We start from the raw sequence: 72,089 nt of genomic DNA, 5'->3' as shown, positions 1-72,089 counted from the left end.
GCAGGTCAGCTAATTTTGCCAAGATCTCCAAACCGACAGCTGGTGGCAGCAAATCACCAAAGGTAACTGATCGTCAAAATGTATCTGAATGTGCAGGGCCTGGGAAATCCACATAATGTATTTATCTCTCCAAGTGAGTTTGAAGATATGCCGTGTTATTCATGCCTCCTTTATATCTGCCATGAATATAGTGAAGACAAGGTCATCAATGTAAATAAAATGAATAAAGCTTGGCACATAACAAAGATCTGGGCATAATGGTAAACTTAAAATTGTTGGTATGATCAAATCTGTGATCTCATGCCAAGTGCTCATTAACTTGGTAAATGGGAATGAGGTCAATCTTCCCACTTTAATGCTCATCCCAAATATTTGATTATTTCTTGAAAGGCCTGGATGCCTAGAGCAGGGGGGGTGTGCGCGTGCATATATGGATTACACGCAAAAGCACTCAAAAATTCGTATATGGTGGAATTAAGGCTTGTTGGCCCAATCTCCCTGCTCAGCCAGCCCCAGTTCTCTTAGACTCATAGACTTTAAGGTCAGAAGGGGCCATTCTGATCATCTAGCCTGACCTCCTGCACAACGCAGACCACAGAATGTCACCCACCCACTCCTGTAACAAACCCCTAACCTGTGTCTGAGTTACTGAAGTCCTCATATCGTGGTTTAAAGACCTCCAGGTGAGAGAATCCTCCAGCAAGTGACCCGTGCCCCATGCTGCAGAGGAAGGTGAAAACCTCCAGGGCCTCTGCCAATCTGCCCTGGAGGAAAAATCCTTCCCGACCCCAAATATGGCAATCAGTTAAACCCTGAGCATGTGGGCCAGACTCACCAGCCAGACACCCAGGAAAGAATTCTCTGTAGTAACTCAAATCCCACCCCATCTAACATCACATCACAGACCACTGGGCATATTTACCTGCTAATAATCAAAGATCAATTGCCAAATTAATTGCCAAAATTAGGCTATCCCATCATACCGTTCCCTCCATAAACTTATCAAGCTTAGTCTTGAAGCCAGATATGTCTTTTGCCCCCGCTACTCCCTTGGAAGGCTGTTCCAGAATTTCACTCTCTAATGGTTAGAAACCTTCGTCTAATTTCAACTCTAAACGTCCTAGTGTCCAGTTTATATCCATTTGTTCTTGTGTCCACATTGGTACGAAGCTTAAATAATTCCTCTCCCTCCCTGATATTTATCCTTCTGATATATTTATAAAGAGCAATCAGATCTCCCCTCAGCCTTCTTTTGATTAGGCTAAACAAGCCAAGCTCTTTGAGTCTCCTTACATAAGACAGGTTTTCCATTTCTTGGATCATCCTAGTAGCCTTTCTCTGTACCTGTTCTAGTTTGAATTCATCCTTCTTAAACATGGGAGACCAGAACTGCACAAAATATTCCAGATGAGGTCTCACCAGTGCCTTGTATAACGGTACTAACCCTCCTTATCTTTACTGGAAATATCTCACCTGATGCATCCTAAAACCGCATTAGCTTTTTTCATGGCCATATCACATTGGCAGCTCATAGTCATCTTGTGATCAACCAATACTTCAAGGTCCTTCTCCTCCTCTGTTACTTCCAAATGATGCGTCCCCAATTTATAACCAAAATTCTTGTTCTTAATCCCTAAATGCATGACCTTGCACTTTTCACGGTTAAATTTCATCCTATTTCTATTACTCCAGTTTACAGGGTCATCCAGATCTTCCTGTGTGATATCCAGATCTTCCTGTGTGATATCCTGGTCCTTCTCTGTGTTAGCAATACCTCCCAGCTTTATTAGCACATTCCCACTTTTTGTTCCAAAGTCAGTAATAAAAAGATTAAATAAGATTGGTCCCAAAACCGATCCCTGAGGAACTCCACTAGTAACCTCCTTCCAGCCTGACAGTTCACCTTTCAGTATGACCTGTTGTAGTCTCCCCTTTAACCAGTTCCTTATCCACCTTTCAATTTTCATCTTGATCCCCATCTTTTCCAATTTAACGAATAACTTCCCCGGTGGAACCGTATCAAGTGCCTTACTGAAATCGAGGTAAATTAGATCCACTGCGTTTCCTTTGTCTAAAAATCTGTTACCATCTCAAAGAAGGAGATCAGGTTGGTTCCACTCTGTCCCCCACCCCTGAAAATTTCAGCCCAAGCAATTAAAGTTTGTAAAGTTAGAAGCAGCAGAAAACAGGGTCTTCTTGTAATGGGAGGAGTCAGGTACCCTTAATAATAAATGGTCCTATTAGCTTTGCCAGTAATATATGTTGGTAACAATTCTGTTTTTGCTGGCACTAGAAGGATAAGCCCTGATGCTCACCTCTCACACAGGACCCACATCAGTGTAAATGGGATGAGAATTGGGGCCAATTACCTAGACTATCAGAAGCTTTGGCATTCAGGATTTCAATTGTCATGAAGCACACATATATAACTACTGAAGTTTTAGCTAACTGATGCTAAAATCATGTCAGAATTTGGTGGGGAGTGCAGGGAGTGCAGAGACAAGGACGATTGTAATAGCAGTGGGGACTGGAATTTGAGAGAACCCCAAAGGTGTACACATTGTGAAATTTTTCAACAGTTTTACAAAGCTAGTGTTGACCATCACAACAAACATATTGTGAAGGTTATGTTAAATATTTAGAATGACATGACATTCTCCTGAATATTTCATAATACGTCTGGACAGGATATCCTCTGCAGGCCAATGTAAATGCTTCAGGACTAAACAACTTTTTCAAGTGCTATCATATTTACAGAATAAACTATAGGACATTTACAAATTCATTATGAAATATCAGTAATTAAACTTAAATTACATATCTCAAAATACAGTTCTGCAGATTAGTGATTGAGCAAGAAGAGACTAGACAAGGAACTCCTGTGTACTACTCCTTAGCTTTGCCTATACCTTGTTAAATTATGTGACTTGTGATTTGTAAAGCATGGATGATAATGCCCATTCTATCTTGAACATGGTGAGGAGTAGGTAGTTGCTGTAAAGCATTCTGCATAGCGCTGTTGTATTTTCAGAGTGATAACTATAAACATTGAAGATTCTTGCTTTTAGCGTGTGTCTGCTAATTCATATTATTCAGTCGCTTGGAATGGGTCTTTCACTTCCTGCTGGTAATTAACAAGGTTCTCCAATACCACTAAAGCATGAGAATTTTTTCTTTGTGTTGCAGGTAGATGATACTCAGCAGTGCCAAGCAGAAACAGCTATTGAACCCATGGAATCTAGTTCAAGATCTCCTCTTTGCATGAAGAAGCAAAACACACAAGCTGTTGCTGAGAACTTGATGGAGAATCTCAACACACACCAAGGCAGATGTTCCTTGAGCACACAAAAACTACCTGATCAAAATGAACAAGACAAAAACTGTATGGTACAGTAAACCTGAGTAGTATAAGTAGTATACCATGAAACAAACCCTAACCGCACCCCTTGACCCCTTAAACTCTGCCCCTTGAACCAGTGATGAGCTGAAAATTTTTAACAACGGGTTCCTCCTCCCTCCAAAATTTTAACAACGGGTTCCCTCCTTCCCCTCCGTGGGGGGGGGGCCTCGCCCCATCCAACCCCTCATGTTCCTTAACACACACACTCCGAGACCCCTGACCCATCCCCCCCTTCCCTGTCCCCTGACTGCCCCTTGCCGCCCCACCCAACCCCTCCTCTCATTCTCAATGGCCCCCCCGAACCCCTACCCCATACAACTACCCCTTCTCTCTGTCCCTGAGTGCCCCCACCACCTCATCCAACCCTGCTCTTTCCTGACTGCTCCCGACCCTTGCCCACATTCAATCCCCTGTTCCTGCCCTCTGACTGCCCTGACCCCTATCCCCCCCCCCCCAACCCCCCCCCTCCCTGCCCCCTTCCCCCACTGCCTGGGGACCGGGTCCACTCGGCCAGGACCACGACCGACTCCCCGGGCCGAGCCGGCCCGACTCCCCGGGCCGGGCCGGCACCGGGGCCCGACTCCCCGGGCCGGGCCGGCACCGGGGCCCGGCCGCTCGGCGGCAGCTGCGGGGCCCGACTCCCCGGGCCGGCGCTGGGCTGGAGGGAGCCGCGGTCTGGGACCGGGAGCTGCTGAGCCAGCCGCACCTCCCCTCCCCCTCCGCGCCCCAGCTTACCTGCTGGCTGCCTCCATGCTGCTTGTTCAGGCTTCCCGCAAACATCTGATTCGCGGGAAGCAGGGGAGGGGGAGGAGAAGGGGGCGGAGCAGGAGAGGAGTGGGCGGGAACTTTTGTTAAATTTAGCAGCCCTTAACAAGCGGTTCTAAAATGGCTGCTAAAATTTAACAACGGGTTCGTGCGAACCCGTGCGAACCCGCTGCAGCTCACCCCTGCCTTGAACCCCACTCACCTGTCACCAGAAGTCCAGCTCCGGGGGGTATTAATCCCAGGGTCAAGATGCCACATGACCGGAAGCAAGGTGTGTCACGTGACCATCCTCTACCACTCAGGAAGGGTTTCAGCCGCTGGGGACCACCCCGAGAGGAGATTTGACCAATCAAGGCAAGTTCTGGGGTGGAGTGACCCATCTGGATGTGGGTCATGTGACCCCTCTAAGAACTCCTCCTACTGGGCCCGGCCGCTCGGCCCGACTCCCCGGGCCGGGCCGGCACCGGGGCCCGACTCGCCGAGCCGCTCGGCCCGACTCCCCGGGCCGGGCCGGCACCGGGGCCCGACTCGCCGAGCCGCTCGGCCCGACTCCCCGGGCCGGGCCGGCACCGGGGCCTGGCCGCTCGGCCCGACTCCCCGGGCCGGGCACCGGGCCCGCCGCTGGCCCGACTCCCGGGCCGGCACTGGGCCCGCCGCCGGGCGGCAGCTGCGGGCCCGACTCGGCCGGCGCTGGGCTGGAGGGAGCCGCGGTCTGGGACCGGGAGCTGCTGAGCCAGCCGCACCTCCCCTCCTCCTCCGCGCCCCAGCTTACCTGCTGGCTGCCTCCATGCTGCTTGTTCAGGCTTCCCGCGAACATCTGATTCGCAGGAAGCAGGGGAGGGGGAGGAGAAGGGGGCGGAGCAGGAGAGGAGTGGGCGGGAACTTTTGTTAAATTTAGCAGCCCTTAACAAGCGGTTCTAAAATGGCTGCTAAAATTTAACAACGGGTTCGTGCGAACCCGTGCGAACCCGCTGCAGCTCACCCCTGCCTTGAACCCCACTCACCTGTCACCAGAAGTCCCGCTCCGGGGGGTATTAATCCCAGGGTCAAGATGCCACATGACCGGAAGCAAGGTGTGTCACGTGACCATCCTCTACCACTCAGGAAGGGTTTCAGCCGCTGGGGACCACCCCGAGAGGAGATTTGACCAATCAAGGCAAGTTCTGGGGTGGAGTGACCCATCTGGATGTGGGTCATGTGACCCCTCTAAGAACTCCTCCTACTTCCCTCTACCAATCAGGATGGGGTTCACCCTGATAGGACCTCCCTCAGAGGAGATTCGACCAATCAGAGTGAGTTCTGGGGTGGGGTGACCTGTTCGGAAGTGGGTCGTGTGACCCCCTCTAAGAACTCCTCCCAACGCCCTCTGCCAATCAGAGAGCAGCACCATTACCCCATAAGTCCCAGCTCCGGGCAGAGGAGGCCATCTCTGACCAAGGACACGTGTGTTAGAAATTGTGGAAAGGCTACTGAGAGGAAACGTGGACTCCTTTACCACCCCCATGAGAACTTCGGACTTTGTTTTAACCCCAAGCACCTTTAGACTTGTGTGGAGATAGCGCTACCTCAATGACAGTTCCAAGGAGGACCCTTTGACTCAACCGTTGGGTTCTTACACTGTTTGTTTTCTGAAAATCTCTCAACAGCTTAACGATGCTGTGACAGTACCTCCTATACGGCTTTTGACAGTACCTCCCATAAGGCTTTATGGAAATAATGCTTAGAATGTGTTTTATGGAACTATGCTTAGAATGTGTTTTATGCTACATATGCCATGTAACACATCTCCGTAAAGGTTATGATCTAATGAATGTATTAATCCTATTCGTATGCATGTATCATTTTGTATTCAAAGTTATGAATGTTGGCTGTGTACCGCTTGATTTCTAAATAACCTTAGTAGAGCATTTGGTCAGTTCCTGGGGAAAGGAATGTTGAAATTAAGTACCTAATCAAGAAACACTGAAAGGACAATGGATCTTGGAATGCTCCAATCCACATAAGAAGTCTACTTGAGGAAGTTCAAGGTAGCATGTAAACAATGGATGCTCCTGTAAAAACTGTGAGTCATGCATGGATATGTGGCTTGCCCAAGTGACTCCAAAACTCCATCTTGGAGCTGGACTTGGCACAGAAGTGAGGAGGGGTCTCCACCCCAAGAGAAAGTCTATTTAAACCCCTAGGAGAGCCCTCCATTTTGGCTTCAGCTGGCTAAAGAGACAGCCCCATCTCCCCCTCCCTGGGATACTTGAAAGAAATTGGAACAAAATACAGTGACTGCAGGTGGTGTGAGTGATTGCTGGACCCAGGCTAAAAGGAGATTAGTCTGTAAAAGGGAGCATTGTGGAACTGGTGAGGATCTTATCTGTATTCAGTTTGATTAGATATAGATTTGCACATTTTCTTTTATTTTGCTTGGTGACTTACTTTGTTCTGTCTTTTACTACATGCATCCACTTAAATCCTACTTTCTGTCTTTAATAAAATCACTATTTACTTATTAATTAACTCAGAGTATGAATTAATAAATAGGTGAGCAAACAACTGTGCCTATGTCTCTATCAGAGTTATAGAGGGCAAACAATTGATGAGTTTATCCTGTATAAGCTTTATACAGGGTAAAAGGGATTTATTTGGGTTTAGACCCCATTGGGAGTTGGGCATCTGAGTTTAAAGATAGGAACACTTCTGTTAGCTGCTTTCAGGTAAACCTGCAGCTTTGGGGCAAGTAATTCAGACCCTGGGTCTGTGTTGGAGCAGCCGGGAGTGTCTGGCTCAGCAAGACAGGGAGCTGGCAGGGAAAGCAGGGCTTGAAGTAGTTTGGGAACATCAGGTGGCAGCTCCCAGGAGGTTTCTGTGATCCAGCCTGTCACAGTGGCGTAGTCAGCAGAATCTGTGCACATCTGATTGCTTTGAGGTACTGGTAGTGATTTTAAGTGAGTTTTGAGTGTGGTCGGTGGCTGAAGAACAGACCAAGTGGTTACTGGTTTGTTATTTTCTATTTGCTTATTTTGGGTAAGGGAAGTAGGGACAGAAAAGGAAGCAAAATAAGTAAGAGACAAGATCTGAAGATGCTAAAACTGCACAGGGTGCAAATTGCCCAGAAAGGCTGAACACTGGGCACTGTGAAAGTCTCTGTTAACGAAGAATCCCCTGAGCTGAGTGCATCCCACTTTCAGTGAACTGCAGAGGGATGTGGCCCAGAAGAAAAAAGCAGGAAAATGACTAGCAGTGAAGCAGCTAACAAACTAGAGTTGGCTAGACTGGAAGCAAAAGAGAAAGAAAATGAACATAAAAGACTAATGGAGAGGGAGGAGGCTGCCCACGAGAGAGCTATGGAGGCAGAGACAGCAAGGGTGGAGGCAGAAGCAGCTTCCCACAAGAGAGCTATGGAGGCAGAGACAGCAAGGATGGAGGTAGAAGAGGCCAGGGAAGAGGCTGCGCCCGGGAGAGCTATGCAGACCCAGAGAAAGGCCCAGAAGCATGAACTGGCTGTAACGGAGTCAAAGAGACAAAACCCTCCACCTGCTGGCTCCACTTCCCCAAAAATTCATAAATGGGAGCAACTGTGTCCACAGTATGAGGAATCCAGCGAGATCGCCGAATATTTCGTCACCTTCAAGAGACTGGGCACCCTGCATGCCATCCCTGAAGATCAAAAGATGACCACATTGATAGCAAAATGGACTGGTAGAGCTCTGGACATATTCAGTAAGATGCCTATTGATGATGCTTCAAACTACAGTAAATTTAAGGATCTGGTTTTGAAAGAGTTTCAGATTACACCTGAAACCTACAGGGTGAAATTCAGGAGTCTTAAGAGGGGATCTGGATTGAGTAATGTGGTTTATGCCAATGAAATGAGAGATTTGGTAGACAAGTGGGTGTGGGGGAAGGGCATTACAAGCTTCCAAGGGATGTGTGATCTGGTTACTCAGGAACACTTCCTGAATATGGGCAGGGAAGATGTAAAACAGTATTTGTGGGACAAAAAGGTAAATGCAGTGGGTGAATTAGCTGGGTATGCAGACTCTTATGAGCAAGCACAAGCTGCAATCAAACATAAACCACTGGGAGAGGGGTACAGGGTTGGGGGAAAGCAGAATCACCGTTTTACCCCTGGGAAAAAGGAGGCTGGGGAACCTCCCAATTCCCCTGGAACTCGTCCCAAATTTCCTGTGCAAGCAGAGGAGCCCAAGAGGTGCTATGATTGTAAGTCAACTGAGCACCTGAGGACTAAGTGTCCCTTTCTGAGTAGAAACAAGCAACAAGTAACACATGAAGCTGTGGCTTCTCAGAGCCAGGCTGTGGCCTCTTTCCACACAGGATTTGTAAAGCTTGCTTCCACACAACCAAGCAATGAGCATATGCATGCTGTTAAAATGAATGGTGCAGTGCTTCTTGGACTGAGGGACACAGGTGCTGAGATTTCTGTGGTCAGGAGGGACCTTATCCAGAAGAAGGATCTGTTGCCAGGTAAAATGGCAGAATTAGAGCTGTTAGCGGGTTACAAAGTCTTTGCACCTTTAGCTAAAGTACACATGCAAACTAAGGATTTGCAGGCTGAACCGACTGTTGCAACGGTGGCACACAATTTTGCACCGCTTTCTATTGGGAAACGATTTCTTTAGTGTGGCAGAATCTGTCCCAGGGCTGGTTAGCAGTCGGGTCGGTGCGGGTGAAGTCACATGGACTGCTGGGGAATAGGAGGGTGTCTCATAGATTCCTCTGCAGCAGTAAAGAATGCAGCTTTGGGGGCAGGGATGGTTGTGGCCAGTTTCTGTAGTCCCGGGCTCAAGGAAAGTTCCAGAGGGAGGGGCTGGATGAAGGCAGCTCCTGTCCTGTAATCATCTCCCCAGGAGGGGAGGAACCACCTTGTAACGGGGCCACCACAGCTGCTGACTGCCAGGAAATTGCAGGTCAGCAGAGGGCAGGGCCTGCCCTGGGGTGCATAGAGACGTGTGTCCCAAAGGTGGAAGTTGGGGTCCTGGTGACCACAGTGGTGGAAACAGACCCCAAGATCACTGTAGCTGGAAGCAAACCCAACCTGAGTGAAAAGGGGGGAATTTTGCTGGCCAGTGAAAAGTCTGCCATAGCTGGTAGCTGTGAGCCCACAGTTGGACCAGGGTCACCTTCCCTTTCGGGGGACACAGGAGTGTCTGACCCAGAGGGGAGCCCAGAGAGGGAAGCCCAGATGGAAGGGGGGGCAGAGAGTCCGCCCACCTGTTGTGGGAAGGGACTTTCCCAGGAGGAGGGTGAAAAGTTTGCATTTAAAATGCCAGCCCCTTCTCCTATGGTTCATGTTGTAAGGGAAACCTGAGGGTCAGATCTCCTGAACGGGGGAGTCCATCCAGCTGGCCTGTTGGGAACAGAAAGTGGGGTGCCCAAGGGGTCCAGAGCCCCCCATTGAAAGGTGGTGTTCTTGCTGCACCTGTAAGAGATAAAACTCTCTCTCCAAGATGGGGGTGGCACTGGTGGGGAATCTCTGCATGGGTGGCACTTCACAAGGGAGTGCGGTCCAGCCCAGAGACATTCCAGAGGGAGGGGCCGAGGGCAGGCATGGTGGCAGTGCACCCTCTCCTTGCCAAATGCTCAACCACATGCCTGAATTAAAAGCCTTCTCCAAAGAGGCAGAGTGCCTACCAGAGGCTACAGAGAGCTGGGAAAATGCAATAGACACTAAAGGAGTCAAACTGAGTGAACGAAGCCTGTCCACCGAAGATTTGCTGTTAACCTTGTGTCTTTTGCTAATTCACCTATGGGATAAAACAAAGGAATGTGTACTAGTGTTAAACCCTTTAAAGATGTGGGACATACCTGCTTTGTGGAAGAAACTGTTGTACATGCTAGGGATGGTGACAGGAGAGCCCCACAAGCAAGTTACTTTTCAGCCTACGCCTGTAAACAGTCTGGAAGCTTGGAACAGCAGCAAAAGCATAACAGCCCCATGCTGCTGTGTAGAAGGGGAAACTGAGGCACACTGCCTCATGGCATTGGTGGCTAATTGCCAAAACGCCTCCGCTGTAACAGATATCGCTGTCTGCGTTCTGTTAACAATACTACACCCCAACCTGTTTTCTGGCATCTGAGGACCAGGACCCCCAAAACTGGCTAGGACCCTTAGGAATGACATCATATGGTTTAAAGGTACTTGAAAGGAGTGTAACCAAAAACAAACAGGGATTTTACATGTACTGCCTCCGCCATGGACAGTGTCCAAGTCTCTGGCAGTAAGCTCAGGGGGAGGGTGTGACGGTACCTCCCATAAGGCTCTATGGAAATATGCTTAGAATGTGTTTTCTGCTACATATGCCATGTAACATATCTCCATAAAGGTTATGATCTACTGAATGTATTAATCCTATTCGTATGCAAGTTATGAATGTTGGCTGTGTACCGGCTTGATTTCTAAATAACCTTAGTAGAGCATTTGGTCAGTTCCTGGGGAAATTAAGTACCTAATCAAGAAACACTGAAAGGACAATGGATCTTGGAATGCTCCAATCCACATAAGAAGTCTACTTGAGGAAGTTCAAGGTAGCATGTAAACAATGGATGCTCCCTGTAAAAACTGTGAGTCATGCATGGACATGTGACTTGCCCAGGTGACTCCAAATCTCCATCTTGGAGCTGGACTCGGCACAGGAGTGAGGAGTGGATCTCCACCCCCAAGAGAAAGTCTATTTAAACCCCTGGGAGAGCCTCCATTTTGTCTTCAGCTGGCTAAAGAGAGAGCCTCCACCCCCACCCCAGGATACCCGAAAGAAATGGGAACAAAGGACAGTGACTGCAGGAGGTGTGAGTGATTGCTGGACCCAGGCTAAAAGGAGATTAGTCTGTCAAAGGAGCATTGTGGAACTGGTGGGGATCTTATCTGTATTCAGTTTGATTAGATATAGATTTGCGATTTTAAGCTGTATACAGGGTAAAATGGATTTATTTGGATTTAGACCCCATTGGGAGCTGGGCATCTGAGTGTTAAAGACAGGAACACTTCTGTTAGCTGCTTTCAGGTAAACCTGCAGCTTGGGGCAAGTAATTCAGACCCTGGGTCTGTGTTGGAGCAGACGGGAGTGTCTGGCTCAGCAAGACAGGGTGCTGGGGTCCTGAGCTGGCAGGGAAAGCAGGGGTAGCAGTAGTCTGGGCACATCAGGTGGCAGCTCCCAGGGGGTTTCTGTGATCCCACCTGTCACAGATGCCTTTCTAGAGGCCTTTGAGAACTTACACGTCGGTAGCCCTGTGGGAGTAAGTCTATCATGCATCAGCTGTTTTTGCTCATGTCTGAGACACAGATCTCAAGAGGGAAATCTGGAAAAGGACAAAATGGACTTCCTTATGGTAGGGGTCACCCCACTAAAGCTCCCAACTTCCGGGGGGGTGTAATATAGTTATTTAACAGAGCTGTCTGTGGAGACATAGAATCATAGAACTTAAGATCAGAAGGGACCATTATGATCATCTAGTCTGACCTCCCGCAAAATGCAGGCCACAAAAGCTGACCCACCCACTCTTGAAATAATTCTCTCCCTTGACTCAGCTGTTGCAGTCCCCAAATCCTGGTTTAAAGACTTCAAGTAGCAGGTAATCCTCCAGCAAGCGACCCCTGCCCCATGCTGCGGAGGAAGGTGAAAAACCTCCAGGGTCACTGCCAATCTACCCTGGAGGAAAATTCCTTCCCGACCCCAAATATGGCGATCAGCTGAACCCCGAGCATGCGGGCAAGACTCTCCAGCCAGACACTCGGGAAAAAGACTTTCAGTATCCCAACATTGACCCTCGGTACTAATTACCAGTGGCGGCACGTTATTGACCTATTGACTAAATAGTGTTATCCTATCAAACCATTCCCTCCATAAACTTATCAAGCTTAAACTTAAAGCCAGAGAGGTCCTTCGACCACAGTGTTTCCCTCGGTAGGCTGTTCCAGAATTTCACTCCCCTGATGGTTAGAAACCTTCGTCTAATTTCAAGCCTAAACTTCCCGACTGCCAATTTATATCCATGTCATGTACCATGTTTTACTCACACAAGTATGGAGCGGGGGACACATTCGTATTGACACATTTAAATAAGTTTTATTAATCGCCTGCTTTAACACAACCTTTTGGCGCCGCCTGTAAAAATGGATGCCATGACCCCTACCATAAGGGAGTCTGAGCTGGTTCCTGTTGTCAGTAGCTACTGGTGTGGTGCTCCCTGCAATGGACACAGCTCAGTCAGTGGTGGGGCTTTCCACTGCACCCTAGGCCGGACAAAGATGTGCTCTCCGGTACGTATTCTTATACACAGGTGCAGAACAGATTACTCATCACTCCTGACGCATTGAGGTGCAGCCCCTTTGCGCATTACTGCCTTTCTCCTGGCACAGGTCGTTTCGAACAAATCTGTCCATCATACAGTCTGTCCATCATATTATCCTTTCCTATTGTCTATTCATCATATTGTGCTTTTATACTGTCATTAGGCTGGGTCTGCCTGTTCCTTGTTATCTGTGTGGGATGTGTCTGCACCCAGCTGTTCTGGTGCTGTTTTGGCATACGTTCCTAAGAACATAAGAACGGCCGTGCGGGTCAGACCAAAGGTCCATCTAGCCCAGTATCTGTCTACCAACAGTGGCCAATGCCAGGTGCCCCAGAGGAGTGAACCTAACAGGCAATGATCAAGTGATCTCTCTCCTGCCATCCATCTCCATCCTCTGATGAACAGAGGCTAGGGACACCATTCCTTACTCCATCCTGGCTAATAGCCATTACTGGACTTAACCTCCATGAATTCATCCAGTTCTCTTTTAAATGCTGTTATAGTCTTAGCCTTCACAACCTCCCCAAGTAAGGAGTTCCACAAGTTGACTGTGCCATGTGAAGAAGAACTTCCTTTATTTGTTTTAAACCTGCTGCCTATTAATTTCATTTGGTGACCCCCTAGTTCTTGTATTATGGGACTAAGTAAATAACTTTTCCTTTTCCACTTTCTCAACATCACTCATGATTTTATATACCTCTATCATATCCCACCTTAGTCTCCTCTTTTCCAAGCTGAAGAGTCCTAGCCTCTTTAATCTCTCCTCCTATGGGACCCTCTCCAAACCCCTGATCATTTTAGTTGCCCTTTTCTGAACCTTTTCTAGTGCTAGAATATCTTTTTTGAGGTGAGGAGACCACATCTGTACACAGCAGCTGAAACCCTTCCTCTTCTAGCAGCCCTCTTTTTGCCAATTTCTGTGAGCAGGGCCTGCCTCTGGCTCACAGCCTAAATTTGCTTAGCAACATCTTGACCCTTACTTCAGATCAGGCCTCAGGCCTCATCTCACTACAATTCATTCTTCCATTTTGTCCTTTTCCAGATTTTCCTCTTGAGATCTGTGTCTCAGGCATGAGCAAAAACAGCTGAGGCACGATATATTTTTTCCCACAGGGCTACCGATGTGTAAGTTCTCAGAGGCCTCTAGAAAGGCATCGTCAAGCTGTTGAGAGATTTTCAGTAAAGAAACAGTGTAAGCACCCTACTGCTTGTAGTTAATTTATGCAATCCCTGGTTCTTCTTCGAGTGATTGCTCATATCCATTCCATGTAGGTGTGTGCGCGCCGCGTGCACGTTCGTCAGAAGACTTTTACACTAGCAACTCAGTGGGTCGGCTGGGCGCCCCCTGGAGTGGCGCCACCATGGCGCCGGATATATACACCAGCCGACCCACCCACTCCTCAGTTCCTTCTTACCGCCCGTGTCGGTCGTTGGAACAGTGGAGCGCGGCTTAGCTGACCTCCACTTCCCTAGCTACTCATAGTTTCTCTCGTTAATTATAGTTCAGATTTCTATAGTTGTATAGTTAGAGTATTTAATTCAGAGGGGTTCGGGGATTATCCCCTTCCCCACACCCGGTGCCGGGTACGATGCCCAGTCCACAGGGTTTTACAATGCTCGGCCGGCCACAAGCCGATGCCGACAAGAGATCCTCTCCTAAGTACCTTGAGGAATCTCACCTAACAGATAAGTGCCGCTTTTGTAAGGCCTTTAATCCGAGAACGAAAGGGGAGCGGGACTTTCGTCTCAAGCAGCTCCTGAGGGAGGCAGCTCTTGCCCCTCCGCTCTCGGCACCGAGCGCTGGTTAGTCTTCAAGGAGCGCTCCCTCGGCACCGGATCGCCGGTACCGCCAAGGCCTCTCGGCACCGGCCGTCGCTGGCTCCGACATCCACTCGGCATGGATCCCTCTCCTGGAGCATGAAGAGGCACAAGATTCTTGCTGCGTCCGAGCCGCCTGCTCCGCAGCCCGAGTGCTATGCTAAGTCGGATCGCCCGGCACCGATGTCTGCGCCGACAATATCCACACCGTTAACTCGGCCATGCAAGAGCAGTCGAGTCGGTGCTGGAAAGCTCCCTGCGGCACATCGGCACCGTTCACTCCGGCCATGCAAGAGCTGTCGAGTCTGGTACCGGAAAGTTCCCCGGTACAAGCCGTGGTTGAGCTTACTCTCCAGCTGCGTCAGAGCCGCCTGCTCCGCAGCCTGAATGCTATACCAACTCGGTCTGCCCAGTTCTGATACCTGCACCAACATTATCGGCACTGTCGACTCCGGCCACGCAAGAGCCGTCGAGTCCAGCACCGCCAGTGCGGGTTATATTGTCAATCGGCAAGCCTGCCTTGCTCAGACCACCCTGCGTCGGCACCTCAGAGCAGCAGCGTTCACGATCGCGGTCCCGCAGATGTTCTCGGTCCCGTCGCCAAGCCAGGTGCCGGCACCGCTCACGGTCCTGGCACCGTTCTCCATTTCAGTACTGGTCGTACTCGTGGCACCGATCAGCGTCCCGTTCGCCGACCTGGCACGCTCGGTGCCGATCCAGCCCCTGGCACCGCTCCAGGCTCTGGACTCCCGTAGCCACTCCCGGCATCCAGCCTCGAGATTTCGGTCGACCTCCTGGCACCGCTCCGGTCGCAGGTCCCATTTTCGCTCCCGATACCAGTATGCCTCCCGGTACCGATCCCCGGTACCGCGTTGAGACGACATCAGCTAGAGAGGTAGACTATGCCCAGGGCTTTTAGCTCCTCCATGGCCATCCATTCGGGTGTGCACACCAGAGTCTCCCACATGCCCCAGGGCCAGGACCCTAACCCCCATCAGTGGCTACCCTGTATGTCTCGGGCGTGCTGTCAGGCCAAGGGCCTACCTGTGATCCAATCTCGCTCTGTTCTGTCAGAGCACTGGGTGCCAGAGGCGACGGTTGGCCGTCCCCCTCCGACCGGTATGGAGGAAGCCCAGTTCAGCCACCGGATTCCCACATCCCACCGGATAGGAGGTCGTCCAGGAGCGTGAGCCCACACAGGACCCACTTATCCACGTCGCCACTTATCCTCCACACAGAAGGTACCTCCGGTTTGTGGCCAACCGTCATTTCCAGTTTACGGTCCTCCCGGCTGGCCTCTATACAGCCCATGTGTATCCACAGTGTCTGGCTGTAGTCGCCACCTCTCCGCCACTGTCGGATACACGTTCTCTATATCTAGACGATTGGCTCATTCCAGGGACCACCGGGGCCCAAGTTACCACTCATGTGGGCGTCGACAAGGTCCTATTCCTGCGTTCAGGCCTGATGATCCATAAAGAGGAATCCACCTGATTCCCACACAGGGAATAGACTTAACTGGGGGCCACCCTGGACTCCAGTATCGCACAGCCTGCTTACCTACGCCTTGGTTTCACGCGATGGTAACCATTGTACAAGGTCTGTGGACCTTCCTGACAACTGTGGCTTGAACTTGCCTAGGTTTCCTGGGTCACATGGCTGCCTGCACGTTCGTAACCAAACATGCCAGGCTGCGCCTCCGTACACTTTAATCGTGACTCACCTCAGTGTACCACCCGGCCAAAGGTGACACGGTCATGGTCGCCTCGATCCCCGAGCGCCCTAGGCTCCTCGACTGGGGGTCGACGCCTCCTGATGTGTGCAGGGATGCTGTTCCATCCACCTCACCCCTCGGTGTCCCTCATGATGGACGCCCCATCTCTCGGCTGGGGTGCTTACTTGGGTCAGTTTCACACTTAAGGCCTTCGATTGGCTCACCAGCTGGCCTTGCACATCAATGTCCGGGAGTTGAGAGCAGTCTGCCTTGTGTAACAGACGCTTCAGCAGCACCTGCAAGGCTGTTGTGTCTCTGTGTTCACAAACAACACAACGGACACACGTTGCATAAACAAGCACGGAGGAGCACGGTCCTCCCCTCTTTGCAGGGAGCTATCCAGCTCCGGGACTCCTGCACAGCCCAATTGATGGACCTGGTACCGTCCTTTCTCCCAGTGGTCCGGAGCACTCTGGCTGATCGCCTCAGCAGATCCTTCCTGTCTCTCAAGTGGTTGATTCCTCCGGATCTTATCCATTCCGTTTCCGGAAGTGGGGTTTTCCCCGCATAGTCCTCTTCGCTCTTGCGAGAACGGAACAAGAGGGAAGTTCTGCTCATTCCAAGGCCTCTCCCGGGGCTCGATCTTGGCTGCTTTTCTGATGCCGTGGCGAGCCCTCTGCTGTACGCTTTCCCACCGTGCCCGCTAGTTCACAGGGTCCTGCTAAAACTCTGCAGGGACAGAGCGCACGCTATCGTGATCGCTCCGGCGTGGCCTAGGCAGCACTGGTACACCATGTTACTAGACTTGTCGATAGCCAACCCTATTCCCCTGCCTCTTTGCCCAGACCTCATAACGCAGGATCACGGCAAACTTCACCACCCAGACTAGCAATCCCTGAATATCACAGCATGACTGCTGCAGGTCTAAACCGATCGGAGTCACATTGCTCTGCCTCGGTTCTACAGGATTCTCCTGGGTGGTAGGAAGCCTTCCACTTGGTTAACGTATCTGGCCAACTGGAAGTGTTTCTCTTGCTGCTACGAAACACAATGTTTCTCCCACCGAGGTTCCGATACATTTCATCTTGGATTACCTCTGATCTTTCAAACATCAGCGCCTGGCGCGATTCATCATTAAGGGCCTCAAGGGCTTGGGGCATTTATACCCCCAGTTTTGCCGCCCCGCCAAACCTGGGTCTTCAACCTGGTTATAAGCAGTCTTATGCCTGCCCCATTCGAGCCACTGACAACATGCTCGCTGAGATACCTGTCCTGAGAGAGAGTTTTTTCCTTGTAGCCTTTGCATCGGCCAGACAAGTCTCCAAGCTTCAGGCTCTCACAGTGGACCCACGGTGCACTATGTTTCGCAAGGACAAGGTGCGGTTGTGACCACGTCCGGCCTTCCTCCCTAAGGTGCTGTTGACCTTTCCTATCATCCAGGATATCTTCCTTCCGGTCTTCTTTCCGAAGCCACATTCATCGCGAAGGGAGCACATTTGCCCTCTCTAGACGCCGTAGGGCGCTCGCTTTTTATGTCAAGCGGACAAGCCCTTTTGTACGCCCCAACTCTTCGTTGTCTTGGCAGACCGGATGAAGGGCCTACCTGTCTCCTCCCAGAGGTTTTCATCTTGGATGACGTCATGCATTTGCACCTCCTGTGACTTGGCCCATGTTCCATCGAGCCACCTTACTGCTCATTTGGAAAGGGCTCAGGCTTCTTCTGCTGCCTTCCTGACTCACATACCCTTCCAGGGGCTATGTTGTGCTACTACCTGGTCCTCGAACCGGACCTTTGCCTCTTTGGTCTAACTGTCCAGAGATCATGCAGCCTTTGGCTCAGCAGTTTGCATTCTGCAACATCTCACTCCGACCCCACCGCCTACGTAAGGCTTGGGAATCACCTACATGGAATGGATATGAGCAATCACTCAAAGAAGAAAAGACGGTTACTCACCGTTGTAACTGTTGTTCTTCGAGATGTGTTGCTCATATCCATTCCACACCCACCCTCCTTCCCCACTGTTGGAGTGGCCGGCAAGAAGGAACTGAGGAGTGGGTCGGCTGGTGTATATATCCGGCGCCATGGTGGCGCCACTCCAGGGGGCGCCCAGCCGACCCACTGAGTTGCTAGGGTAAAAGTCTTCCGACGAACATGCACGCGGCACGCACACACCTACATGGAATGGATATGAGCAACACATCTCGAAGAACAACAGTTACAATGGTGAGTAACCGTCTTTTCCTAGCCCCATTACAGCCCATCCTCGACCGTTGCTTCTTAATCATTCATTTAACCGAGCGACGTCTTTTCCATTCACCTTGTCTGCCGGTGACTCCCCCAAGCCATGATCGCCTTCCACCTCGAGGGGGGTGGACAATGAGAGGCCTTCACACTAATTGGGATGCCTAACAAAGTTTTCGGGGTCGGATTCCAACGTATCCATCAACGTTGAGTCAAAGGGTCCTCCTTGGAACTGTCACCGAGGTAGCGCTTTCTCCACACAATTCCAAAGGTGCTCGGAGCTAAAACAAAGTCCAAAGTTCTCAAAGGGATGGTAAAGGAGTCCATGTTTCCTCTCAGCAGCCTTTCCACAACTTCTAAAACACGTGTCCTTGGTCAGAGATGGCCTCCTCTGCCCAAAGCTGGGACTTATGGGGCAATGATGCTGCTCTCTGATTGGCAGAGGGCGTTGGGAGGAGTTCTTAGAGGGGTCACACAACCCACTTCCGAACAGGTCACCCCGCCCCAGCACTCACTCTGATTGGTCAAATCTCCTCTCAGGGTGGTCCTATCGGGGCGAACCCCATCCTGATTGGTAGAGGGAAGTAGGTGGAGTTCTTAGAGGGGTCACACAACCCACTTCCAGATGGCTCACTCCACCCCAGAACTTGCCTTGATTGGTCTAATCTCCTCTTGGGGTGGTCCCCAGCAGCTGAAACCCTTCCTGATTGGTAGAGGATGGTGGGAGAAGTTCTTAAGGGGTCACACGACCCACTTATGGACGGCTCACCCCACCCCACAACTCACCCTGATTGGTCAAATCTCCTCACAGGGCACTGCTAATGGGACAAAACCCATCTTGATGGGTAGAGGGCAGTGGAAGGAATTCTTAGAGGGGTATGAAAACTATATGCTCACTATTTTTTGTCAAAATAATTTGTATAATACTTTCAACACGAAATCATTTTTACACATCTTGTTGTTAAACATTTACTGATAACTATGTCAGTAAAGCTGTGTTGAATGAATGGACAGATCCATTTTTATTTCTCAACATGTTGTTAATATAGGTGATTGTTGTACAATGTTCTGTAAATAATTGTGTAGAAACTTGTTTGAAATAAAATTTAATAGAAATTCAGTTAAGTACCAAACCACACATTACATTAGCAGTATTCCTTCTGTATATCAATGTTTCATTAAATTTCCAAAACACATTTTTGAGACTATTTATTACTAGAAATTCACCTTGATCGATCAGTCCTTCAGCCGTCGTCTCATTTGCACCGATCACAACACATCTTCCATTCTTCTCGTATCATGGCCTTCCTTCCCCATGTGCGGCCATGTCTTTTCATGATAACATCTTCCCATCTCTTTGGAGTTTGGCCGAGTGCAGCTGCAGTCCATCGATTGTCAGTGAGCCTCACTATATGCCAGGCCTATCGCATTCTACTATGCATGCTCTCAACAACAATGCCCAGCACTCCACTCTGCTGTCTGATCTCTTCATTGGGGACTTTGTTGTGGATTGAAATTCCCAGAATTCTTCTTTCCATCACCCTCTCCAGACAGTTCCTGCTCCTCTGTCAGCACCCATGTTTCGCTACCGTGCAACATTGCAGTACAGTAATTCCTCGCTTAACATTGTAGTTACATTCCTGAAAAATATGACTTGAAGTGAAACGTTGTTAAGCAAATCCAATTTCCCCAGAAGAATTAATATAAATGGGTGGGGTTAGGTTCCAGGGAATTTTTTTTCACCAGACAAGAAACTAGATAGATAGATAGATACACACACACACACATACACACACCCAAATCCTCATCCCCAGCCAGAGCCCTCAGCCCCCAACACCCTAATTCTCATCCCCAGCCAGAACCCTCATCCCCCCGCACCCTAATCCTCAGCCCCAGCCCTCATCCCCCCGCACCCTAATCCTCAGCCTCAGCCCTGAGCCCCCTCCTGCATCATGAATCCTCATCCTCAGCCCCACAGCCCACACCCCAGCACGCCCACCTATACCCAAACCCTCCCAGAGGGTGCACCCTCCCCTTCCCACACACCTCTTCCCACCCCAAACTCCCTCCCAGAGCCTGCATCCTCACCCCTTCCTACGCCCCCACCCCCAGCCTGCACCCAAACTGCATCCCAAAGCCTGCACCTCTCACCCCCTCCTGCACACCCACTCCCTGCCCCAGCCCAGAGCCTGCACCCAGCACCCAAACTCCATCCCAAAGCCTGCACCCTGCACCCCTTCTGTACCCTAATCCCCAGCCCTGGATCTGCACTCACACTTCCCCAAACCTCCTCCCAAAGCCTTAGGCAGGTGGGAGGCAGAGTTTGGGGGCAGAGTTGGGCGGGTTCTGGGCACCACCAAAATTTCTACAAACTTGCCACCCATGCTCTCAGCTTATGCTGATGGAGGATATGTCTGTTGTCTCAGAAGTTGTTCTGGATTCAGCTGAAACCCAGAAAGATGCTCAGGAAGATGTTTCTCTAGAGCAACCCCTAGCTGAAAAGGGAAAGGACAACATTTCTGGGGGAAATGAATTGTTGCCTAAAATTGCTCCTGAAGGACTAAAACCTCATGTAGCTTTTGCAAGCAGTTTGCTGCAACTGAAGGGTGTGGAAGTGAGTTGACTGAGTTAGCTCAGAATGAATCATTGCCTGTAGCAAGCAAGAGTGTAGGTGCTGAGAAATTTGGTTCAGTTTCTAGCCACGGCCACCCAGAGTGGGGGCAAGTGGGGCAATTTGCCCCAGGCCCCGGGCCCTGCAGGGGCCCCGCGAGCTGCTCTGGGTTTTTGGCAGTGTGACAAATACTCGCTCCGGGTCTTCGGCAGCGGGTCCTTCAGTGACGCGGGAGACTCGGAGCGAGTGAAGAACCTGCTGCTGAAGTGCTGCCAAAGCCTCGGAGCGCCAGCCGGTGAGTACGAGCGCCACAAGCGGCGGGAGCCAAAAAAAAAAAGAAAAAGAAAAAAGCCGCGATCGGCTGTACTTAGGCTGCTCTACTGCCACCACTTCATTCTTCGTCTGCATTTGGCGGCAGGTCCTTCCCTCCGAGAGAGACCCGCTGCCGAATTGCCGCCAAAGACCCGGCCCTGCCCCAGGCTCCCTGAATCCTCTGGGCGGCCCTGTTTCTAGCTGTCACAGTTCCTCAACTGTGTATAAATCCACTGACTTTGTTTGAGAAAGATCCAGGGTGGAAGCCATCCCTATTAAAACCCACACCGCCTCTGTCACTGCTAAGCAGTTCTTTACATGCACCTGGGATGGCCGCTGCTCTTTGGTGAATTGGGCCAGCCCCAGTGTGTGTCAGGGAGAAATCCTGAATGAAAAAAATGGGAAACCCTGGCGAAAATGGTTTCATTCTTCACAGCTCAAAGTATGGAAGGATAAACCACCTGACCCTGTCTTCTCCATCCTGTTGGCCACCCATCTTGGCCAGCAAGAAGGAACGGCTTTGGGCCATTGGAAAATAAGCATCAAGTGGGCTGGTCAGTGCCTACCCTGATGTTAAGACAGGAAAAGGCCAGAAAAATCCTTGACTTATTATGCCCACCCTCACGTAGGTCACCGCTTCATGATCACTCTGTAATATTGATCCCAGATTCTCCCAATATATACGGGGGGAGTGTGGGAAGTTTTTCTCTCTTCTCTGCCCCTCACAGGGCCCGTCCATGAGCCATGACATCCCACTGGTGTGCCAGCACCCTGCTGTTCATAAGTGTCTGGAGTCTGATGCTGTCCAGGCTCTATGCTGTACCTGTGACCCCTCTGAGCCTCTGGAGGTGCTTGCCAGCTGGAGCCCAGGAAGCTAAATTGCTGTGCCACATGCATGGATTCTGTGGGAATGGGAGCAACCCCCTGGCCCTGCAGCGTCACTATCAGTTCAAAGGAGACAAACACACTCAGTGACAGCCTCCTGGGTGGTGAAAGGTGCAGGGTAGCCCTGGTTTCCTCTGCTGTTTGGGGAACAACCATGCCCCTACGTGTCATCATTGCCATTGGAACTCAGACACCTCCGTTACCTGGAGAGGAACTGCAGCTGTCTCTGATCACACCAGCAGGCAAGAATATCACATGGTTCCTCGTAAACTGCTGAACTGGACTTTAGCTGCACATGACTTGATTCAGCAAGGTCCCCCAGACTGGACAGTTCCATTAAAGGACACACATTGTGACAAGCTCATGCCAGCAATTTGGTGTAAATTCTATAGGCACATTGCCATTTCAGAGAGATTTCATGAGCCCGGTTTGTACAGAGTGGATTTGGGCCAACAACAAAAACAGCTTTAAATTCCAACCCTCTGATCACAAACTGTGCTCCTTCTGACATTTAAGAGCCCCAGTTTCAGGACCCCAGGTGTTAAAATTGGATCAACAAGAACATTTGGTTCTTCCACCTCAGACTTCTCTGAAGGAGGGTCAAATCCACTTAAAGGGCATGAATAGCTCTCACATTGCACCTGCATGTGCTCTCCTGATTGAAACTAGCCATAAGGATTGGGATGAATGGGTAACCTGGGAATATTCTCACTCTTCCTTCAATGTTATCCACGCAGAAGGGTCTGTTATTGTCTATGTTGGCAAAGCAGGTATGTGTGTAAGGACATGATGTAATATTGTGTTGATTAATGGGCACTGGGTCCAACCCATGGGGCCTTATGCTAATCGCTGTTTCTATAATATAACCATCATTGTTGGTTGTGATATTACATTTACTGTGCCTATATGGACTGTACAACAGTTAAATGCCTATCCTGAGCTCTACAAGGAGGTTTCTCCCATTTCACTGGGAATGGGTCTCATTGCCATTAAGGTAAAAACACAGGCCATCACTCTTGGTGGGAGACTTTGCTTGGGTGGAGCCCCAGTGCAACAGGTCTTTTAAATCTCATGCTTCACCCCATTTGGTGATCACTGGTTTCCAAATTATACTAGCAATTGGTCTGATTCTGCTGGTTTGTTGGATACAACGACTGATGCAGCGGCTGCAATGGATGGAAGATCAGACCCGGTACCACGGCGTTAAGGATGCGATGGGGATACTCACTCAGTGCAAGTACCCCATCAACGGGGGGACTTGATACCAGCCAGCTCTGTGTTTTGGGAACCAGGGCACAGTATCTAGCCTGTCTGACTCATGAAAGACACCCCCCTCCAGTCTCTGTTTGAGCCAAAACCAATCAGAGAAAAGGCTTGCAGAGAACAATGAAGGGCATTGGGAGACACACCTAGACCCCTCCTAACAAGGGTGACAAGATTAAGACATCTCTATTCGCATACAGAATGAAGAACAGAGACAACTCCTCTAGCCTCATCTGCATGAAAGATGGGACAGGGATTAGCATAATGAATGAGGAACAGAGAACCTCACTAAACTTTGAGACCAGAAAAACAGGGACACAGTGCATCATGGGAATCCCTGCTCCAGGTGCTAATGAACCTACGCCTGCACACACTCAGCTTAGCAATTATCAGACCAATTCTAGTAATAAATCTTCAATTGATATCCCAAAATACTGAAGGAGCCTAGTTGCATTGTGAGCTCCCTGGAAGAAAACACTACCCATAGCCAAGAGTGATCAGTTCCTATTGTCTAGCTAAAAAAAAACCCCTCGAGTCATCAGTTTACCCACAAAGAAATCTAGTGTTCTCCCTTGAACTACTGTATTTTCTCTACAAAAACCCCTACCTGTGCCCAAGTCAGTGTTCTGATGTATAGACTCAAACTCTGCATCAGTTCCACTTGGACACCATCTCCTGACTGATCATGTTGAGGGCTCTGCCAGTCTCCAGCACTCAGGACCCAGAGCTACCACCATCACGTGGGAACCCCGACCAGTTCAAGCCTCATGGAGTGGGTGAGATTTCTCTCTCTCTCTGTTTTCTTTTCTACCACAGGTATTAACCTTTAAAATGTAACTGTTATATTTATTTAGCCCTCCTTGTGCAGTTATCACTATTATTCAATAAATTACTTTTATGGTTCAGCTGGTTGCTTCTCTCTCTCTCTCTGAATTTTACTCTTTTGTGTTTTCAGCTTCCCCCATTAATTCTGCAGCAACACTTCCTTTACCTAAGCTAAAGATCCCTGTAGCGCCCAAAAATACTGTGGGCTTTGCTCATTAAGTGGGTTACTACCAGTACTATTGTAACGTGAAAGTGGGATAGGGACGTGTTAAACTTGGGGCACATAAGGGGGAGGGCAGCTGAAAGTGCTGCTCAACCCAGCCCATTGAGTACAGAGACACATGAGGGGATCAGCTGGAGGGTGCTGATTGACCCGGTCCACTCAGACTTAGGGGGTGGGGAGTGTGTGTGTGTGTGTTCATCTAATTCTAGGGCTGGAGGAACCCAGCCCTGGGGAACCTAGGTCCTGCAGGGTAGCTCCATTGGGAGGGGCCTTGCAGAAGGGAAAAGTAGAGCTCCATATGAACACACAAATGACATAAGCAGCATATTAACAGATTTACAGCACCCTCCTTCCCCACCCAGAAGAGTGACCCTAATAAATGGGCATAGCCCAAAGTAACGGGCACATCTGGTAACATGACCATCTTGGATAATAGCCATTGATGGACCCATCCTGCATGACCTTATCTCATTCTTTTTTGAACGCCTTTTATAGTTTTGGACTTCAACACCCCTTGCCAATGAGTTCCATAAAGTGACTGTTCAACACCCCTTGCCAATGAGTTCCATAAAGTGACAGTCCATAAAGTGACTGTGTGAAGAAGCATTTCCTTACATTTGTTTTAAACCAGCTGCCTATTAATTTCATTATGTGACCCCTGGTTCTTGTGTTACATGAAGGAAGCAATAACTCTTCCTTATTCACTTTCTCCACTTATCATGATTTCTCAACATTTGCCATGACAACTACAGCCCACCTAGTAACTTAGTTCATTCATGCCCAACAGTACACATATCTAGCTCTCAAATGAATTAAATGCATTTACCAAACCTCATCCTATGCTGCGTTTTGAAGCGCCACTATTCAAAGGGAACACTGGGCTGCCCTGTTGTGTACACCACTGCAGCAGTTAATGCTAACTATACATCGCACTGTTCACAAGAATTTACTAGTCCTGTAAGGATTTTTCTTGAGAAGGCGAAGAAATGCTTTAACGCCGTCCATCTTGCTGATTTTTCTGCTTCGCTCTATTGTCTGCTGCTGATATTGATTGCACGCACCTGTGTCACATGTACATTGGAATATAATTCCACATAGTCCTACAATCCTTAGAAGACGATCTGAGAGGGAAGTAGAACATGTACTAAACTGGATTTTCTTTGCCTTAGGAATTACAAATGTGCTCATTTTACAAATGAAAACTTGTCAGAACAAGGTAAATGTGCCCTGTCCTGAAGAAAAACTTCTTATTGCCTCTCGGTGTAGATTACAGCCCTTCTTGGCACCAGCTCTATAGATTTGCCTCTGTGACTGGTTTTGCCTGCCTGCTTCGTGTTCCCGTTCATTAGGACTTAGGCCAACTTGACCCTTGTAATGGCTTTAATTCCCTTCACTACTATGAAGGAAAACATGGCCTACCTAGCAACAGCCTTATTAAGCAAGATCTGCTGAGGCTTTCAATCCTCTGTGGAGAGTTCAGTTGTTCAAAACAAGTTTTTAAATTTTCTGGTGATGCTGATGAGTATTTGGTTGTCTTCTATAAAATGTGGATTATATTATAATCTCAACCATGATAGTACTGAAATTGATTTTATAAACCCTAGGTAAATTCCTGGATTTGCAGCATAATGGAACTGGTAAGACTGCGGTTCCAAAGATGGTACAGTTCTATATAAAACTTTTCAATGTATAATGTGCTCAGAAACTGAACAGCATTTTGAAAAGCTAGCGTGGTAACTTTAAAACAATTCAGTGTCCTCAAATGTGTTTGCATTGTTTTGTCTTCTTTGCATGCCTGACAAGCTGTCAGATCTTTATGCGAATGCTTCTGAGATTGATCTGTGCACTGCAAAGCCCACAGCCCTCAGTGTTCTGGGCCCACCCCACTCACTGGATCCTTTGAGTCTGCAGCTTCAGCTCTGAAGGGTTAAAATCCACGTGCTGTTTGCATAACAACTTGGTACACCTCTACCCCGATATAACACGACCCGATATAACACGAATTCGGTTAGAACGTGGTGAAGCAGCGCTCTGGGGGGGGCGGGGCTGCGCGCTCCGGCGGATCAAAGCAAGTTCGATAGAACGCGGTTTCACCTCTAACGCGGTGAGATTTTTTGACTCCCGAGGACAGCATTATATCGGGGTAGAGGTGTATATGGATTGCGTCCGCTTTTAGAGGCCCAAAGTCCAGAGTCTGGTCAAGAGGCCAGAGGCCTAGCAAATAGTGATCAGCTACGAGAAAGCAGAATAAACAAAAGATAACCTTGGCCCTAGGTCATTAATTTGTTATTAATGCAGATTTCCATGGAAGGATATGACTAATACTTTAATGGCAGAATATGGCCCCAACATTCTCATTAGCCATCCTTAGACCTGACAGGTACGTCTTAATGTCTCCAAAGAAACTTAGAGACAGACTATTTTAAAAAAAGACCTGCTGAATGAATAAAATGAGGTTTAAAATTAACTTTGTAAACCAAATACAGTAGAACTTGCTTATATTGAACTCAGCTGTAATGAAACTTCATGTAAGTTTTGCCATTGACGTCAAAAGGATCTAGGGTCTGACCTTCTTCCAAAGTCTCAAATTGCCTCTATGCATTTCAGTGAATTTGCACTCCTGCTACACAGAAGCTACTCTATGTTTATAGGGCCAGATGGCATACCCCCCAACACACAGCCTGAATCCTATACCATAACGCATTTAAGCATATGTGGAGCTCTAAGTGTGTGAATAGTCCCATCAAAGTCAAGGAATTTGTAAGGAAAAACATGGCACTTCAAGTGCAAATCCTCTTCCAAGTTGCACAAACCCACTTCACAACCACTACTTCAGTACCAGAGCTGCACTCCTGTTCACTGGCAGGAAGATGGTGCATAGATATGACTGCAGGTAGGAAAAGATGCCCAGCTTCTTGTCCTGCCTTGCTCTGCCAAGCATCCCGCCTCTCCTGTGTGGTTAGGTCTGGGATGCTGTGTTTCTGACAGCAAACTGTCTTGCACGGGGAGGGCAGTAGAATTTTCCCCCATAGTGAAATCCCACTGTGGTAATCCTTTGGGAACAGAAATTATCACCAAATGACCAAATAAGTATTAAAACTGCACTGCAAGCCTGTTATCAGGCTGAGCAGAGACAGAAAGGGAGGAGAAGTTGCCACAAGTGAGCCATGAGAGGACTAATTGGGAGTCACTAACTCCAGACTTCATGCAACTGCTTTTCATTAAGGGTGAAGGACTAGCCTTTCAGACAGGAAGTGCCCCTGCACTTGAAGGGGAATAAAGGAAGTGCCCCCCCAAGAGATGGGGCTATTTTGGCAGTCAGGCCTTTTCCTGTTACACTGAAACAACTCTGTCGATGGTGATGTATTTTTGTGAAACAACCAAATTTCCCCACAGGTATGTTCTTGTCATATCTATATTTAGATTGGCTAAAGCTCTTTGTAGTAGGAATATGTTGTTTGTTTATCATGTAACTTTGACTCCTTCACCTGCACTCTTCCCAACCATCCATCTCTGCTGAACCTACTTTTAGCATATCCCACCTTTTGAGCAGCTTTCAGCAGACACTGTATATGATTGATTTTGCCATTCTGCCAGTAATATGTCCCCTCACTCTCTCTGTAATTAACATGTAATAGACAAGTTTTGACAACACTTTCCTGTACTGTTTTACTTCCCTGTGTTGCACACTTTAGAACTTCTGAGTTTGTGCAGATTCTCCTTTTAGATTCTCCTGTTGTAACCCCTCCTATTATTTAATCCTGTCCATGCTGGGTGGTGGTATGTTTTGTCAGAAGTGAGCTGCATTCGAGTGTGTTTGTTCAGTAAAGTTCAGAACTGCTACAATCCTGACACTTCAAACTGTTCAAATGTCAGCTTCAATTCTGAGGGAAAAATGATCACACACAATATTCAAACAGTGTGCGGTGCAGGTTACAACAAATGCATAGGAGGTCATGACTCTACAGAATAGATGCAGGAGCTCTAGAAGGCCTCAAGAAAAGGAGTTCCTCTACACAACAATTTTTGTTGTACCCCACCAACGGAAACGTTGTTCTTTCTGGATTTTAAATGTAAGCAGAGTCAGGAAGAGATCTACCCTGACATCTGGTGGTACATTATGAGGAGTGGGCAAAGGAATTTTAGGAATGTGCATTTGCATTGGTAAACCCACTCCACTTAGCATAACACACAGCAGCATGGGATAGTTATTTTCACACTGTGGAATCCCCAATTTCTTTGTTATTGGGGCAGGAAGGAAAAAAAAGGGCTGTTACCTTAATTATGTGAATGAGGAACTATGAGACTGCTTTATGACAGAAATGACTCAACCTACATTAAATAGTACTTGCTAGACAAGGGACATGGGTTCCAAAACCCAGTGAAGGAAGAGAGGCTGGGGACTGGTGTGTGTACCTGATGGTATGGGCCCCTTTTGAGGGCCTGGAACACCAATTGCACATCCTCTTCTCTCCACTGTTAAAGAGCAGAGCTAATTTTGAATCCTTTAGGAGTCCATCTGGAGGCTGCTGACCTGAATTCATGTTGGCCCAAGGTGGCACTGGGGCTCCTCTACTACAAGCTGAAATCACTAAAAGAGCTAAGCTTACTGAGCTGAGATCACTGAGTGGGGGAGCCTGAAGATTGATTGCTAAGCAGTTGGCAGAGCGGAGCAGTCTGCAGCACGTTGGTGCAGCCCATGGAACAGTGAGCAGTGTGGAGCGGTTTGTGTGGATGGCTGATGCGGTTCACAGGTTGGCTGGAGGAGCGGCTGATGGAGTGGAGCCAGTCGTGGTGAAGGCTGCAGCAGAACTCCACGGAGAAGTGGGGCAGTCGGCCCTGGCCCACGTAAGGTGTCCCTTAACACCCTGTGTGTGCCCCCCCCATTTCCACCCAGGCTGGGGGGGTTAAAACTCTGCAGATAAACTTTTGAACTCTGGGGTGGCACTGACCAGAGACAGAGACTCTTGGATTGTTGGACTTTGGGGTGATTGGACTTAAGACCCTAAGGGGGAGAGGACAGTGCCAAATGTACTTGGAGGTGGGGTTTTTTTTGCTTATGGTTTGTGTATAGTCCTGTTTGTGGTGTCTCTCCAACGTGATGCCGCATTGTTTCCCTCCTTTATTAAAAGGATTTTGCTACACTCGGACTCTGTGCTTGCAAGGTGGGAAGTATTGCCTCCTAGAGGCGCCCGGGGGGGTGGTAGGTAATTGTCCCAGGTCACTGGGTGGGGGCTCGAGCCGGTTTTGCATTGTGTTATTGAAACGGAACCCCTGGATACTGAACCCGGCCCTTGTTGCTGCCAACTCAGAGGGGCAGAAGGGTTACATAAAAAGCCTCTCATAAAAATGCCACATCTGGTAGCATTAGCGCTGAGTGCAGAGAAAGTGGGTGCCACGGCACAGCTAGACTCCTTTCTAAGAAAGCAATAGACGTCAATCAAGAATGTTACCAGCGATTGCCTCAGGTGGAAAGTGATAGCTAAAAAGTGTATGCAGTTGACAGATTGATATTAATTTCCTAGAGACTGCTTCTCAGGTATCAGATTTGTGGGTACAATACAGTCATTCCTGGAGTGGAGTTTCTTGGGTAATCAAAATAGGTTCTACCTGTTTCACAAAACATATTGATTTAGGGCCTGATCCAAACCCACTGAAGTCGTTGGAAGGCTCCCACCGATTTAAAATTATGGGCAGTGGATCTGGCCCCATTTGAGCACTTTGTAAGGACTCAGGAAAAAGAATCCCATTCAAAATAGTTAGATAACTAAAGAAAGGCATGTGGTACTATTTTCCATATTATTCCTTACTGTCTCAGCACTGTGTGGAAGAAAGTGTTCATGCTCTTTATCCCACAGGGATTGGAAGGAATCCTATGAAATGATTATTTGCCACATGAGAAGAACAGAAAGCATTTGTACAGGCTTAGGGGAGTGGGGAAAGATGGTGCTGTTTTATGTATGAAATGTTCCACGCGCTAAAGGAAGAGAGCTGGGTCATGTAAATAAGCAGTGACCCCCCAGGCTCTCTGGATTCTCTACTAAAGGGACCTGACCCTGCAAACCCTTGCTTTCCTCAGTAGTATTAGAGCCCAATCCTGCAATTGTTTAAGCTAATGAGTCAGTTTACGCAGGTGACAAGTCTGAGTAAAATACTTGCATGAATGAAGTTACTTCCCTGTTTTGTATTGTTTCAGGATTGGGCTCTTAAGGCAAGGAAACGGTACTGTGTGATTTAAGCACAACTTGCAACTGGATTTTTTAGGATTTGGCCCAATGTCTCTTATTACTCAACAACTGTTTTGCTAGGCCACAGTGGTGGCCAGTGAGCTGCAAAGCTCAGACTGAAACAGCAGATGAGATTTACAGTTATACACTGAGTCTTGTAGAGACACAAATGCCCTAGAGAAGACTGGCATGATGGATACTGCTGCAATCAGAGTTCTGGGGAACTCAGCAATGTATCCAGTTGTCCAATTGTATGATGTCACTTTAATAGGGAGAGGCATTAAAATAAGTCAGTTCAGGGACAGTGTTTCTGATTCAAGGAGGATTATGGCCTATGAACTATGGGAGGAATGCCGTACTTCTGCAGTTTTAAGGAGACAGTCTTTGGCTTCAAATGTTTGTGACCCAAACCAATTTATTATTCCTGCTTCTTGAATATTTGTATTTGTTCTTTTTTTTGTTTTTTTTGGCCAGGGGAGGAAGGGTCGCAGATGGATGGTACTGTAGCCATACATTTTACCCTGCAGGGGCATCCACCAATTAACCACTTGTGAAAGGGACCCAAGGGTAATGTCACAGGTGACAGATAACCAGGAGACCTCAGATCAGTCTGTGACAAACATAACAATAATCTCGTGCGTCTCAAGGGCTAAAAGCTCAGTGGAAGCGGAGTCTCTCCTTTATAGTGCCGATTTAAAGGGGAAGCAAGCTGAAGCTTGTTCATGGTATGGGAGAGGTACCAAGCGGTGACTCTCTGATCCCAGGTGATAAACTCCTCCCAGCAAAGTACCGACTCGGAGACTACAACGCAGAGCTGTGGAGGAGGAAGAAATAGACGGGGTCCCCGGGATGTGGGAGCTCACTACACTCAAACTTTCCCAAGCCTGGCCTGAGGGCTCTCTGCTCGCTACAGTGATATTTCATCCCCTTCAAAAGTTCCCTTGGGGAAGCTGTGGGAGGAAGATCCCCTAGGGGCCGTGGCGAAGACCAGGAGCAGGTCTTGTGTCTCGGTGGTGGGGGTGGCTGTTGGCTTTTCCTCCACCCCATTGCGCTCCCCCGGGGGCTCCCAAGTCAGCGCCCACCAGTTTGGGATTTATCTTTCCTAGGCGGACCTCTTCCCTTAACCTCCTTCTCCCCACTTCATCCCTGCAGCATCTGCCTCAGCCTGGTCCTTGCACGGCTGAGCGAAGGGGCCGGGTAGAAATGCCGAGCAGCTCACCGAGATGAGGGTGCAGCTGCCCCTGGCGCTGGAGCAGGATGGAGGGAGGGGGAGACGCGCCCAGCGGCTGGGGTACACCGGGAGAAAGAGAATGAGGAGAGGAGCGGGTGCCCACACACACAGAGAGAGGCGGAGAGCAAGGACACACACACACACAGTTGCACCCAGAGTCAGGCACCCCATGCCCAGTGCCTGAGACAAAGTGACAGAGCAGGGGGCACAGACACCGTGTGAGAAGCAGGCACTGGGGCTGAGATGCACATGAGAGAAAGACAGAGGGGCCGAGAGAAGACAGGCCCCCGCCCACACTGACCGAGAGCGGGACGCAGATACACACACACACACACACACACACACACACACACACACACACACTGATCTCACACAGATAGGGTGATCTTACACACGCAGCCAAGGTCATGATCACACACAAGAGACAGGCTGATCGCACACACGGCAATCACACACACACAGCGATCACACACACACAGAGCGATCTCTCTCTTACAGGGTGATCACACACACACACGATCGTACACACCTCTCCAGGGACAGGGAGAACGCCAGGCTCCGCTCCGCGCGGAATCTGAGCACAGCAGCAGCAAACCCATCCTGGGTCTGGGCCTTTCTTCTCTCTCTTTTTCCATTTAGTCAAACAACACCTCCCCAAGCCCTGAAAAAATGCCTGCCTGTGAAGCGAGGAGAGGGCGCCGGGTCTGTAAATAAGAAGTGAGTACTGGCACAATGGCATGTGTTTCTAGATCGCAGTCTGTCCGAACCCCTCCTGGCCTGACCCCCTTCCCTGAAACCCCTGCCACACCCTGCAACCCCCTGCCGCACCCCTCCTGCATCCCGACCCCCTGCCGCACCCCACACCCTTCCTGGCCCGACCCCCTGCTGCCCTCCACCCCCCCCCCCCCGCCCTGACCCCCCTGCCGCACCCCGACCGCCTGCCACACCCCCCACCCCCCCAGGCCCGATCCCCTGCCCTCAAACCCTGCTGCACCCCGACCCCCTGCCCTGAGACCCGTGCCGCACCCTGCATCCTCTGTCCTGACCCCCTTCCCTGAGCCCCCTGCTTCACCCTGCACCCCGCATCCCTCCTTCACCCCACACCCTGCCCTCAGCCCCCTGTCACACCCCTCACCCCTCCTGCACCCCCTGGGGACAGGGAGGGGGCAGAGTTGGGGGGGATTTTGGGGAAGGGGTTGGAATGGGGGTGGGGCCGAAGGAGGCATGGGGGGGGGTGTCAGTAAATGCAGTCCTCAGGACAATGTACTAGTCCTCATGGTCATTTGAGTTTGAGACCCCTGATGCAGAACCGTTACTAGGTATTTTTGAGCCCCAGGCAAGAATATAAAATTGCGCCCTCCCCCAGGGCTGGCTCTTCTGCAGCAATTCGGCGGCAGGTCCCTCAGTCCCTCTCGGAGGGAAGGGCCTGCCGCCGAAGAATGAATGAAGTGGCGGCAGTAAAACCTGTGATTTTGGGGGGGTCAACTCATGATTTTTGACTGCTTGGGCTGGTAATGTTGCTTCCAAGATGGTCTTTGGTTCCAGTCTAGTTCCAATGCAGAGAGGGACTCACAGGTTAAGAGAGGAGGGAGGTGCTGGATATCAGCAGTGGCCACTAGGGATCAGCATGTGTCCTGAGAATGCTGGGAGTTCAGGTTTGCAGCCAGGATCAAGGGTGGCAGGTTTGTAGAAATTTTGGTGGTGCCCAGAACCCGCTCTGCCCAAACTCTGCCCACGGCTCTGGGAGGGAGTTTGGGTGAGGGAGGCGGTCTGGGGTGCAGGCCCTAGGCTGGGGCAGGGGAATGGGGTGCAGGCTCTGGAAGAGAGTTTGGGGGTGGGTGGGGGTGCAGGTTCTGGGAGGGAGTTTGGGGATGGAAGGGGTGCAGAGGGACGGGGTGCAGGGGTGAGGACTGTGGCTGAAGGTGAGAGGTTTGGAGTGTGGGAGGGGCTCAGGGTGAGGGCTCTGTCTGGGGCTGGGAATGGGAGGTCTGGGGAATGGGAGGGCTCAGGGCGAGTGTAGGGGTGCGGGCTCCGAGTGGGGCGGGGTTTGGGATGGGCTCAGGGCTGGGGGAGAGGGGCAGCATGCAGGGGGATGAGGGCTCTGGTTGGGACTGGAGATGAAGGGTTTGTGGTGGGGGCAGAGGGTGCAGTGGAGGGTGAAAGCTCTGACTGGGGGTGTGGGCTCTGGGGTGGGGCAGGGCTGGGGCTGAGTTTGGGGTGCAGGCAGGCTGCTCCGGGACAGGGGCCAGAGAGGAGGACTTCCCCCAGCCCTTTCCCTGCTGGCAGCAGCAAGCTCTGGGGGAGGAGCCCCCCTTTCCTGCCCCCCCAGCAGCACATTCACCTCCACCACTGTCACTGCATTGGCTCCTAGGGACCCTCTCAGGTCCAGGAATCTCCCTCACTTCCCCTGTGGTGGGTGCCAGGAGGTGCTGCATGCGGCTCTGCCCCTGCTGTTGCCCCTGACTGTAACCTCACTGAGGGCGAGGGATGGGGCTACCTTCTTGCCCAGCATGGGGCAGGAGCAGTGACTGCGGGCGGAGGGAGAGGGGCTCTGTGCTGCTGGAGGGTCTCGTTGGAAAATGAAAAAGTCTGAGGTGGAAGGGCAGGCTCAGGGTCAGGAAATGGGGGGCGCTAGGACCCTGCGGCAGCAATTGCTGCAGGGAGGCAGCATGGAGCTGCTCTGTCCAGAAGGAGGGGGGTGGGAGGAAGTTGGGGCCGGGGGACACTCATGGGAGGCGTGGGGGCAGCAGGTGGGGCCAGGAGGGGACCACCTGGGTTATAAATATCTCCGGGCCAGCGGCTTTTTTTTTTCTTTCTCCGCCAGTTTCTGCACCTGAGGCAAGTGCCTCACTCCCCTCGCCCGGGCACTGCCCTGAGGTGAAGTAGGGTGAAGAGCTGGCAGAGCTTTCTGAGCAACTTGTATTGTGGGGATGTTCCCCCCCCCCTTGAACTAGGCATTAGAGGAAGGAAAGAAAGGCGTAAGGAAAGGAACAGGCGCAGCTTCTCGCCTGTCTAGCCAAGACCAGCGGGCTTTGTAGGCACCATGCCAGGCAGCTGATCTCTAGGCAAGAGTCCCACTGAGGTAAGTAGGAGCCCAGCTGCAGGGTCAGCCCTGGGGGTGGGGGGGGCAGATGTGCACAGTTAGAACAGACGCGCCGCTCACTATCCGGCACCAGAACATTTCCACGCTGCCTTTGCCCCCCGCTCCACAGAACGCAGCCCGGGCTCGCTGAGCGATCTACCTTCCCATTGGCCACACTGGGTGACGTGTTGCTGCCGAACCTCCCTAATAAACAGCTCATTGGGCCATGGTGGCTGCTGGTTCGTGAGTGGCTGCGCTAATGGCCAATCAGCGCTATCCTGGGGGTGGGTGGGTGTGACTGACCGTGCGGCGCCGGTTGTTCGAACCTGAGCGCTGGGGAAGGGAGCGGGGACCCGGCAGCCCCGGGCGCTCCGGTGAGTGTGGGGCGGGGCGAGGAGTCGGGCACCGCCTCCACCTCAGCAGAAGCAGTAAGCGGAGTTGACAGGGGAGCCGTGGCGGGCGATTTGCAGCCGTGAGGACAGCTAGGTAAGTCGAACTAAGATACTTCGAGCTCAGCTATGTGAATAGCGTAGCTGAAGTTGTGTATCTTAGATCAATTTCCCTTCTCTCCCCCCCCCCCCAGTGTAGACCAGCCCATAGAGGCAAATCCTTAGTTGGCCCCTACCTTCCCATACCTGTAATGGGACCTACACTTTGCTATATGGGATAGGGTGGGCAAGATTTCAGCAGCCTGCACAGCACTTCCTTTCTCTGCAGGAGCTTCCTTGCCACTGCATGAAGTGGTTTGGTTTAGTAGATCTCCCACTGCATTGATATACTGGACAGCATAGCAGGAGAACCATGGAAACTAGTGGGATCATCTGCTGTCCTGTGCCTTTTGGGATTAGTGATCAGTTCCTTTCTCCCCCCCCCCCCCTTTTTTTTTAACCAGTTACATGGGTGTGTGCTGTGGGGAAGATATCCACAAAGAAAAAGTTTTCAAGGTGCAGAAGTTGCTCTGATAGACTGAACAAAGAGTATGCCAGCTCCCTAATGAGGCAGCCAGCAATGCCATATTGTTATTGTGGTAGACTGAACAACGATAACAAATATCTAAGAAACACAGATATCTTATATATACTAAAGCCATTTGAAAGTGTCATAAAAAGACATTTTAACAGCACCACTGTCTCCTTCTGTGAAAATCATTGGCTTTTCACCATATTTACATTCCATAAATACATCGAAGCTGAAGCAACAGGAGATGCTCTTGTCACAATGTTCTATTCCAATAATATTCTCACTAATTTATTAATGTGTAAGCAGGACCTCACTTCAATAAAGCATACATTTAAAATGAAATATATCTCCACATATGCCAGTAGCATTTTTCACATCCCTTTAAAATTATATTCAAGTAAATTATCTTTTGGTTTAAAAGCATCCAACCACAAAGATGATTTAAATCTTATCAGCGGTTCCCTTTTTTATTACCTTTAAGAATAGTTACCTGTCTTAAAGAAAAGATTTCAGAAAATAAAAACGTGAACACAATGAAACTGTAAGAGGCAAAGGAGCAGTAGTATTACACCCGGTAGTATTGTGTTCTGAGAAAATGTATAGTAGTGTGCTTTGGGCAACTTTCAGACTTTTATCAGCAGATTGTTTTCACAATAGAAATTACACTGGGAATTTATTAAATGGAGTTTCAGTGTACTCTAGTTCTCTATCAACCACCAAAATTACAAGCAGTATATTATTTTAATAAAATGACAGATAAACTGAAACACTTCTAATAGGAGAATTTCCTCTAAAAGGAAATTCTTAGCATATTGACTTTCAGTTTAAAATTTCAGTCTAACCTACTTCAAACAATGAAAATTGTTCTGTTCTTGCTGTTCAAAATAGTTCAGTAATTGTTTTCTGTTGAATCAATGTGCTGATTCATTGTAAATTGAAAGTTGCATTGAATTTATCCCCTGTGCCTAAACACTTCTAGTTTTTTTTTAGTTTTGCTGCTTACTTATGGAAACTTAGCACACACTTGTATTATAGCCAAGTGTAATCTGTTATCAGTTTGGTATGGAATGCCTGTGTTGTGGGCGTTCACTCCGTCATGGAAGACTGTAAGCAGTTTTGGGGCAGAGACCATGACTTCCTCGTATGTATTTCATTTTTTTTAAGTGCCTACTAAAGTGGGCTTTCAATCCTGATTGCAGGGGTGGGATTGCTATTGTAGTAGAAATAATAAATATTCCCCTTGCATCACTGTGATTTATGATTAAACTTCTTTATAGCATGAAATGGTGGTGCAAAAAATGGGAAACTACTGAATCATCAAAGACGAATTGTAGAAGCAATCGTCACTCCTTAGAATAGAAAATAAAAGAGAAGGAAAAGGTAAGACAAGACCCATTTTTTTTCACAAGTTTAAAGTTGCCTCCAGACCACTATTACCAGAGTGAACAAGTTATTCATTGAGTATTTGTCCGTGTAGATCCCACTCTAGGTGCATATGTGCTTCAGGCACGCAAGACTGGATTCTTCTTTTTTGAGTGCTTGCTCATGTCGATTCCATATTTGATGTGTGCGTGCCCACGTGCACGCTGTCAGTATTTTTCCCTAATGGTACCCCTAGGGCCGGCTTTGGCAACCTCTGGAGCCCTGTGCTTATGCGCCGGTACATTGGGCCCTGCTGGCCCCAAGCCCGCTCAGTTCCTTCTTTGCACCAGTTACGGTGATTGGAACGCTCCTTGTTTTCACAAGTCCGATAGTGGTTTCTTTAACTTTGGACTCTGAGTTTTTTCTTGTATCTCGTTACTGTAGTGTTAGTAGTTAGCACCTACTCTTGGGAGCCGTCAGGGCCCACGACATTTCATGGCACCTTCAACATTGGAGGCATTGCGAGCAGCAAGAGACTTGATGTCTCTCCCTGTGCCACCCATGCATGGGGACCTAGGCCCATCTTTGGGAGACCTTTCAAAGGCGGTTTCCTCTAAAGGGAAATCTGTGATGAGGCTACCTTCTGGGATTTCGATGTGGCACCGCTCCCCAGCCTGACGCTCCCCATCATCATGTCGCTGGCCTCCACCTTCCCGGCAGCAGTCCTCGGTACCGTGAAGCGCATCTCCAGCTCTGAGACACGGGTCACTTTCCCCGTGGTGCTGCTCCCTGGTGTAAGGGTGATCCCCAACAAGCCATGGCTACCAGCATGAGGCCACCTCAGCTCCACTCTAGTCTCTTCCTAGGGAAGAATCTTCCACGGGGTCTGAGAGTGAGCCCTCCTCATCCCAGAGGCTTCAGCAGTAGGCCTGTCATTTGGTCCCTGGCCATCCACCCAAAGGCCACCCCAGTGTACTTGAGGACATGGGATGGAGCAAGTGTCTTGCTGGAGGATAGGAGGGTGCTTAGGAGAAAGCAGAGGAGGCACTAGCACTAGTGTGAAGATCTATATGTGACTAATATTTAAGTGCAACTAAACATATCACAGGTCAGAGCAAGCTGTGGTATGTTCCTGTCACAGGGTGAGCTGGTCCATTAAAAGACTGGGGCACAGCAGCACCTTTTGTCAGGTTTAGCCCATCTCCCTGTATGATGGGAATAAATACAAGGGTCATGTGACAGAAGCATGCATCTAAACCGGGCCTGCTGACAGGTAAAAGGGCAGCCTGTGGTCATTAAAGAGAGAGACACAAAATGTGTGAGAGAGGCCAGAGAGAGACTCTCTCCTTAGTGCCCAGGCAGAGGGCCTGTGAAGAGGACAGGTGGCAATTTTCTAGAACTCCGAGGCAGAAGCCTTTTGGGGTAGAGATTTACAAGGAACTGGAGCGGTGCAGGGATAAGCCTCCATTGATGGGCCTGCAGGATGCAGAAGTCCCAGCTAGGAGAGGGTTGGACTACAAGGATGGGCATGCTCTGATCAAGACCTGGAAAAACTTGTGTTATGATAATAAACCAACCTGGAAGAGAGCACTACTGTAAAATCGCCACATGTGATATCTGGTTTGATGCAAGAGTGAAGGTAAACTGAGGTAGCAGATGGGCCCAAAGGCAGTCTGGGGGTAATGCCCTACAACCGTTCCCTTTAGCCTTGTTCTGATACGAGCACTGCTTCTTTTCTACCCCACTCTCTAATAGAAAACTGCTTTTTTATTTATGATAGACATGGTCTACACTGACTTAATACAGAGGTTGTAAATTTGTCCACGATAGCTGTCCGCCATAGCTATGTGTCATCCTAGCTGTGTGAGCACGTTAATCAAACCTTTTCTACAGAGGTGGTTAGTATTTTCTCTACACATACTCTTCTTTCCAGGTTTACTCTTGAAACACTTGATTCATACTGAAACTTGGGCGTCTATAGGTTTTATCCAGAAAAGCCTACTCCTTTCTAGACTGGAACTAGGTCATTCTCATTTTTTCTCTCTTGGCGTTGGTAATAAATTTACTTCCTTTTTAATTTGGAGTACTATAGAGCTATTATGACGGATATAAAACGGATTAAAAGGTTGAAAACCAGTTAGAATTTGATGGTGTTACAGTTATGCTCTTGTTAACTTCCTGGTTTACATAGCGATATAAAGTCAGGTGATCAATTTAAGATTGAGGATAGCACGACACTAATTTCCCTTACCCCCGAAGAATGTGGTTATGGAGACAGAGGTGCAAGCTGAATGTCTTTGTTGGTCCATAAAAACGGGGAAATAAGGTGTACTAATACTGGTTTTTCCGAACATGTAACCTATTCCTTGAATATATGGTAAGTGGAAAAGGTAATTTGTCAATTTCTTGGTATTTCAATTGTACAGAATTGAGTCCAGTTTGGTATTGATGCTTTCTGTTTGTTGGCTGTTCAATGGCATATTTGGTGATAGCAGATCATCAGTCCAACACCTAAATGTTACCTCTCAAGTGAACAGTTGAGGACTGAGTGGGAATGGGGAAGGATCTTCTAATCCCAATAGGTGCTCGCTTTGACAAAATATGTTATGTTAAAAAAAAATGGAGAGCAAGTGTTGAATCTGCTGCCCTTATGATTGAGCTTAAAAGAAAGCACTGGTTAGGATTCCCAATGATTACCAGACTGTACTATAACTATTGCTTAAATTATGACTATATTTATACATTACAACTATATACTTGAAAATGTGCCTGAAAATATTGTTCATAACCTTGCCCAGTCTTGAGTTAAAGATTTGTGTTACCGTAACCTGTACTGTTTTTGGTATGATACAGAATCTAGAACCCAGGATTAGAGAGTGAAAGGAGGATGGATTTTTCAGATATCTGAGCTATTTTTAATTGTACTTTTTTTTGAAGCCATCGTGCTGAGTTTCAAGGTTTAGGGCCAAATTCTGCTCTTAGTTATACAACACAGAAGTCAACAGTTACTCCAAACTTCTCTTTCTGTAGGAGGAAGCAGAACATGGCTTATTCTTTTTGCTTTGTTTTCTAACTATCTTTGGAGCTCATCGTTTACGGGGACATCAGGAATTTTTAATTTTTTAAAATAGATTAAATATGACTACAAATAAAATGTGATGTGTTTTCCTCATAGGCAATAGCAGTGAAACACCGTTTGGAAAAAGGACTCCAGTGAGCTTAACACAGAAGCTGTGCAGAGCAAAACAGGCTTTACTAGCAAACCAGTCAAAGGAACTGGAATAATTAATAATTTAAACTGGAAATCAGTAAGAACTGGTGCCATTTATGCCTTACTGACTCCCAGGGGAACTCTGCAAGCTCTGTGTTGGAGAATAGTGTATTTCCACCAGAAGTTGTGTTTCGATACTGTCTTATTCTGGCTGTCCTCTTTTGGACCATCTTAAAAGACTGTGACAAAGTTCCTCCTCTGCCTTGGTGGGTCCTGCACTTATTGGCGGATTTGCTTACCTCAGAGATTCAGGGCAGCCTTCAGTTTGGCCAGTTTTGTGGCTCAAACCTGCCATTCACTCAGCTAACCCCATCACTGGCCAGCATGAGGAAAAGGAAGGAGAACAATCCCCACAGTCTCTGCTGACCTACCTAGTGGGTCAGGGGGACAGGCCAGGGACCTTCCCCTCTGGTGGGACCCACAGTCCAAGTCAACTCCTCTTTATATCCAATAGGGGGGAGGAGAATGGGGGGAACCCAGGCCCGCCCTCTACTCTGGGTTTCAGCCCAGGGCCCTGTGGATCGCAGCTGTCTACAGTGTTACACGTAACACCCGTGTGACAGGTACAACTCCCTGGGCTACTTCCCCATAGCCTCCTCCCAACATCTTCTTTATCCTCACTACAGGACCTTCCTCCTGATGCCAGATAGCGTTTGTACTCCTCAGTCCTCCAGCCGCAGGCCCTCTCACTCTTAGCGCCGTGCACCAGCCACTGACTGAAGTGAGGTCCTTTTTAAACCAGGTGCCCTGATTAGCCTGCCTATCTTAATTGATTCTAGGATCTTCTTAATTGGCTCCAGGTGTCATAATTAGCCTACCTGCCTTAATTGGTTCCAGCAAATTCCTGATTTTTCTGGAACTGCCCTGTTATCTTACCCAGGGGAAAAGGACCTGCTTAATCTGGGGCTAATATTTCTGCCTTCTCTCGCTCTCCTGTAGCGGGCCCCTGCGTTGTGGACCCAACCGGTTTCCCTGCCCCTTCACTGTAAGCCGGCTGCACGACTTGACGCCAGTTTGTTTCCAGACTGTGCCAAGGAAACATCTGTATGTGCTCGTGCTCCACACCTTGCACTTCCTCACCTTCGCGTCCCACCCTGACACAAAGTGGAGGGACTTCCTGCCTCCTCTAGAGGGTGGGGAGCCCCGGTGGGCCAGTCTATACTCCACCCTGCTCCCAAAGCTCGCCGGGGATGTCAGTTGGTGGCTCCTTTAGGGGATGTGAGCACGAGCATGTAATTGGCGCAGTTCACCCCTGTCCTGGACACCTGCCCTTTCCTCGGCGTGAGGGAGACTCTGGTGCACGTTTACCTGGAGTACGCCAAGCTGCAGCCTCTATTCTGGCTCCTCACAGATATCCAATTGCGTCTTTGGCTGCACTTTTCCCCTCACCTCCTTATTTATGCACTGGCTATTGGTGGCCCCACAAAGTCATGGGACCTCTTGGTCAACCTCCTCCTGGCCCTGGCTGAAATGGCTGTCTATAAAACCAGGGAGAGGAGGTTGGCCAATGGAGTCTCCTGTAACTGTGGGGCCTCTTTCCGGTCCTCCATCCATTCACGCATCTGGGCAGAGTTCCTCTGGGTGGCGTTCACTGACTCCCGTGATGCCTTCGAGGAGCAGAGGGAGCTGTCTGGGGTTCTCTGCTCGGTGTCCCCATCAGGTTCCCTTCGACTGACCCTTTGACAGCACGTCTGTCCTTGTTATTTCATTAGTTGTCTCCTGAAACCACTTGCTTTCCAGGTCCTGTGGATCCCCCCTTAAGGCTGGGGTGATCTTTTAGCAGTGGGCTCCCCACTTCCTGGATCCCAATAGGCTCACTCTCCTGTAGCCCTCTGGCCCGACCCTGTCACAAGACCTATAGCTGTGATACAAAATAAGGCCCCGATCTTGCAGTTTTTGCAATTGATTCCATATGGACTGACTCCAGGCCAAAAATTGGTTGTATGGTCAGGGTTTAAAATAATGATTTTGCACCAGCATATCTCAGATAGGGTTACAGTTAATATGGAATTATTTGTCTAATCTAATTATGTAGACTCTTTGTTTAGTCTTAAAAAATAAAATATATTAAATATCTGTTTGAGTTGATTTGGAACTTCTAGAAACATTAGCTGCTTCCTAAGTATAAGTGTGTTTTGCTTAATTCTAAGATTTCATGGAGGAGTGGGAAAATCCCCCAAATGATTTGTACATTTTAACTTTTTCAAGCACTATAGACTAGCATTATCAACAAAATTCTAACTATGAAGCCAGATCCTGCTCTGGCATATATCAGCATAGCTCCATTGAAATCAGTAAAGTTATTCCAATTTACACAAAAAGCATCTGGCTGTAACTTTTGATTTTTAAAAAACCTTGATTGTAGATTAAAAGATTTTTCCTTTAATTTGGCGTTAGAAGGAAAATGAAAGGGAAGAGAACTCAGAATAGTCATAGAAGCAACATCAGCGATTGGGTTTTTTTAAGTTCTTCTATTGTGCCAATTGCTGTTGTATCTGAATGCTTTCCAGAATAATTAAGAATAATTAAGGTGACTAGCATCTGTTATTTGAGGTTATTTGAGGTTCCTATTTCTCCCATATCCCCCAGAGCAGTGGTTTTCAACCTGTGGTGCACAGACCCCTGTCTAAGGGGTTCTCGAAAGGTTGTTGTTACAACGGAACAGTGGTTTTCAAGCCGTGGCCTGTGGGGGTCCACAGACCATGTCTAAGATTTCCAAAGAGGTCTGCACTTCCATTTGAAATTTTCTAGGGTCTGCAAATGGCAAAGAGGTTGAAAATCACTGTCCCAGAGGGCAAAGAGTGTGTGTGTGTTGGCGGGGGGCGGGGGAGGGGTTAAATACGAAAAATGGTGATGTTAGTTGTCATTCTCAGTTTTTGCTGGAGTGAATTTCATAGTATTGGGCCAGCTCCTGAAAAAGCCCTGTCTGCTGCATCTGCTAGTTTTACTTCTGATGTGTAGACAGTTGTTCCTGAGGAACACAGCTACTGAAGTCTGAGAGAGTAAGATGGTATATTGGGCCCATTTCCTTTACAGCTTTGAAAATAAAGACCGAGATTTGATTCAGTGTTCTGTTGAGGAATGAGCGGAGTGAGTGAAACATAGGACTGATGTACTCAAGTGAACCTGTATTACTGAGGAGGTGTGCTGCTGTGTTCTGTAACTCTTGCAGATTTTGCAGGGCAGAAGCATTCAAGTCTAAATACGTTGGATTGCGATGATTCGAGCAAGAGTTAATGATGGCCTATGTGGTTGAGGCCAAATTGTAAATACAAATGATGGGCTGTAGCCTTACCAGATTAAGGTAGGAGAATGCATTTCTTGTAAATGGTTTTGTGAACGTCCAGCATCAGAGCATGGGATTTTTTTTTTTTTTGCAGCTATGTTAGGTTGTTGGTTCCAGCTTTTTGTTGAATGCTTCTTAATCAGAGCCACTTGTGCTGAGTCACAGCAAGAGGGTGGGCGTTTCAGCCATTTGAACCCCTTGAATTTTGTTGATATTTAGAACACAGGAAGCTGATAATTCATACAGCTTTGAAACATTTGTTACACATCAGCATTGTCTGTAAATGTTGTCTCTTGACACCTGTGTCTTTTAGAATGATTGATAGCAGAGAGTGTGTGTGTGTGTGTTTGTTCTGGTATAGCAGTTGGATATTTTGGACTAGGAGGTTGTGAGACAAAAGGAAAATAACTAAAACCGTTGATGCTTCTAGTTATGTTCTTTGGGTGACTTGTTTAAATAGCTGAAAATACAGACTTGCTGTGTCGGCAAGGTTTTAATTTGTTTTCCATCCAGACCCTCCCTTTTCTTGAATTTGGCCTCTGTGCACTGGTGCCCATCTGCTCGTAGTAAGTAGATGAAGAAATGATGGCTTGCTTCCAGTAGAGTCCCACCAGTGCCATGCCATCTGTTACCCAGCAATGCAGGAACAGATGGGTGGAAGGAGTTAGTTTCTTAGAAATAACTTTTATTTCAGTTCCCAGGTAGGACATAGTTGTATGGGGTATTTTAACTTTTCTTAACTTTTTTGGAAAAAAAGATGCTTAGAAAATGTACTATCCCGAGCCCCCAGGTATTACTGACTAATAAGACTTCACATCTAATGCTATCTTGCTCCCAAGAGCAACTTCATATATTTGACTCATCCACACTGAGGGATGGATGGTCTGAGAACAGCAGCTAGAACTGGAAAGTTCTCCGTGTTCTGATACTGACTCCCCTCTGTGGCTATGGGCAAATCACTTAACTTCACTGACGCTCAGTTTTTGTGGGCTGGATTCTATCCTGTGTCAAGATCTGCTATGGGCAGGCACCAGAGAACTGGTTGCAGCTCCCTGGTTCCATATCCTGAGCCACCTAGGTACTGCTGTGATCTGTGCCAGCTGGGAGACGTCCCAAAGGATTGTCTGCCCTCTGAGGACTGCCAAGAGTGCCGTTTGTGTTCCTAACTCATGTATGTGTTTAGAAACCAAGGTTCAACTTTCCAGAGTCTTCATGGCACTCAGATGGGTAGTATACCACATCACACTACTCTCTATTGACTTAATCAACTGTTTTGTAACTAATGTTTTGTTGTAGGAAATGGAGGAAAAAAACCTTCTTCGCTGCCAGTCTGATCAAAAATCTCAAGAAATCCATCAGCTGCAAGAAGAACTGAAAACAACTAAACAGTTTCTGAAGGAGACCCAGAATTATGCGGAAGAGATGAAAAGTGAGATACACATTTCTACCTATTTAAATCCTGTTACAAACTATAACTTCAATGTGGAGGTTCTTTAAACCTCATTATCAATGGTGATTTGAAGAATACCCAAGAAAAAAGTTCCCATTGTGTGATATAGTTAAATTAACTTTCAGCTAATACACGCAATTCTCTTTCCAAACTGAGATGGAACTTCTTTATACAAATATATAGTACTAACTCATAAAATTATATGGTTTTAAAGCAATTTAAAATGAGGAATAAATATGTCCCAAAGAGAACTATATGATCAGCACATTAAATACTACAATGTGCTCCTGTGTTTTAAAATCCCAAGCAAACAAATATACCTCAAACTATTATCCTTTAGCTTGTATATGGACTCCATTAAGCTTAAACGTGATGAAATGTTACCTGCCGAGCCGTAATTTGACTTTTCCCTACATTTGTCTATTTGGTTGGGAAAATGCAATTTGCAGATTGAGGTTTAAGAGAACAGGTAATTCTGCTAAATAGCCATTGTAAAGAAGGAGATTGCTCCGCTTATCCCTGTAGAAGTCTAACCTTACTTAATGAGATTTCAAAATTAAATGTATGGACCCAGTCCTGCTCCCATTTTAATCAGTATTTTGCACTCTCAATCCATGAGGCCATGCTGTGGTTTTCTCCTATATACGGGTCTGCTGGAGTGCTCTGTATTAGACGCACTGCCTCCCTTCTCTCCCCACGAGTATATCTGGGTGTGCAGAGAGACGTGTTACTTCTGTGAAGCCCATTCTCAGGTGGCAGAGTAATGTAATTTGTTCATCTCTGTTTTTCAGCCTGGAAGCCTCTTTCAACCAGGGAATGGGACCCAAAATTTAGGTCACAATGGAGTGGGAATTGTGCCTGTCTGTTTATCAGGTACCCAGCCGCCCCGGAGGAGGAAGAGGCTGGACTGGGGAGCTAAAGAGCTCTGAGCCTACCCGCAAAGGGTCAGCGCCGACCCGGAAGTATAAAGGCGGGCCTTCCGAGCTCAGTGGGAGGTCAGCGACCAGAGCGGCGGGCGTCCTTCCGGGAGCTTGGCGCCAGGAGGCTTCTACCCTCCCCGTGCTCGCTACCCGAGGAGCTGCGGAGCTCCCTGGACCGCCGTTCGGAGGAGTTGCGGACCTGCCACCCAGCCCGTCCGAGGCGAACCCATGCACCTGGACCCGGTGGAGGATGACCCCAGGATCCAGGTAGGCCCCGAGGGGGAGTTTGGAAGTGGCCCGGGGGCAGCAGACCCTAGTCTGACTGCAGCAGACCCAGAGCCAATGTCAGTGTGTTGCGGCCAGGATCCCCACTGACACAGCAGCAGCCTGCCTACCACTGTTAGGGCCCCGGGCTGGGACGCAGAGGAGTGGGTGGGCCTGCGTCCCCCCTGCCACCCCACTCACGGGTGGCAGTCTCCCCCTCGCCCCGACACCCTGACCCTGGGCTTTATAGACTGAACTGCTTGCTCAGCCCTACCTGAGGGCCTGAGCCCTGCACCAGTGTTTGTTGCCCCACCCTGATCCAGGGCCTGGGCTTTATAGACTGAACTGCTTGCTCTGCCCTTGCTGGAGGGCCTGAGTCCTGAGCCGGTGGTGTCACCCCTGTGTGGTGAGGTGGCCTGGTACCCAGCTGCCCCGGAGGACGAAGAGCCCCTCCCCTAACGGCGGATCCTACACTCCCCCTCTCCTTAGGTTTGCACAGCATTGAAGGATTAAAGAGCACTTTAGACAGTGTGTGCCCAGAACAGAGGCACATAAGAATTCCATTCATTCCCGGTTAAATCTAGATGTTAAACTAAAATGTTATATAAAAAGATAAGGAAAATGTGTAAGTTTGGGGAACCTAAGTGCAGCAGTAGTCCTACCAGAGAGAGACATGGCCATGCCTCCAGAAGGAGTTCCTTCCAAAAGATTCCATTGACTAAAAGAGTGAGGACACTACTGCAAATTTCAAAACTCCAACTGTGACCATTTCTTTTACTTAGTAAGGAAAATCTAGTTGGTGGCAAGCAAGTGGGCCATCGTCTCTAGGGTATGATCCTCAATTTGAGCGTGAGAGTTCTCAGGGTTACATTCTTGTCAAATCCTTGAAGAGGTGTGTAAGATATTCTTTCATGGCAATTTTTCCTCGGTCTTGATATGATTTGTAGCAAAGCATTCTTACTCTCTGGCTATAAGGAAACTGTTTACACTCATGAACGTGAAAAAAATCATCCATACCCCGTGCATCCACTTTCACAAGTGCAAGGCTATTTGGGAAACCAGTGAAATTAGTAGCTGAGACAACAGAAGCCTGAACCCTCCTTGTCAAAGCCGGCATAGTAATCCATTGGTCACTGCCAACACCAAAGGTATTCATGAAGGGAATGTTTGCCTAGCAGAGGAAAGTATGAAGCAGAAGCTCACATGGAAGACCTAAACCTTTTTCTTCCCAAACAATTAAATCTTCAGCATCACAAAGACAAAATGAGCATTTGTGTGTGAAGAGTTTACAATTCCTATACAAGACTCTTCGTTTTGACCTACCCTCTGTGTTGAGAGGTTTAAATGGCTGGTAGTATCACAGCAAGGCTGAGGTCTCAAGTTACACAACTCTGTCCATTTACAGACAACATCACTGTTTGTGCCCTGACCAGCGAAACAGATCCATTCCCAACTTGCCGGCTGCTAGAAAGGATTCCAACCCCCCTGGAGTTCAAAATCAGAATATTCTGAATCCAATGCAGGACATTGTTCAACCAGGTTAAAATAGGCATGGCTTTGACTCTAAATTTACCACTCTGGTAAAGATTTACAAAGACCCAAAACTTCATCTCATCAATTGTATCCTGGCAGCAGTCACTCCGTAGCTAGTCTTCCCCAGTGACCATGTTTGCTGATGCCATGCATTGGTACTGTCCTCTGAGTGGGATTTCACAATGTGTCTCCAGAAATTCCATTTGTGGACACGTCATTCTCAGATCCTGTCCAAATGTCTCTTTTGGGGCAGGTAAGTACAAGGAACATACTTTAAGCCAACCCAGTTTTCACTTTGGCCCTTGTATGATTGCTACAGGAACACACCTTACTTGGTGAAGAGCATACCTGGAAGACAAGATGCCCCCAGGGTTATGGTGGGTCACTCAGAAAAAAGAGCGTCCAGCTTTCTGAACCGCACACCTTGTGCTCTACAGTTTTCAGTATGTCAGGGTACCCTTCCTTTTAGTTTACTTTTATGGAATTCAGTAGTGTTGGAACAAAAACATAGGAATGGACAGATGGGTTCAAACCAGTGGTCCATTGAGTCTCCTGTATGTCATCTGACGGTGGCCAGTAGCAGTTGCTTCAGAGGAAGGTTGAAGAAACCTGTAGAGGGCAGTTATGGAATAACTAACCCACAAGGGACATTTCTTCCTATCTCCTGTTAGAGGTTGGCTTGTGCTCTGAAGTATGAATGTTTATGTCCCTTTCAACATAAGTGAGTAACCAGAGGTCAGAACTTCTCTCAGAGGCCATGGAAATAATGTCAGATGTCGAGAAGAATCCGCTGCTTTACAAGACAGTTTGCATAAAGGGAAGAGGAAAGAGCTGAACTCATCCTTCTAGTTCGTCACTAGCCAGAAGTCCTGGGAATTTTTGGACATGATTGATTGATAGCTAAGGAATCTCCACTATACCAGCAGAAAAAACAGATCTCCTGAAGCATGGGCCCTTATTTCATCTGTACCTGAGCTGCCTACAGTTTGACAGCCTGGATATCAAAAGGAAAGTGTAGTTCAGCAGAGATTATCCTTTAGCCCAGTGATTCTCAAACTGTTGTGCTGTTGACCCCTTTCACATAGCAAGTCTCTGAGTGCACCCCCCCCTTAATAAATTAAAAACACTTTTTTAGCCTGACTGATACATTTTTGGTATCCAGGCAGAATTCAATCAGGAACTTTCATTCATTGTTCTGGTAAAGTTTCACTTATGGTGCAAAGGAGACAACACCTTACTTGTCAGGGTCTGTACTTCAAAATGAGACCGTGTTTAAACATGTCTTTTCACTCTGCCCCTAAGGTTAACCGTAACTGACTGATGTGATATTAAACATAACAGGGCAGTGTCTACACTGCATGTTGTAACGTCGTTTTAATGAACACATTAATTAATATCTTCTGAAACTTCCCAGGGCAGACATGCCCCTATTGTCTTTAAACTGCTTCTTCTACCTCATTATGTCACACTCGACTTGGGAGAGCATATCAGTTCTGATGTATGCAGAATTTCCATTTAAATTATTAATGAAGTGATTCTTTATATGACAGCACTGTTCTTGCTAATAATTTAGATAGGCGTGTGAACAATTCCACGTGCCGCTGCAAAGAGAAATTCTGGTGATGACTATATGAAGTTTTATTTGTAACACGCATAGGTTGGGTGTTTACTGCCAAGCAGAGGGGAAAAGTTTTTAAACCTGTCCATCTAGGTGAATTTTTTCTTATCAATTCCCTCTGCATTTTCTAGCCTACAGTCTTTTTCTACTTCCATTTACTGTGAATGAGGGACTGTAGTTCTATGCTCTCGCTTCAGAAATAAACACATCAAAAAGCACTCATGTAGCACAGTGTGGAGCCGGTATTATGGCAAGCAGGCACTGAGTTACAGTACTCACTCCATGCCCAGCTGATGGAGCACTGTGTGATATTTACATTATCCTGAAGTGCGTTTTATAAGGCTGCCAGATATCCACCATCCATTTATTTTGCCCCCCCAATGCACATGGGGTAGTTGAAGAAGGAAATGCTATACTAGAATGTGACTGTAAGGCTGCAAATCATTCATGGAAGTCACAGTTTCTGTGACCTCTGTGAATTTTGCAGTGCTGGTGCAGCTGATCCCAGGATCCCAGCAGCTGAGGAAGCTCAGGAGCCAGCCGCGCTGGCCGTTGCTCTGGCAGTCCCAGGCATGGTCCCTGACGCTGGCCTGCAGCAGCAGTCTGGGACTAGTGGTGGTGGGGCCCTGAGCCACCTCTTTCCCCCCAGCACCAGCGTTGCTCTGCTCTCTCTCTCCACTCCCCAGCAGTCTTCAGGAGCGTCCCCTCTCCCAGTCGGTAAGATTTAGTCCCAGGTATTTTTAGTAAAAGTCATGGAGGGATCACGAGGCCGTGACTTTTTGTTTATAGCCCGTGACCTGTCCATGACTTTTACTAAAAATACCCATGACTAAAACATAGCCTTAATCATGATCCTGTTTCTAACCTTAATGCATTTATTTAGAACACATGTTTTCAAGCAACAAAGAATCCTGTGGCACCTTATAGACTAACAGACTAACACATGTTTTCAAAACATCCATTATTACATTTGATTCAGATGAGGGGCCAGATCCTCATAAATCAGTATAGTTTCTGAAGCTCTGCTATACTTGACTGTAGTTGCACAAGCACACGTCTTATGTACTTAATTAACGAATGAATGAATGAGATCATTGCATTCTAAACACATCTTTCCAGAGTTTCCTTAGTCATTTGTACAGGTAATGGCTCTTTCCTTTGGTCAGGTGCTGATGAGGTTGCCATCTACGTACATTCACTGACCCAGGACAATGAGCCAGACGGACTCCCAGAGGTGGTCAAAAAAGGTAATTGTTACTTTAGGGGAGAACTGTCCACATTGGGGGAGTGTGTGCGCGCACGCTTATCTAAATAATCGTGTTGTCATAGGTGTGACTTGGAAGCATTGTAAAAACTTTAACATCATTGGCCAAATTCAGCCCTCGTATAGATTGCATGAGTCCATTTAGCTCAACTGCTTGCCAGAGCTGAGTTTAGCCCCATGTGCTTAAAAAAAAAAAAAAAGCCCTAGTATACAATTAAGGCTATGGGGGGCTAATATCTTTTGTTGTAGATGTATGTAATTTCTCGTGGTTTTGGTTTTTGGTCTGTGTGATGTCTTCCCATCTGTGCTGTTTTGTAGTATTTGATGACAAAAGCAAAACAGCCAAAAATTCTGAAATCCAGAATCCTAATATCAGGTTGTAGTTTTGAACATTAGTCTAGATAAATTTTGTTGACTTTTGGACAACACACAAAAGCATTCTTTAAATAACAATCAGACTTGAACAAATTGTTTATAAAAAGAGATTCTGTTCCCAGAGTTTTCATTTTTAGGGCCAGACCCTGAAGTCTTCTCAGTTCTTATGCAAACTTGATCTATTTTTTTTTCCTTTGCTTTTTATTATTGAGGCCACTGGAATGAAAATTGATTTCTTTCTTTAGACGTTCTGGTACTGAACTTTGTCTTAATGCTTGTATTGTGATAGCCTCAACCAGACACTGGTCACTGCATGTCTGCAATCTGAGCTTTTGCCCATTGCTAGAAAAACACTGTTAGAGTGAAGGAGCAATTAGAGAGGTGGCACACTATCCCCACAACTCTTGGGTCTAACAAGGAATGCTTCCACATTCTCTGCTTTCAGTGGTAAAAATCATTTAGTTTTAGATTTAGCCTTCTATTTCTCAAGCTACTATTACAATGACAGAAGTGTAAGGACTGTCTTCCCTTTTTCCACTCGACATCAAAATTTTAACAGCTTTTATTTTGATAAGTATTGGCGCTAGAAGGATAAGCCCTGATGCTCATCTCTCACACAGGACCCACATCAGTGTAAGTGGGATGAGAATTGAGACCAATTACCTAGACTATCAGAAGTTTTGGCATTTGGGATTTCAATTGTTGTTAAGCACACATTTATAACTACTGAAATTTTAGCTAACTGATGCTAAAATCATGTCAGAATTTGGTGGGGAGTGCAGGGGAGACAAGGAAGATTGTAATAGCGGTGGGGGCTGGAATTTGAGAGAACCCTAAAGGTATAAATATTGTGAAATTTTTCAACAGTTTTACAAAGCTAGTGTTGACCATCAAACAAACATATTGTGAAGATTACGTTAAACATTTAGAATGACATGACATTCTCCTGAATATTTCATAATACGTCTGGACAGGATATCCTCTGCAGGCCAATGTAAATACTTCAGGACTAAACAACTTTTTCAAGTGTTATCATATTTACAGAATAAACTATAGGACATGTACAAATTCATTATGAAATATCAGTAATTAAACTTAAATTACATATCTCAAAATACAGTTCTGCAGATTAGTGATTGAGCAAGAAGAGACCAGACAAGGAATTACTGTGTACTACTCCTTAGCTTTGCCTATACCTTGTTAAATTATGTGACTTGCGATTTGTAAAGCATGGATGATAATGCCCATTCTAAACTTGAACGTGGTGAGGAGTAGGTAGTTGCTGTAAAGCATTCTGCATAGCGCTGTTGTATTTCAAAGTGATAACTATAAACACTGAAGATTCTTGCTTTTCGCATGTGTCTGCTAATTCATATTATTCAGTCGCTTGGAATGGGTCTTGCACTTCCTGCTGGTAATTAGCAAGGTTCTCCCATACCAGTAAAGCATGAGAATTTTTTTGTTTGTATTGCAGGTAGATGATACTCAACAGTGCCAAGCAGAAACAGCTATTGAACCCATGGAATCTAGTTCAAGATCTCCTCTTTTCATAAATAATCAACTCACAAAAGCTGTTGCTGAGAACTCTGTGTGTGTTGAGATTCTCCCCAAAGGCAGATGTTCCTTGAGCACACAAACTACCTGGTCAAAATGAACAAGACAAACCGTATGATACAGTAAACCTAGTAGTATATGGGCCGTACCATGAATCAAACCCTAACCCTGCCTCTTGACCCCTTACACTCCTCCCACCTGTCTCCAGAAGTCCCGCCCCAGGGGGTATTACTTCTGGGGTACAGATGACCGGAAGCAAGGTGTGTGTCACGTGACCCCTCTAAGGACTGCTCCCAGTGCCCAGTACCAATGAGGTTGGGTTTTCCCCTGATAGTACTGCCCTGAGAGGAAATTTGACCAGTCAGGGTGAGTTCCAGGGCGGAGTGACCTGTCAGGAAGTGGGTCGTGTGACCCCTCTAAGAACTCCTCCCAATGCCCTCTGCCAATCAGAGAGCAGCACCATTACCCCATAAGTCCCAGCTCCGGGCAGAGGAGGCCATCTCTTACCAAGGACACGTGTTTTAGAAATTGTGGAAAGGCTACTAAGAGGAAGCGTGGACTCTGTTTCCACCCACATGAGAACTTCAGACTTTGTTTTAACCCCTAGCACCTTTGGACTTGTGTGGAGAAAGCGCTACCTCAGTGACAGTTCCAAGGAGGACCCTTTGACTCAACCGTTGATGGAGACGTTGGAATCCGACCCCAAAACCCTTGTTAGGCACCCCGATGAGTGTGACGGCCTCTCATTGTTCACCTCCTTAGAGGTGGAAAGCGATCATGGCGTACCAAGGTGAGCGGAAAAGATGTCGCTCAGGTAAATGAATGATTAAAAAGCGATGGTCAAGAATGGGGTGTAATGTGGCGAAGAACCAGGGATTGCATTAATTAAAAACAAGCAATGGGGTTCTTACACTGTTTGTTTTCTGAAAATTTCTCAACAGCTTGCTTTGAGTACCTCCCATAAGGCTTTATGGAAATATGCTTAAAATGTGTTTTCTGCTACATAGGCCATGTAACACATCACCGTAAAGGTTATGATCTACTGAATGTATTAAACCTATTTATATGCATGTATCATTTTTGTATTCAAAGTTATGAATGTTGGCTGTGTACTGGCTTGATTTCTAAATAACCTTAGTAGAGCATTTGGTCAGTTCCTGGAGAAAGGAGTGTTGAAATTAAGTACCTAATCAAGAAACACTGAAAGGACAATGGATCTTGGAATACTCCAATCCTCATTAGAAGTCTACTTGAGGAAGTTCAAGGTACTATGTAAACAGTGGATGCTCCCTGTAAAAACTGAGTCATGCATGGACATGTGACTTGCCCAGGTGACTCCAAAACTCCATCTTGGAGCTGGACTTTGCATAGGAGAACCCCTGGGAGACCCCTCCATTTTGTCTTCAGCTGGCTCTCCATCCCCACCCCCACCCCAGGATACCTGAAAGAAATTGGAACAAAGGACAGTGATTGCAGGGGGTGTGAGTGATTGCTGGACCCAGGCTAAAAGGAGATTAGTCTGTAAAAGGGAGCATTCTGGAACTGGTGGGGATCTTATCTATATTCAGTTTGATTAGATATAGATTTGTGCATTTTAAGCTTTTTATAGGGTAAAATGGATTTATTTGGGTTTAGACCCCATTGGGAGTTGGGCATCTGAGTATTAAAGACAGGAACACTTCTGTTAGCCTCTTTCAGGTAAACCTGCAGTTTTGGGGCAAGTAATTCAGACCCTGGGTCTGTGTTGGAGCAGACAGGAGTGTCTGGCTCAGCAAGACAGGGTGCTGGAGTCCTGAGTTGGCAGGGAAAGCAGGGGTAGAAGTAGTCTGGGCACATCAGGTGGCAGCTCCCAGAGGGTTTCTGTGATCCCACCTGTCACAAATGCCTTTCTAGAGGCCCTTTGAGAACTTACACATCGGTAGCCCTGTGGGAGTAAGTCTATCATGCATCTGCTGTTTTTGCTCATGTCTGAGACACAGATCTCAAGAGGAAAATCTGGAAAAGGACAAAATGGAAGAATGAACTGTAGTAAGATTTGGGGCCTTATGCTAATTCTTGCCCAGTCTTGAGTTAAAGATTTGTGTTACCTTAACATGTACAGTAACTCCTCACTTAAAGTCGTCCCGGTTAACATTGCTGATCATTTAGGGAACATGCTCATATAAAGTTGTGCAATGCTCCCTTCTAATGTCGTTTGGCAGCTGCCTGCTTTGTCTACTGAAGAGTATCTCAGTGAAAGTTTTAATCCTCTGCCAAAGGTTTGGGATGGAAGCCTTATTTCTTCTTCCGTAGTAGGATGCTTTCCCATACCAGACCGTGATAACTTTGGCAGGCATCATTGCAGTACCCAGGCTAGCAACACGCGGGCAGCTTCAGAACGCCAGCAGCAGCTGTGCTCTCTATACCGGGGTCGGCAACCTACAGCACGCATGCAAAAGGTGACACGCGAGCCAATTTTTGATGACACGCGGCGGCGGGCTGAGCGCCTCAACCCACTGCCACCCCGGGGTTCCGGCTGCTGCTCCGTTGCCAGTCGGGGTCTTGACTGCCGGCTCCACTCAGCACCTACTGCTGGCCTGGGGACCCCCAAGGAACTCCAGGCTGGCAGCGGGCTGAGCAGGCCAGCAGCTGAGACCCGGCTGGCAGGGCCGGCAGCTGGGCGCCAGAGTGGCAGCAGGCTGAGCGAGGCTGGCAGGGGTCTGAGTGTCTCATCATGCTTTCGTTCTGGGGTTCTGGTTGCCGGCCACTTGCCAGTCGGGGTCCCAGCCGCTGGCCCCGCTCAGCCTCACGCCGGCCTGGGTGAGCAGAACCCCAGGCTGGTGTAGCGGGTTGAGTGGTGGCAGCGGCTGGGATCCCTGCTGGCAGGAGCTGGCGGCCAGAACCCCCAGACCGACAGCGGGCTGAGTGCCTCAGCCTGCTGCCGGTCTGGGGTCCCAGCCCCCGGACGCGCTCAGCGTGCTGCCAGTCTGGGTGAATGGAACCCCAGGCTGGCAGCGGACTGAGTGGTACCAGAGGCCAGGACCTCAGACCAGCAGCAGACTGAGCCGCTAAGCCCAGACCGGCAGCGGGCTGAGCAGGGCCTGGGATCCTTGTCTGGGGTTCCACTCACTCAGCTGGCAGTGGGCTGAGCGGGGCCGGTGGGCAGGACCCCAGGCCGTCAGGAGGCTGAGCGGGGCTGGCAGCTGGAACCCCAGACTGGCAGCGGACTGAGTGCTGCCGGCACCCCAGACCGGCAGTGGACTGAGCCACTCAGCCCCCTGCCGGCCCCGCTCAGCTCGCTGCAGGCTGAGTGAATGGAACTCCAGACTGGCAGTGGGCTGAGCAGTGCTGGTGGCTGGAACCCCAGACCAGGATCCCAGGCAAGGATCACGCTACATTGATAAGAGCTGCATTTTAATTTTATTTTAAATGCAGCTTCCTAAATATTTTAAAAACATTATTTACTTGAAATACAATCGTTTATTTATATAATATAGACATAGAGAGAGACCTTCTACAAATGTTAAAATGTATTACTGGCACAGGAAGCCTTAAATTACAGTCAACTTGGCACACCACTCTGAAACCTGTCATTCTATTCTTTATGTGCCAGAATGATTAATGCATTAATAACTTGGTTGACTGTCAGCAGGTACAACCCATCTCAGCAGTAGTTTCTAGGGCCATTCTCTCAGGCAGAACAGCACAAATGAAAGTAAATGCTAACAAGCTTTCATACACAGCATGAGCAAAGCACATTTTCTTTCAGTCAGTGAAACACAGTGCGAAACAGCAAATACAATGCTATGTTTGATGTGGAATGAGTACTGTAGTAGTAAGCCATGTAATGAAATTGGGAAATACCGTATAAGCTACATTTCATAGTTTGCTTCACTGGAAACTGTAATTGTTCTCTTTTCTTTTTCTTTTTTTTTTTTAAATGAATACAGAGTGGATTTCTTCAATATGATATATTATTTGCTTCCTTATCACACACCAGATCATTGGGTTCTTGCGGTAAGATGTTTTCTATTGTACTTCAGGATTATGGTCACTAAATGTGGTATTATATAAGAGATTTGTAACACAGCTGGGTAGCAGTGGTCTCATTTCCCATATTGCGGGTTTTCAGTGAGTTCAGTGCATGCAAAGGAAAGTGGAATGTAAATATAACTCTTGACATTCCAAGAACTGAGCTTTTAAAAATAAAATGATACTGTGAAATTCTGTTGTTAATGTTACTTGAAAGAATGCAGTTTGTAATGATTTGATCAATGAATCCACAATATGCTTTTCTCCTGTGTGTTAGACATCACAAATGAGAATATGTTAATGGATTGTTTTTTTGAGAAGTCATTATAAAATAGCAGAATTTATCACTTTGCCAATATAACTTGTACGTATATTTAAACTTACAGATAGCATTGATGCAAACAAAATAATTATTAACAATTGACCCCTTGTGTGATGAGATGAGATATGAAAGAACATGTCTAAGGAATTGGAGGTGATTTTAAGATACTTACTTTTACAGTGTATATGAACTGTTAATGTGAAAATATTTACACAATGAGACTAAAATCTTCCTGTTAGCTACAAAGAAAAATTGAAACAGCATGTGCTTACTAATGTACTTTGAGTGGATTTGTGTAACTACTTCACAGAATGTGGACCGAAGCAGTAGCATGTTGCATGAGTGTGAAGGTGTTATCAACATGGGGCACAGCAAAGCAGGTGATACATTGTATAAGAGTGTGACAGTAATATGAAAGCGTGTGTGTGTGTGTAAGTATGTTAATATATATACCAGTGGTCCCCAACCTTTTCGTCTGGCGAGTGCCAAATGAAGGACCGTGATGGTGCTCGAGCATCCGCCAAAATGCCTTTGAATTTAGTGAGCGCCTCTTGATGGCGCTGCTTGCCGCCAACAAGCGATGTCATCCAGAGGCGTCGCCAAAATTGGAGCATTTTGGCAGATGCTCGACCACCAGCCAGAATGCGCGCATTTAGATGCCCCGTGCCCCGCGGGCACGCGTTGGGGACCACTGATAGATAGATATCTAATGCGCAATAAGTCATGGCAATCATTAAGTAAATAGCGATAGAAAGGATTTCTATCTCTGTACAGAAACTGTTTTTTTTTTTAAAAAAAAAGGGAAAGAAAAGCTCATTTATACAGTCCACTAATGTACTCTCTCAAAGTTTCAGATACTTCATCAAACGATTAACGAGCAACTCCCCATCTGATTGGAAGAATAAAATTCTTCAGCATAATAAACAAAAAGTGATGGCCACAACTGCAGACCACTTATCTTAAAGGTTTTGAATACAAAATTGCCATTATCATTTATGTATGTGAAATTATCAGGGGTGAAAGTAAATGTGGAAGATTACTGGTGTCCACTGCACCAGCGTCCTTGCCATGGCGTGTGGGGTATGCTCTGGGCCCTCAGAAGGGATGGGTCTTGGGTGGAAGATGTGGGCTGGGGGGCCAGATTCCCTCAGCCAGCCCTTCCTGACAGCTGCTGTTGTGGTGGGAAGGAGCCCCAGGCCCTTTTGAATCACTGACCCCCAAGGCAACTGCCCCTTTTCCTCCCCCACTGTTGGTGGCCCTGCCGGTATCATCCAGCAGCGCTGTCAGACCCTATGGCAGGGCCACAGATGTGAGGAGAGGTAACGGGGACAGGGACCTGAAAGCATAAAGCACTGCCACAGCAGCACTGTAACGTCGTCCGTTATGCGGGCCGGAACCGGTGGCCAGTTCTTACCAGCATGCTGGCTCAGCCCACTTTCACCTCTGAGAATTGTGATATTTTTTCTAAATAGAAGTGTTATTAGTTTGCAGAAACGTATTTGCGGCAGAAAGACAGCCTCTTGTGATGTTTCTATTGAATTGATAATGCTGAGTTTAGAAGACAAGTAGCAATTGTTCTAGTGAAAGAGTCAGGTAATAACTTTCTCCCATGTACTATAGACTCATTAGGCACATGTGAAGGTAACCGAAAAAGTGGAATTATGTTCTGGAACAGACCGTTATCTTAATACCCCTAAAGTGGGGTAACTCACGGGTCTGGTTCTGTAATTGTGGCTATTCATCAATAATATCTTCAAGTACCAAAAAATTAGATTGGGGTGAATGGTTGCTATTGATAGACCAGTTAAATAAAATTGGATATTTTTATATTCAGGTGCAGTAAAGTAAAACTTTGAAAAAATAAGACTCACAAAAAAGAAAAAAATTGTTGCAACCAGTGACTGGATTAAAATAGCGACAGTAATTACTAACTCGGGATTTGCATTTAGAGTGTTGGTCGTGACATGATCAGCATTTCATTGCGCTATATTGATTTTTTTTTTCAGAAAGCGTGGAGGACTACTGCATATACTGCAACCTTGTCAGTTGTGAAAAGGAAAGTGAGGATTGCACGATGGTAAGAAACATAGGATTGTATCAGAAACATATGCCATAAGCTGCTTAAGAATCAGGATTCTTGTAAAAATTCCACAACAGTAAACATTCCATCATGGTGATAGGCCAGAGGTGAGCAAACTGCGGGCCGTCCTGCCCGGCCCTTGAGCTCCTGGCCGTGGAGGCCCCTCCCGTTCTGTCCCTCCTCTCCCGCAGCCTCAACTCGCCGTGCCGCCAGCACTCTAGGCAGCGGGATTGCGGTGGGATGGCTGGCTCCAGCCATTCAGTGCTGCTGCCAGTCCTGGTGCTCTGTGTGGTATGGAAAGGGGATGTGGGCGGGGTTGAATAAGTGGCAGAGGGTCCCGGTGGGCAGACAGGGAGCAGCAGTGGGTGGTTGAATAGGTGTGGGAGTCCCAGGGTGGGCGGGCATGTCGGGGGCGGGGATGTGGATAGGAGTCAGGGAAAGGGAGCGGGGGGGTGGGGGGTTAGATAAGAGGTCGGGTTCCCGGCAGGGTGGTTGGTGTGGGGAGTCCTGGGAGGATGTGATCAGAGGACAAGGAGCAGGGGAGGTTGGATGGGTCAGAGTTCTGAGGGGGGCAGTCAGGGGGCGGAAAGGGGCAGATGGGGACAGGGCCCAGGCTGTTAGGGAAGGCTGTGCCTCCCCAACGCAGCCCTCCATACAGTTTCGGAACCCCGATGTGGCCTTCAGGCCAAAAAGTTTGCCCACCCCTGTGATAGGCATATCTTAGGTAATGCTGACGTGGATGGAATAGCATGAGCGAATGGAAAGTATTTGTAACGTTACAACTTCTCTGATTTCATTTTCTCAATTGTTACTTATCAAAGGTCCAGTGTGATTCTTGCAAGAGGTGGGTACATATGCCCTGCATTCCAGAAGGAACAAATCATGAAATCCTCACTGATGAGGAAGAAGAATACGAGTGCAAAAAAGTGCATAGTTCAGTTCTTTATCAGAAAAATGACATTATCTGTAAATAGTTGTTGTTAAAAATGGCTTTGAACAAAAAGCTAACCTTTTATTTATATACCGGATTACAATAAAGTTTTTAAAATTGGAAAAACACTTCTCTGTATTTGTGTCCCTGTGTATAAGGCAAATTATACAGGCAGCAAGAAGGGAGGGAATAGTGAGTGTTTTGGACCACAGAACCCCATCCCGAGCCTGCAAAATCCGGGACAGAAGCGCAGGAAAGAAGGGGGCAAAGAGGGGGACTGAGCAGCCCTGGGTCCCTCCTGCGAGGAGGCATTGGGAAAGCAAGGGAGCATGCAGCATTCAGACAGACACGCCATTGTGCCAGTAAACACCCGCCTGGCTTTTGTTTCTATCACTTCTCCTTTGTCTAAGGTGGGTGTAGCTCCCCCTGTCCAGGAGGGTGAGGCTGGGCTCCGGGCTCCCACCCGGACCATTTCTCCAGCCAAACCCCGCTCTGCAAGGATGCCTTTTGCAAGCGCTTTAAACCCAGGGCATCTTTGCGAGCTGGCTGCTGGGGAGAGGGGTAGAGGAAAGGGGCCAGGGCTCGTTCTGGCTGGAGCATCCACTGGGTGGATCAGTTTAGCACGCCTCGCAGCCGTCCTGTTCTCCTTTGCTAGCTGCATTCAGTGGGCTGCAGGGGGAGTGTAGCAGGACAACTGAGGTGAGGGGGGCAGGTCTGCCCTTCATGGTGCTAGGATGCGTGTGTCTGTCTGCAAGTGTCGAAGCCAGGCAGAAAGAGGAGCAGTTTCCTAGTCTACAGCATGAGGCTTGGTGTAGCTTGAGGTGCTCCCAGTTTTGGGTTTGGAGACAGAAGGTTGTGATAATATAATAGGAAAAATTCCGACTGGCAAGGGGAGCTCTGACTGAAAGGAAAATGTGATAGCCCCCCCCATCACAAATCATGTCATCCCGAGGAGAGAGCGCAGCTGGAAGGAGCAGTTATTAAATCAGGTGTCCTTCCCAAACTTAGCCACACACACCGATTTTTTTTTGTCCAGGGGCACATCACTAGCCTCATAGTGTGTTCCATGCCCACTACACTCGAAGGGTATTTGCACGTTGGTCTGGTGATCCCGGTCAGTTAGAACCACATTCTAGTTTTCTAGTAGCTGAACAGTAACTATATCACAGCTGTGCACCGAGACACGAGCCGAGCTTTTTCATTTGGGGGCTGCCTTTTCATCCTCTAACCCATGCCCCCGAGTTCAGGTCTAGTGTATTAATTTCCTAGGTCTGCCTTTCTTCTGACCTGTATTGCATGATTCTTTTCAAATGTGAACTCTCTAACCCTGTAGGTTAACCTCCAGCCGGTACTCGAGAGAAGATCCTATCCCTGTGGAAAATGACACTCCCTCCATTCTCGGGGCATGTCCAGCTTCCAGAGAGCTGGGCAAGAGACTTGTTTGAATCTACATTTAGAAGTAGGCCTTCCCCACAACAGTTGAAAGTGGTGTTGCAGCCATTCAAAATACATTAATAATTTTACATATTGTATTGTTGTTATCTTCCCTCAGGGGACCTTGAAGTGTACTTGATGTGGATTATTCTTATATAATTACTAGTGTAGTTACTTGTAATCACATGCGTTATGGGGCTACTTGATAACACACGCAGGTGCTCATTACTGTCCCAGCGGGTTTCTTGTAGCAGTAAAAAAATCAAATATCCTATAACAAAATGATTGACTTTTCCAACACGCATGCGCATGTGTTCCTGGTATTTCCTAAAAGGGTTTAGCCAACACTTTCAAACTGTTAGGATTAAGAATGAATCATTTTTATAGTTACCTGTGTGGGGAATTTGAAAGTGAACTGCAAATATTCTGAGTGTCTGAATGCAGAGTTGAGGGTATGTAAGATTTAAGGAAAGAGTCCTGTTTTCCTGATACTTTTTTAATGCTGAACTAAAATGTAGTCTGAGAAGCATATTAGCAATGCCTAAGATTGTTCAAGATGTGAGGGCGCTCTACAGAAAAATACCTTTTATACTGATTTAAAGGAACACAAGAATAGGAAAACATTGCATGTTAGAACTACACTTGCAGAGTATTTATAGAGGAGATATATAATTAGTAAACAATGCAAGTGTGTGCATGCATGTGTGTACATATAAATAGCATGTTAATAGTCCTAGCAGTAACTGAAACCAGTCATTCTGTAGTACACCATGTTATATTACAAGTGAAATGCATTTATAACACAACTATCTATGAACTCTATTTTGAATTAGTAGGATCTCTGTAACCTTCTGGCAAGAAGGATGTACAGCTAAATACACCTCTATCCAACACTGTGGAGGTTAACATTCTTTTTCTGTTTTATTCACCTGACTTGCTGGATCCCAAATCTGCCACTCAGAACTCCAAACCACGGCTATCATTTTCTACAAAACCCACAGTGCTCTTGTCACGAGAGGAATGTGATTCGGCTATTAATGTTATGAAATGGAAGACAGTCTTGACAATTTTTCTGGTGGTTGTTGTATATTTAATAATACTGTCTTCAAACCCTGGAGCAGCCACATGAAACTTCTCAAAGAGCCACCATTGTGATTCAGAAGCAGACGTTTGTATCTGAGGGTTCCTGTGTGAATGCATCGGAGCTCGATGAAGTAATTCAGGTCATTCATGCAAAAAAGTAACTTGTTCCTATGTTTTAGAAGAATGAATTCTTCTATAGCAATACTTCTGTGATAATTGGGACACCACCGTATTAGCCTTTGAGCTGCAAATGTAGCAAGATGGCTAACTTAAGACAGAAAGGTTGGCAATAGCTTTTTTAAATGAGGCTTCAGCTGACAAGTCATTGCTAATTTTTTTATGTTCAGTGTGCATTATAGACAACTTTTAAATTGAATGCTCCTGTGCCAATTAAATGACTATTGATTAGCAATATGTATAATTTAATAGTTCACAAAGGAATGGGTGTATTGGTTGAGCCTTACTTGCTTTGTCAATATTGGGAAAGCAGAGCATGGCCAACCATTACCTTAAGAAAGTTGAGATTTATCATTACTTTGGCAAACAATTCTCTCTTATCTGGACATTTATTTCCACAGTTTGTTTTAAATACAGCAAAATAATATTAGCTAGCTATCTCCATTACAAATCTTGTTTTGTTGTATTTGGGGGGAGGGGGGAAAGAGGGTTTTTTTTAACTCAACCTCAAAAGGTTAAATCCTCAGCTGGTATAAATCAGCGTCACTCTGAAGTCAGCTTACAGCACCTGATGATCTGGCTCATCATATCCTCAGGTGTTTCAAATGGCACCGTGAACTCAGGGGCTGTACCTTATGACTGGAGAATTGCAAATTTAATACTTCTCTTTTAGAAAGGGGGAAAAAAAACGTGATCTGGGAAAGTACAGGCCCGTTAGTTTGGCCTCAGTTGTATGCAAGGTCTTAGAACAAATTTTGAAAGTAGTTAAGGACATAGAGGTAAAAAAGGCAATTAGGATAAAATACATGTTTTTACAAAAAGTAGATCGCTGAGAAGATAACTGATTTTCTAGACAAAGGAAATGCGTTAGACGTAATCTACCTGGATTTCAGTAAGGCATTTGATCCAGTTCCACAGGAGAAATGATTAGTTTCTCTGGAAAAAGATCTTGGAGTCATCGTGGATAGTTCTCTGAAGATGTCCACGCAGTGTGCAGAGGTGGTTAAAAAAAGCAAACAGGATGTTAGGAATCATAGAAAAGGAGATAGAGAATCAGACTGAGAATATATTATTGCCCTTATATAAATCGATGGTACGCCCACTTCTTGACTACTGCGTACAGATGTGGTCTCCTCACCTCACAAAAGATATACTGGTACTAGAAAAGGTTCAGAGAAGGGCAACTAAAAGGATTAGGGGTTTGGAATGGGTCCTGTGAACGGGCCGCACTCACCCCCGCGGCGCCTCCTGCTGGTGACTCCGGGAATTAGCTCTATTCCAGCGCTGGAGCGCCCTCTGCAGGCTGGTGATCCGCCTGTCCTTTGGCCCCCCATGTCCCTCCCTGGACCCGGTGCCCTTTTACATGGGGTGCTGCCCCCTAGCAGTAACCCCTTTCTCTCTGGGTCTCCCCTCCTCAGGGAACCCCCACCCTCTATCCCCACCTTGCCTCAGTAGATGGCTACTGTCAGTCATTGTCTAGCCCCACGTCCTGGGGCAGACTGCAGTATCAGCCTACTCATCACTGGCAAGGTTGGGTTTGGACCTGCTGCCTTGGCCTACCTCTGGGCTGCCCTCTGCAACCCCTAGTACCTGTTAGCCCTCTGCTAGGCCGCAGCCCGGGGCTTTCCAGGCTGGAGTTCCCAGCTCCTCAGCCTTTCCCCAGCCCTGCTTCACTCAGGTATCCAATCTCTAGCTCCCTGCAGCCAGGCCCTTCTCTCTCTGAAGGCAGAGAGAGACTGTCTTGGCTTCTGGCTTCCCTGGCCTTCTTATAAGGCCCTGTTGCTCAGTTTGGGGCGTGGCCCCCAGCTGCAGCCACTTCCCCAATCAGCACAGCCTAAAGGCTGTTTTCTTGAGCCTTGGCCCCTTCCCAGGGCTGTTTTTAACCCCTTCAGGGCCAGAGCAGGGGTCCACCCTGATACAGTCCCATATGAGGAGAGATTAAAGAGGCTAGGACTTTTCAGCTTGGAAACGAGGAGACTAAGGGAGGATATGATAGAGGTATATAAAATCATGAGTGATGTTGAGAAAGTAGACAAGGAAAAATTATTTACTTATTCCCATAATACAAGAACTAGGGGTCACCAAATGAAATTAATAGGCAGCAAGTTTAAAACAAATAAAAGGAAGTTCTTCACCCAGTGCTGTCAACTTGTGGAACTCCTTACCTGTGGAGGTTGTGAAGGCTAGGACTATAACAGCGTTTAAAAGAGAACTGGATGAATTCATGGAGGTTAAGTCCATTAATGGCTATTAGCTAGGATGGGTAAGGAATGGTGTCCCTAGTCTCTGTTTGTCAGAGGGTGGAGATGGATGGCAGGAGAGAGAGCACTTGATCACTACCTGTTAGGTTCACTCCCTCTGGGGCACCTGGCATTGGTCACTGTCGGTAGACAGGATACTGGGCTAGATGGACCTTTAGTCTGACCCAGTACGGCTGTTCTTAGGTTCTTATAGTTAAATATGAGAAGATGGGGATTAATACAAGAATCGAAAAGTGGGTAAGGAACCGGGTAAAGGAGACTACAACTGGTCATATTGAAAGGTGAACTGTCAGGCTGGAGGAGGTTACTAGTTGAGTTCCTCAGGAATCATTCTTGGAACCAATCTTATTTAACATTTTCGTTAATGACCTTGGCACAAAAAGTGGGAATGAGCTAGTAAAATTTGTGGATGACACAAAATTGGGATGTATTGCCAATACAGAGGACTGGAATGTCATACAAGAAAATCTGGATGACTTTGCAAATTGGAGTAATAGACATGGGGTGAAATGTAATAGTAGAAAGTGTAAGGTCATGCACTTAGGGACTAACAGCTAGAATTTTTGTTCAAAATTGGGGACGTATCAGTTGGAACCAAGAGAAGAGGAGAAAGACAGTGGTGACTCTGTGCTGTCAATATGATGCAGCTGTAAAAAAGGCTAATGCAATTCTGCGCTGCATCAGGAGAGGTATTTCCAGTAGAGTTAGGGAAGTGTTAGTACTGTTCTACAAGGCACAGATGAGACCACATCTGGAATCCTGTGTGCGGTTTTGGTCTCCCATGTTTAAGAAAGATGAAATCAAAGTGGCACAGGTGCAGAGAAGAGTTACTAGGATGACCAGAGGCCTGGAGAAGCTACCTTACAAGAAGAGACTTAAGGAGCTTGGCTTGTGTAACCAGACCAAATGAAGGCCGAGGGAGATCCGATTGCTCTCTATTAATAAATGACAGGGATAAACACCTGGGAGAAGAGCTGTTATTTAAGTTAAGGGCAATATTGGCACAAGAACAAATGAGTATAAACTGGCCATCAATAAGTTTAGGCTTGAAATTAGATGAAGGTTTATAACCATCATAGTAGAGCCCTGCAGTGGGACTGGGATCCCGTAGGGACTGAAAGAGATTAATGTCTGTTATAAGAGGAGTTAAAATGTTTTTTTTACATGGTTAAAGCAAGATTTGTTTTATTCTTTGGGTGGTAAAAATTGTGTCTGAATTCTATTTATGTATATAACATATTAACCAACTGTGGTGGGTGGTGGTTGTTGGGGTTTTGGTAGCCCAGGGGAATCTGTCCCTCTTGTGGGATTTGCAGAATCTACTTTGTTTGCGAATGGGAGTGGGATAAATATAAAAGAAACAATGCAGGAGTAGGTGGGAGAAGATATTGCAGGGCAGGATGGGAGTGGGTTTAAAAAAATAGTCCCACATAGGGCTTTACATCAGATGAGTGAAGTTTTGGAACATCTTTCCCAAGGGAGTAGTGGGGACAAAAATCCTAATTTGTTTCAAGACTGAGCTTGCTGAATTCATGGAGGAGATGGGATGATGCGATTGCCTACAATGGCATATGGCCCCTCCATAGCGGCTATTAGCAAATATCTCCAACAGCACTAGATGGGGAGGGCTATGAGTTACTAGAGAATTCTTTCCCAGGTGTCTAGCTCAGGGTGGGCAAACTTTTTGGCCCAAGGGCCACATTGGGGTTCAAAATTGTATGGAGGGCCGGGTAGGGAAGGCTATGCCTCCCCAAATAGCATGGCCCCTGCCCCATCCACTCCCTCCCACATCCCACCCCCTGTCTACTGCCCTCAGAATCCCCGACCCATCCACCCCCACCCCGCTCCTTGTCCCCGACCTCCCCTCTAGTGACCTCCCCACCTAACTGCCCCCAGGACTCCATCCCTATCTAACCCCTACTTCCTTTCCCCAGCCCCCCATCCACACTCCTGCCCCAGACAAGCCCCGGGACTCCCACGCCCTATCCAACCACTCCCTGTCCTCTGACTGCCTGACCCACATCCACACCCCTGCCCCAACTGCCCCCCATTTTCCCTGGAATCTCCGCCCAATCCAACTCCCCCTGCTCCCTGTTCCCTGACTGACCCCCTGCCCCTTATCTAATCCCATGCCCCCCCGCTCGCCACAGCCAGTCACGCTGCTGCAATGCTCCCCGACAGGAGCAGCGGGCCGGAGCGCGAGGGCCGTGGCTGCGGGGAGGGAGACAGCGGGGAGCAGGGATTGGACAGGATGGTCCCATGGGCCGTAGTTTGCCCACCCCCGGTCTAACTGGTAAGTCTTGTCCACATGCTCAGGGCCTAACCAATCACTATATTTGGGCTTGGAAAGGAATTTTCCCCTGTATCAGATTGGCAGAGCCCCTGGGTTTTTTTTTTCCTTCCTCTGCAGCATGGGGCCTGGTTCATCTGCTGATTCAAACTAGAATACATGATGGATGCTCTGTAACAAGAAGTCTTTAAATCATGACTTCATTCAGTAACTCAGCCAAAGGTTATGGGTTTATGGGAGGAGCGGATGGGTGATATTTTGTGACCTGTGATGTACTGGAGGTCAGACTAGATGATCATGATGGTCCCTTTTGGCTTTAAAGTCTATGAGACACTTGTTTTACTGCAAATCTTTAAGGCGGAGGTCTGATTTACCAAAGTTGTTTTCAGAGTGTGTTATTTTTTTAAGTTAAATTGGTAAAACATGGAAAGTTTTTATAGTTTGGGAATTTTATTTTTTAGTCAAGTTGGGTTGACTAAAAAATGGTGACCTTTTAAACTTATTGAAGCTATTCCTTTCTCCCTGCACCCTAAAATACTTTTTTACTTTAGAGCAAGCTCTTGTTGTGAAGTGTCTTGGTGCTGAACTGTCACTCATAGCTAGAGAGAGTCCTTCCAGAACACAGCTCAGGTATGTTTGGCCTAAAAGTCGTGGGCAGCTAATGCTATGCACATGTTAGGGTAAATGGAAGACTTCGTCCCCACTGCTATCAAGATGGCACCTTTGAACAGATAGTAAATTACTGAAGAAAATAACCTGGCTGTTCTGAGTGTGTCTGATTCTTAATACTATTTTTACATAGCATTTCTTCTTCAGTTCTGATTAGTCTATGTGAATACTCCAGGGGGCCAGAGAGGGTAGACAGCTGGGCGGGGGGAGGAGGATTGGACAGGACGATCCCGTGGGCCATAGTTTGCCCACGTCCTATCTGGCCTGTGTGAGCTTCTGGCCGGGGAGGCGAGCCCAGGCCCCTCCCCCGCTATCTCCCTTCCCCCTTCTCTCTGTTGCTTGTTTCTTGGAGTGGCTTCTCACCTCAGGGGTATGGGTCCTTTGGGCTCGGCTGCCGGCCCCCACTGCAGCTCGGCTGTGGCTCCTCTCCCGTCCCCAGCCTCTGCCCCTGGCCCTGCTTCTGGCCCCAGAGCTGTACAGGGAGGCTTTGAAAGATCACAGTGAGCCATAGTAATACTGTGCTCTACCTGGTCCTGCTGTTCTGGGGCCCGTTGGGAATTGTGTGGTGCTTGGTGTACATCTATAAATATTACACAGTCACCGATCCTATTAGTTGTCAGGCTGTACAGTAACAAATAGGTAACTCAGGTGTTCTATGGGTGCTGCAACAGCAGCGGATTCAGCTAACACAGACAGTTACCATGGTTGATATACATCAGAACCTCAGAGTTATGAACACCAGAGTTATGAACTGACCAAGCAACCGGAAGTACACAATCCAGCAGCAGCAGAGACCACAAAAAATGGCAAATACAATACAGCACTGTGATAAACATAAACTACTTAAGCGTACATAAACTCCCCCCCCCCCCAAAATGGAAAGCAGCATTTTTTTTTCCACATAGTAAAGTTTCAAAGCTGTATTAAGTCAATATTCAGCTGTAAACTTTTGAAAGAACAACCATAACGTTTTGTTCAGCGTTACAAACATTTTAGATTCTGAGCACCTTGGGAATGGAGGCTGTCCATAACGCTGAGGTTTCACTGTAGTCACATTGGAAAGTGCAAGTTAAAATTCAGAACTCCCTTCCCTTGCTCCCCTAAAGGTTTAAACAAGACGGACTTACTGACTCTTCTTCAGAGTGCTTGTGCACAGCGTCACTCAGAGCAACAGCCCTGGTGAGGATAGCCTGCTAGGGGTGAGGGAATTGCTCGGTTGCGTGAAACTGAGTTTATGGCGATGCTATTGGATACTGGCACCGTTTTCTACAGGTGGTGGTGATTTATAGGTGATATCTCACTCCTGAGGTAACAAAGGTAGAGAGAGCACAGCTGCTGCTGGCGTTGTGAAGCTGTCCGCGTGTTGCTAGCCTGGGTACTGGGGCCACTATAAGGTGGGTGCATAACTGGCTGGATAACTGTATTCAGAGAGTAGTTGTTAATGGTTCCCAATCCTGCTGGAAAGGTATAACAAGTGGGGTTCCATGAGGGTCTGTTTTGGGACCGGCTCTGTTCAATATCTTCATCAACGACTTAGATGTAGGCATAGAAAGTATGCTTATTAAGTTTGCAGATGATACCAAAGTGGGAGGGATTGCAACTGCTTTGGAGGACAGGGTCATAATTCAAAATGATCTGGACAAATTGGAGAAATGGTCTGAGGTAAACCGGATGAAGATTAATAAAGACAAATGCAAAGTGCTCCACTTAGGAAGGAACAATCAGTTTCACACATACAGAATGGGAAGAGACTGTCTAGGAAGGAGTACAGCAGAAAGGGATCTAGGGGTTCTTCTTCGAGTGCTTGCTCATACTGATTCCCATTAGGTGCGCGCGCGTGCACGCTCATTGGAAGATTTTTACCCTAGCAACCCTCGGGGGGTCGGCTGGGTCGCCCTCTAGAGTGGCGCCGCCATGGCGCCAAATATATACACTTGCTGACCCAACGGCCCTTCAGTTCCTTCTTACCGCCCGTGTCGGTCATTGGAACAGTGAAGCACGGCTTAGCTGATCTCCACTTCCCTAGCTACTCGTAGTTATCTCGTTAATACTTGTGTATATAGTTCAAATTTCTATAGTTGTAGTTAATTTTATTAGTTCATAACATAGTGTATATAGTTCAGAGGGGTTTGGGGATCCCAAGCCAATGCCAACAGGAGATCCCCACGACTCCAGTCTTAAGTGCCTCGGGGAATCTCACCTCGCAGATAAGTGCCGTATTTGCAAGGCCTTTAAGCCGAGGACAAAAAAGGAGCAGGGCTTTCGTCTCAAGCAGCTCCTGATGGAGGCAGATCAGACCATCCTCTGTCGGCACAGCAGAGTGGCACCGTTCACGATCGCGGTCCGCAGGCGTTCTCGGGCGCTGCTCACAGTCGGCACCGTTCTCCTTCTCGGTACGGTCGCTTTCGCAGCACCAATCAGCGTCCGTTCGCGGCCCGGTACTCTCGGCACCGATCCAGCTCGGCACTGCTCCAGGCACCGTGACTCGCAGGCCGCTCCTGTCGTCGAGCCTCGAGATCTCGGTCGACCTCCGGCACCGTTCGTTGCAGGTCCCGATCTCGTTCCCGGTACCAGTATGGCTCCCGGTACCAATCCCCGGTGCCGAGTAGAGCAAGATCGGTCAGAGAGGGAGACTCTGCCCAGGGCTTTTCAGCCCCTCCATGGCCATCTCGACACACATCGGGGTCGTCTCATGCGGACAGTTCCTATGCTCAGGACCGTGATTCCGATGTGCCCACGAGTCTTCCAGGAGACCCAGGCCCAAGACCAAGGCCCCCATCAGTGGTCATTCTGGATACCTTGGGCGTACCACCAGGCCCAAGGTGTACCGGGTAGTTTCGTCTCGCTCTGTCCCATCAGAGCACCGAGTGCCAGAGGCTACTGTTAGCCATCCCCCTCCGACCGGTATGGAGGAAGCTCCAGTTCAGCCACCAGACTCCCAGATCCACCTGGAGCAGGAGGTCATCCAAGAACAAGAGCCCACACAGGACCCGCTTGTCCCCGGCCTTTCCTCTTCCTCCTCTCCAGATGAGGCGGTGGCAGGAACATCCTCCTCGGGCCCTTCTCCAATCGACCTAAGGGACCATCAGGACCTCCTGAGATGGGTGGCACTCAATATGAACCTCCAGGTGGAGGAAGTCCTGGAAATAGAGGACCCGGTAGTAGATATCCTGTCGGCTGACGCACCCACAAGAGTGGCTTTACCGTTTATCCGGACGATCCAGGCCAGTGCTGATACCATCTGGCAGTCTCCAGCCTCTATCCCGCCTGCTGCCAGGGGAGTTGAGCGCAAGTACACGGTGCCCTCTAAGGGCTACGAGTACTTGTATGTGCATCCTCCTCCCTCGTAGTGCAGTCTGTCAATGAGAGGGAACGCCATGGCCAGCAAGCGCCGGCTCCAAAATCAAAGGAGGCTAGGCGTATGGACTTACTGGGCCATAAGGTGTACACGGCAGGGGCCCTACAACTCCGGGTGGCAAACCAACAAGCCCTGCTTAGCCGCTACAATTATAACACCTGGGCAGCAGTGGGTAAATTTACGGAGTTAGTCCCTCAAGACTCCTGTCAAGAGTTTGCCGCCCTCTTGGAGGAGGGGAAGAAAGTGGCGAGAACTTCCCTCCAGGCCTCGTTGGATGCAGCCGACTCCACAGCCGGGATTCTGGCCTCGGGTGTTGCCATGAGACGCATTTCATGGCTTCAGGTGTCAGGCCTCCTGCCGGAGCTACAGCAGGGTCATTATGCGCTCTCTGCATGCACACGCCGGTGACTCAGCACAGGCCTTTCCGTCCCCAGCCTCACTGCCCTTACCCTGCACCTAGACAAAGACAGGACTTTGGCAGAAGGCGTGGCCGAGGCGGTCATAGGCGACAGTCAGGACCCCAAGGGGGCCAAAATCAGGGTCCCACCAAACCACCAGCGGGGCCAAAGCCAAACTTTTGAAGGCACGCCCGAGGACGGCATACCAGTTATTACCCAGGATCCGTTTCCTCCCTTTTACACCTGCCTCTCCTTTTTCCTCCCTGTGTGGTCCCATCTAACCTCGGATCGTTGGGTCCTATGCATGGTGGAACTTGGG

General features: G+C 47.8%; 2 long non-coding RNA genes across 5 annotated transcripts; both read left to right on the top strand.

Moving 5' to 3' along the window:
* Window positions 1–32,187: 32,187 nt before the first annotated feature.
* On the top strand, window positions 32,188–45,133 carry LOC120394294. Its single transcript, XR_005592250.1, has 3 exons — window positions 32,188–32,534; window positions 34,642–34,899; window positions 45,075–45,133. It is a non-coding gene; the product is annotated as an uncharacterized LOC120394294 (long non-coding RNA).
* Window positions 45,134–46,369: 1,236 nt separating this feature from the next.
* Window positions 46,370–60,228, top strand: LOC120394290. 4 transcript variants are annotated; one of them, XR_005592241.1, is made up of 10 exons: window positions 46,370–46,415; window positions 50,730–50,810; window positions 52,677–52,868; window positions 53,364–53,546; window positions 54,958–55,194; window positions 56,686–56,752; window positions 57,154–57,242; window positions 57,938–58,054; window positions 59,096–59,166; window positions 59,991–60,228. It is a non-coding gene; the product is annotated as an uncharacterized LOC120394290 (long non-coding RNA). The 4 variants fall into 4 exon arrangements; XR_005592242.1 differs by lacking the exon at window positions 46,370–46,415 and adding an exon at window positions 47,598–48,198; XR_005592243.1 differs by lacking the exon at window positions 52,677–52,868.
* Window positions 60,229–72,089: the final 11,861 nt, after the last annotated feature.

This window comes from Mauremys reevesii, unplaced genomic scaffold (assembly GCF_016161935.1).
Source record: "Mauremys reevesii isolate NIE-2019 unplaced genomic scaffold, ASM1616193v1 Contig48, whole genome shotgun sequence".
NCBI lineage: Eukaryota > Metazoa > Chordata > Testudines > Geoemydidae > Mauremys > Mauremys reevesii.
This window is presented reverse-complemented; position numbering and strand designations above follow the sequence as displayed.